Source organism: Magnolia sinica, chromosome 12 (genome assembly GCF_029962835.1).
Source record: "Magnolia sinica isolate HGM2019 chromosome 12, MsV1, whole genome shotgun sequence".
NCBI lineage: Eukaryota > Viridiplantae > Streptophyta > Magnoliopsida > Magnoliales > Magnoliaceae > Magnolia > Magnolia sinica.
Window position 1 is genome coordinate 72,060,954 of NC_080584.1, and position 64,407 is coordinate 72,125,360.

General features: G+C 40.8%; 2 protein-coding genes and 1 non-coding gene across 3 annotated transcripts in view; all 3 read right to left on the minus strand.

Moving 5' to 3' along the window:
- The window catches only part of LOC131221663 (alpha-terpineol synthase, chloroplastic-like), a 19,186-nt gene extending 17,474 nt beyond the window's left edge, over nucleotides 1-1,712 (minus strand). Inside the window, exons 1-2 of the mRNA XM_058216960.1 lie at nucleotides 1,504-1,712; nucleotides 266-527 (exon numbers count right to left, since the gene is read on the minus strand). Of these exons, the coding sequence (XP_058072943.1) occupies nucleotides 266-527; nucleotides 1,504-1,710 (469 nt within the window). The 5' untranslated portion in view covers nucleotides 1,711-1,712. The remainder of the gene's footprint in view (nucleotides 1-265; nucleotides 528-1,503) is intronic.
- A 16,901-nt stretch (nucleotides 1,713-18,613) lies between these two features.
- Nucleotides 18,614-37,905, minus strand: LOC131220240 (alpha-terpineol synthase, chloroplastic-like). The gene is made up of 8 exons (XM_058215198.1): nucleotides 37,613-37,905; nucleotides 36,838-36,937; nucleotides 36,428-36,689; nucleotides 32,630-33,002; nucleotides 31,993-32,211; nucleotides 22,423-22,561; nucleotides 20,525-20,773; nucleotides 18,614-19,126 (listed from the first exon to the last, which is right to left on the minus strand). Exons 1-8 carry the CDS (start codon nucleotides 37,903-37,905, stop codon nucleotides 18,824-18,826), a joined length of 1,938 nt encoding a protein of 645 aa, XP_058071181.1. The 3' UTR covers nucleotides 18,614-18,823.
- Nucleotides 37,906-55,757: 17,852 nt separating this feature from the next.
- On the minus strand, nucleotides 55,758-55,864 carry LOC131222124 (small nucleolar RNA R71). Its single transcript, XR_009159831.1, has one exon. It is a non-coding gene; the product is annotated as a small nucleolar RNA R71 (small nucleolar RNA).
- Between the last annotated feature and the right edge of the window lie 8,543 nt (nucleotides 55,865-64,407).

Sequence of the window (64,407 nt, forward strand, 5' to 3'; positions counted from 1 at the left end):
CAAGCCTGTTGATCTTACCACCTTCCATGAGAATCAGCTCACGGCCATTACCTTCTGTTTTTCTTTTTCTTTTAATTGACAAAGGTACCCATTCCAAATGGGAACGGTTCAAATTTACTCGACAACATCAGGCCCACCTTATCAGTGGACCAAAACTCCAGGATGCTAGATCTAACTAATTCACAAGGGTGGCCCACTTGATTTAATAGCTCATTATATGGAAAGCAGCCTGACAATAGAAAATCCATCACGACTCCATGAGTACCTTGTGAGACCTCATAACCATGTTGTCTGAGAAGCCTAAATCGAAGAGCTGTGCCATGAACATCGTCTGCCATACCCATGTCATTGTTATCAGTGGATATGGTGCTCAATACTTCTTCGATCTCCATGCTAAAGAGATGCCCCAACCCCAGACGTTGGATGTTGTCGATCAGGTTGAGTTGATCCAAGGGCCCAGATGCTTCTAGAATCAAATGCCTGGCAGCATCCTGTAATTTCTTGATTCGTGTAGTGTATATGTCACCCTGCATAACCCAAATGTTATTGAGCAGAAAGAAAAGGACTGAACAACCATCCGGACAGGAGCCAACAAAAGATCAGGACCTTGACTATCGCATAATTAACAATGTAGAACCTATATGTGAGAAACAAGCAGCAGTTGAACAAACAAACATTACCAGGCTCCTTGTGGCCCAACAGTCCTAACCAACTGCAGGCCAGCCCTGGAAAATTCCTAGCCCCTGCTGCTACAAAAGGCTGGAGATGCTGTAGCCTACCAAATAATCAGATACAACTTCAAAAAACTGATAGCAAGGCTACTGAATTATAACATATGATGCTCGACGAGAAATAAGGAGGAATAGACTGAGTTGGTCTGGGATTAGTGGGCTCAGATGAAGTATCCCATGATTGCGCGTTTTCACCAAGCATATCAAAATAATCCTACAAAACTACTGCATCATATCATATGATGCTTGACAAGAAATAGAGAAGAATAGACTGAGTTGGTCAATGCTTAGTGGGCTTAGATCAGTAAGCATATCAAAATAATCCCACACGTCATCAGGGTCCTTGTTCATGAACTCTTCATTGCACGAAGGCAAACTCATTCATTTATCACTTCACTCATGGGTCCCACCATGACAGCTATTCTAAATTATGGGTCCATCTTTTAAACAAAAGATAGGATAGAAGGTAGATATTTCAAGAGTAACTCAAAGAAACCAAAATATTGAATAATCCACACCCTTAGATTGGATATGGAATGTCATTAATCCCTTTTTAACCATCAATTATCGTCATAAACATGTGATCCACACCCAAATGTAAGTTCCATCAGCCATTCCATAAAATTTCTCTTTAAAAAAAAATGAGATGCACATGTGGCGCACTTAAAATTTTAACTTGCATGATTTTTGGGCAAGGGCCAGATTTCAGTTGATCCCACCTGATGGGTGGTTCAAACTTCAATCTTTCAAGTATCATTAGCAGAACACTTACCATGTAATCACTCCTTAATGATTGAACGAATTCGTTACTCCAGATGGTTGGTTGGTAATTGGCGGATCGCCTCTGAGTGGGCCACTCCAAAGTTTGAATGGCTGCAAGACATCTTGACTGCCTGGCCACGTTCCCATGGCTCAAATCTTTCAATGGCAACCGTACAAGGGAAGAAGTGGGAAATGGGAAAAGGATACTTAGAGCCATTTGAACTTTGCTATGATGGTTGGGCTTAGCCATATCTTGTACCCTATTTATAACTAAGAGGAATTGCCTGATATTCTCATGAGAAGCAATGAACTAATATAATTGCAAGTGGCTATTAATTAATGTTTAATTAATCTTAATAAATGAGATGGATATAAGAAAAAGGGGTCACCAGCTCAGGTAGGCCCCACATTAGTGCTCATGTGAAATCCACCTCCAGTATTATGTTTGTCACCCCATGTTAGGTCTGGGGTAGAAAAATTAACCTTATTCATGATTCAGGTTAATCACACGATTAGAAACAGTATACCAGGGAGCACTCACCCTCCGAAATTGTTTCCCTTGGTGTGGCCCACCTTAATGACTGTTGAGCCTTATTTTTAGGACATAGGTGTAATCTTTAATTTTGCATCTAATGATTGGAGTAGATTGCATATACTCATTATGGTAGTCCTCATCAAAATCAAGAGTGGAAGTCTCTCTCCCGATTGCTTTCCTTTACATCCAACAGCCGCCTGACTATGGTAAAATTTCATTTTTTGTTTTTTTATATCCAGCAGCCGCCTGACTATAGGTGTTAAGGTAAATTTTCTTTTTTATATCCAACAGCCGCCTGACTATACGTGTTAAGGTAAAATTTCTTTTTTATATCCAACAGCCGCCTGACTATATGTGTTAAGGTCTATAGGGGGTGGTGGCTAAGAGTGAAGTGTGAACTGACTGGGGGTGTACTCACAAGCTAAAAAAAAAAAAAAAAAGTGTTAAGGTAAAATTTATTTTTTATATCCAACAGCCACCTGGCTATATCTGTTAAGGTAAAAATTCTTTTTTTTTTTTTTTTTAAAATATATATATATATCCAACAGGCTAATTATACGTGCTAAGGTTCAACCTACAGATAACAACCACACGTAGAGTGGTCCATATTTGTGTTTTATTATTTACCAATAAATATATGGAAGTTATTTTATTTGGTGTGGGCCACTCGATATGTATCATTAATACTTTAAAAGTTAAAATATAGCTCGTGGAGTTGTGTTTTTTCTTTTTCTTTTTCTTTTTCTTTTTGTGAATATAACACCCTTTGTTGGGAATAGGTGGGAGATGGACGCCTACCATTGATTTTTTATGCAGTGCATCATGACATGTATGTAAGATCCAATCCCACCATTACATGTATAATACAATTTTAGGCCTAGATCCCCCCAAAAAAAATAAAATAAAATATAAAAATATAGTTACTTGCGACTCAGGTTCAATACACCAAGTGAAATAATTGAGAGAGAAATGTTTAACCCTGATTTTTTTAAGAGCCCACCATAATGATTATGCATAATATACTCCAACCATTACATGCCATAGTAAAATTTAGGCCCGACGCCTAAACATTAGGCCATTCTTGGTTCAGTGGGCTACATCAAAGGAAATTGTTTCGAAGGTGAATGTTTTCTAATCTTGTGGTCCGCTTCAAACACCAATATGGGACTAATTTTTAGCCATGGCCTAACATTTAGTGACTCACTTAATGGTTTGGGTGGAATTCACATAAACTCTAATGTGAGGAGCCAAGAGACTCGTTTTCCTCATCTTCATCATGTTGATTTATATTGATTCAGTAATAATTAAAGAGTTTTACAAAATACTATCTCATTAAATGAAGTTTTTATGAAAAGGGTACCATTATCTCATAAAATGAAGTTATTGTCAAATGGTTATTTTCTCTTTGTTTGTTTTGATGCCCGTAAATTTAAAGAATGATTATTCCTCAAATAACAAAAATACCCACCAATTAACGAAGTTGCTTAATAAAAATTAAATGGGTATCTGGATGTAAATATTATTAATGATGTAAAAGGAAGAAAATCTTTGCACCCTTGCATGATAGAAATAGGGACGAGGCTAGTAGTCGGTGCTGATGTATCCATGCCGTCCATGTCCTTTTTCACATTATCGTAGGATATGATCCTGAAAATGATGCAGATCCAAATCTTAAGCGAACCACGCCATAGGAAACGGTGGTGATTCAACTGCCTCCAGTGAAAACTTCCTAAGGCTCACTTTAAAAAACAAAAATACAAAAACAAAACATGTTTTTCATTGATATAGAAAATGTACGGAATTAGATTTTTCGGGCGGCTACAGAAACACAGACCTGGCCCGCCTATTATATCGTATGTAGAGGAATTACTCTTAATCTCTCTAATATAGCCCAACCCCATTTTATCCAAAAGACCTGGCCCACCTTAACACCTAGCATATAATGTTTATTTTCCATCCAACTTGTTCATTTAGTCAGACGTCCAGGATAAAGAGAAAAGGAAAATATCAGCATGATCCAAACTTTTACAGTCCATAGAGAAGTTTTAAATGGTGGGCGTTCATCACCACTGATTCCTCCGGTGTGGTCCACATTATATTTTGGTCTTCCTTAAATTTATTTATTTTTATCTCATGCCCTAAAATGACCTGGAAAAATGGGCAGACAGAGTGGATTAAACGTATTTATCATGGTGCAGCATACAAAGCTCCGTATGCAATACAAGTTAATCGCGGCCCTCCAGTTGGAAATGGTTTGGGGGCGGATAGAGATCCGCTATCAGGAATTGTTGAAAATCTACTCCGCCCATCAGTTTTGCAAGACCACAATAGAAAAGGAATATAAATATCAGAAATATCCAATACTTTCGTGGGCCACACCACACGAAGCAGTGGGAACGGAAACGAAAATTGTTAAAACCTTCCTGGAGCCGATCATGATAAATTTAGGCTATCCAAACCGTTCATAGGGTTACTACCAGTCAGATAAATTATAGGGACGCTATCAAACCGAGAAAAATCTTCTGTGGTCCCCACAAAGTTTCCAAGGGTGGGCGTCCAATCCCTGCTACTTTGTGTGGTGTGGCCAGTGAGCTTTGGATCTACTTAAATTTTAGACTCCTATCCTATTGTTGTCTTGCAAAACTATTCCTATTGTTGTCTTGCAAAACTATTGAATGGACTGGATTTGTTACTAGAATCTTCGTGGGCCACACAACTTTTGACCTAAAAAGTCTCGGTAGCACTGGCAGTTCGTGTCCGTCGCGGTTAAAACTTTTCAGATTTAGTGCAGCCTCGGCTTCACCCAACACGGGGCGGCCCTGACTGTGGGGCCCACCTGTTGGGGATTTGCTCTGCGGAATCACACAGATCTAGATCTAGGATATCAATTCAATAGTAACAAGCAATCACAGAAGAACACAAAGTTTTAACATGGAAAACCCTTGCGGGAAAAAACTACGGTACAAAGCGACAGAAATCCACTATGAAAAGAAAGTTACAAGAGAGAAGACTTACCCGATTCAAACAACCTTGAATCTCACCCTTGTTACACCCTTTGATAACCCTAGAATCCCTTTAGAAAACTTTAGAATAATTTCTCCTCATTAGAATAGCCCCAGGGACTCCTATTTATAGTTTAGGTAACTTCCTTTCACACCTTGCGAAAGACTGACTCAAATTTCTGCAGTCCGCATCAGATTCGGAAACGAATCTGCGTAACTACGACTAGTCGAGCCGAGGCTATGACTGGTCGTAGGACCCCTACGACCGGTCGAGACATCCCTTCGACCGGTCGTGAACCTCAGACCCTGAAGTCATGAGCTCGCTGGACTTTGAGTCGTGAGGTGTTCGATTAGTCGAGCAGCTTCCTTGACTGGTCGAGGCTGACCTACGACCGGTCGAGCAACCCAAAAGTCAGAAGATTTAAGACTTCTAACAACAATCTCCATCAAGTCTTCAATCTTCAATCGTATAGCTCATTGAACTCTCTTTCTTGCATCATAGCTTCAATCAACGCTTCTTGTGCACACTTCGTCCTTCTTTTACGCTATCGCCAAGCCCAGAGAAGTTGGACAGAACTTGAACTTCTCTATAAGAACGACCTTAGTGAGCATGGCTACCAGATTCACGCTGGTGTGAATTTTTTCAATGTGATGCCTCCTTCCTCAAGCACCTGTCGGATAAAGTGATGACGAACAATAATGTGTTTAGTACGTGAGTGATAAACAAAATTTTTAACCAATTTGATAACGCTCTCGCTATCACAGTTAACCGACACAGCCTCCTGCTGAAGTCCCAATTGATTTATCATACCTCTGAGCCAAACACCTTCTTTAAACGCTTCCGTCACTGCCATATATTCTGCTTCGGTCGTGGAAAGAGCCACCACGGACTGAAGCTTCGACATCCAACTGATTGCTCCACCCGATAGTACAAACGAGTATCTTGAAGTAGACTTCCTGGAATCTATACTACCTACGTAGTTAGAATCCACATACCCTACCAACTTTGTCCCTGTTTTCTTAAGTAGCCATTTCACCTCTTTCCAATGTTGCTTACCAGGATTTGACATGTATCTACTCACAACACCAACTGCCTGTGAAATATCCGGTCTCGTACAGACCATGACATACATTAAACTGTCAATTGCATTCGAATATGGCATGTGAGACATAACCTATTTTTCTTCATTTGATTTAGGACATTGTTCTGAGGAGAGCTTGAAGTGAGCCGCGTGGGGAACGCTCATCGGCTTTGCCTGATCCATCGCATACTTGATCAATACTTTTTCAAGGTATTCTGTCTGTGATAAGCAAAGTCTGCTCCTCTTCTTGTCTCTATAAATATCTATACCGAGAACTCTTTTTGCAGCCCCCAGATCTTTTATCTCGAATGTCCCTGATAACTGAGTCTTCAGTACGTTGATTTCAAACATATCATGACAGGCGATCAACATATCATTAACATACAGTACTAGGATGATGAATTTTACATCACTCAATGTCTTGTAATAGACACAGTGAGCGTATTCACTCCGAGTAAATTTCTTACTCATCATGAAAGAATCAATTTTTTTATACCACTGCCTAGGCGACTGTTTTAGACCGTACAACGTCCTTATTAACCTACAAACCTTTTTCTCTGCCCCTTTAACTTTGTAGCCTTTTGGTTGTTTCATCTAGATTTGCTCTTTCAATTCCCCATGCAGGAATGCAGTCTTCACATCCATCTATTCTAGCTCGAGATCGAATTGAGCAACCAGCGCCAATACGAATCTGATAGATACCTACTTAACCACTGGCGTGAATATCTCTGTGAAGTCGATTCCTTCTCTCTGAGTATAACCCTTCGCTACCAACCTTGCTTTGTATCTATCCTGTTTCCTTTTGAATAACCACTTGCATCCGATCACTTTTCGGCCCATAGGAAGCTCCACCAGCTCTCATGTGTGATTTTTGTGCAACGAGTCTATCTCATCGTTCATAGTCGCCTTCTACTTTTCTGCATCAGGCTCATCAAGAGCCTCCTAAATAGTAGACGGGTCACCCTTATCTGTAATGAGGGCATATGTAAAAGTCGTCCCTATATCTTGCCGATAACCTGTGATCACGCGGTGGATTCCTTCTCACAGGTGGCTGCTCCACCTGATCCTGTACCTCTGTTTTTGCATCTATCTCTGCCTGTGTATCATCTGTATCAATCTGGACGTCTATGATCACCTTTTCCGGTTCCTCTTGCTCCTTTTGATCATTCTTGTGAAATAGGGAGCTTTTATCAAATTTGACGTCACGGCTAGTGATGACCTTACGTGTGACCTTGTCAAATAACCTATAGCCTTTCACACCAATGTCATAGCCGACAAAAATATACTTTTTGACCCTATGGTCTAGCTTATCTCTCTCAACTGACGGTATATGAGAGTATGCCTCATAATCAAATATGCGTAGATTTGAGTAGTCGAGTTTTTGACCACTCCATACTTCCTCTGGGATTTTACATTCAATTATCGTTGAAGGAGAACGGTTTACCAAATAACAAGCCGTGTTAATGGCCTCAGTCCATAGGTCCTTGCCCAGCGTAGCATTACTCAACATGCATCTGGCCCTCTCCTGGAGAGTCAGATTCATTCGCTTAGCCACACCGTTTTGCTCGGGCGTGTGGCGCACTGCGTTGTGCCTGATGATCCCTTCGTCCTTACAATAATCAATAAATTCAGTGAAAGTAAATTCTCCACCATTATCAGTCCTTAAAACTTTTATTTTTCGCTTTGACGGTTTTTTCACCATTGTCTTCCATTGCTTGATTATGGTGAAAACTTCAGATTTACGTTTCATGAAGTAAACTCAAACTTTCATGGAGTAGTCATCAATGAATAAAACAAACCATGACGACCCCTAATGGAAACTTCTAACGATGGCCCCCATACGTTAGAGTGCACATAATCAAGCACTCCCTTACAACATGTTTTCCAAATTTAAAAGACAGTTAGATTGTTTACCATATATACAATGCTCGCATATATCTAAATCAGAATGTTTAAAAACTGAAATCAAACACTAATCAGAAAGTACCTTCATGCCCTGCTCGCTCATGTGGCCCAGACAAGCATGCCACATACATAGAGACGTGGAGTCTGCAATAGCTGTTGCCGCTCCACCTGCCAAAGTGTTCCCAATCAACCTGTAAAGGTTTTCATGCCTCTCCGCTCTCAAAACCACGAGTGTCCCTTTTGAAACTTTAAGGACACCATCAATACTAGTGAATTTACACCTTATAGCCTCGAGTGCACCGAGAGAAATCAGACTTTTTTTCATATCAGGAACGTGCTTGACGTCAATCAAGGTACGCTCCATCTCATCAAACATCTTGATACTCACTATGCCAATAGCCATAACATTACATGTCAAGCCCGTGTCCTAGTGTCCATCTCATTCCGTAGGATCTCGCGGTCCTTCCGGTCAAATTCTGGCGACTTGCGACCCTTAAATTTCATTTGCACGTGACCTTGAGTTCCATCCTGTAAATCTGAAGCGATTCAGCCCGAGACCTGTGTCATTGCGACCGCGTCGTTGCCGCGGTTCCGACGCCGCGTCTCGTGCGTCAAGGCCGTGGACCGCATGTTGCGGGACCCACTTATCACATGACACCATTCCCAACTGGGGTGACATCACCCAAAGTCATCATTGCTTTTTAATTAAAGAAATAATTGTCTTACATCTCATTATGGCACGCCTCCTTACAATTAATGATGGCCTTACAAAGCCATCATTACATATCTCTCTCTCTTAACTCTCTCTCTCCTTCTCCATTTCTATTCCTTGCAATCTCCAACCGTCCATGAAAGCTCCCAAATCTAGCAACTTCAAGCTTTAACCCCTCCTAAATTAACCCTCCAAACCCCATCTCCACCATTAAAACCCCTCCCTTGAAGCTGAGAAGACCGAAGGTGGAAGAAGAAGGAGATCTAGAGCCTTGAGGTGGGTCTCTCTCTCTCTCTCTCTCTCTCTCTCTCTCTCTCTCTCCCATATTCTATGGCCCACCTTGATGCAATCCATGCCGTACGCTGGTGGTGAAACCCACCTCGCTGCCTGTCTAGTGGACAGGCCTGCTGCTCGTCCGTCTGGACAGGCCTAGATGAAGAGAAAACATAAATATCAGCCAATCCAAAACTTGTGGGCCACCCTCGTGTGGACCCACGTTGATGTTGTACTGGATCCACACCGTCCAAGCTAGGACGGTGGGTCCCACGCTGCACGCAGCAGCTACTATCTCACACAGCAAGTTCTGTACACCCGATCATGATGTACGTGTTATTAAAACCGTCCATCTGGACGGTGGGCCAGTAGGCCACACCAGCAGCTAGGCTGCCTATTGACATCAGCAGGCCCTGTCGGCCACCCCAGCGATGTGTTTGTCTCATCCACACCGTCCAGATGGTCTGGACGGTGCTGGATTGTTTGGATGGTGCTCCACTGCCATCATGATGTATTTGCGGCTGTCCACCTGCCAGGGACGGTGGGCCCGGCATATATTCTATCCAGCTGTCCATCCATTTTGCTAGCGTGCAGTGGCCCACCTTGATTACAGCTGCTGCTTTGACGGTCTGGGTTTCAAGGGACCACAGTGATGCATGTGGTTGGTCCACACCGTCCAACCTCCTGGACGGTGCGACCCAACTCTTATATATATATATATATATATTAATAAAATATTATGGTGGCCCCACGTGGGACCCACCTTTATCTCACCGTCTACGGGTATATTATATATATAATGTTATATTATATATGATAATATATTATATATTTAATATTATACATGATATTATATTACTATTATATATACTATATAATATAATATTCATATATGAATGCTGTGGTGGGCCTCTGTTACGTGGGACCACCTTTATCATGAAGCCTACTGTCACGTGCAGACATATATAGTATATAATATTATATTCTATAATATTTTATATATTAATAATGTATATTTAGTGGGCCACCTGGACCTGTGTATGATGGGCCCCATGTGTGACCCAGCTACTGATGGGATGTCTGGTGTGCGTCACCAGCTGCATTCACGTTAGGAAGTTCCGTGGGACCCCTGTGATGTATGGGTCTTAGGTGGGCCACGTGGGTGGACCCCACCCTTGATGTATGAGTTTCATTCCATGCCGTCCAACTATTTTTCTATCTCAACCGCCCATCAACTGGCGTGCCACGCCAGGTACGGCCCCACCATGATGCATGTGCTATACCCCTACTGTCCATCCTCTTGGCAACGTTGTCTCACGACTTGAGACTAAAAGTAAGGCAGAACTAATATCAACCGGACCACCCTACAGAAAATAGTGGTGTTGAACGCGCACCCTTGAAACCCCTTTGGGTTATAGGAGTTTTGATTCAGTATAATATTGTTTTTCTTCCCAGTTCAGGTCCTTGTGACCTTATGAATGGTATGGATGGAAAATAAACACTATGGTGGGCCCACTAGAAATTTAACTGTGGAAATTATTCTCACCATTGTCATTTGTGGTATGGTCCAGATGATCTTTTGGATATGATTCATTTTTTTTATGCTCTATAATGATCTCTAACAACTATAGCTACAAGTACAAATGATTCTCAAAAGATTTCTTCGCATAGATATTTTTTAATTTTGCCCAGGTACTTGTTGTAGTTTTCTATCTCATGACATTATAGAGGACCTCATCCGTTAAGCATAATTAGATTGAAGTTCTACCTTTCTTATTCATCTTATTCCGCTCTTCTTCTACCATAAATTTCGGTCGCCTTTTAAGGAAAGCTTCCTCCAATCCTTACTGAACTAGGATATCATTTATCTTAACCTTCCGTAGTTCAAAATTATTTTTACCAGATTATTTTTCTACATCGAATTTCGGATTAGATGTCATTGATACCTTTCTTTTAGATTAGATTTGCTTCCCAACATTATTTTTGATACCACTTATCGGCTAAGTGGAAAGGTACTATACTCACAATTCAAAATCAAAGCTTGCAGTAAAAAGGGAAAATTTATATTTTTAAGCAGGAGAATCCTTGTTTTCACTTGCAAGCCCCACGTCTACAGGTGACACTGTTTCATTATTGGGCCACATCATGGGTTTAGAAGATTCCTATAACACGTGCTTACATGCAATTCACCTGTAATATAAAAAATGCATGCATGTGGGATCCACCTGATTAATGCATGGGTATGCCAGCCAGGTGCCAGAATGGCATTAAGCATTACTATAACATTCATTTTACTGAATGGCTAATCTTGCATCACATCAGCATTATTTATCTTCCTTTCTTGGCAGTCTCCACCTTTATTACATAATTCATGGGATACTGGTAGCCATTCGTTTTTGTTATAGAATTTTTCATGAGATATATAAGCTATTGAAGGAGGCTCGTTTTTTTATAAGTCTCTGTACTTAAAATAAGCTTCTTCCGTAGGACAGGGTTAGTTGAGGGTTATAACATGCTGTGCATGTCATCCATTCGTTTATAGTGTAGTATTTCATGAGATATATAAAGAAATGAAAAGAGGCCTGTTTCTCGATAGAATAAGCTTTTGCGGTTGAACAGAGTTTGTTGAAAAGCATGACGTGGTGTGTTGTTGACACTGGAAAAAAAATCATATTTTCCAAGATTTGCCAAAGACGTTGATTAGATTGGCCACACGCACAATGGCATCCTTAAAATCAATGCCGTCCTTATCTGATAGACTATGTTTGGTTCTTCAACCAAGGCAGTTCATTATTTCTCATTGGCTTTCATATGGCAACTATAGGAGATGTCTGATGCATGGACAGTAATCAAATTACGTGGAACATATATTTAAGCTGCAACACTCATCTCCACGTGCAGTCCCCTTTTCACCGTATCAGAGCCGTCATCTTACTTCGTGTTTGGTATTGATCCAACCCTTCAAGATCTGGACCATCCATTTATTCGTCCACGCAGTTCATTGCATCACACGAGCTATTATTTCAATCAATCCCATCACCGTGGCCAGCACTCTTTACTGATCACGTGTTAGCAATCTAAGACCATCCGTTCATTTACGTGCACATGCCACATCATACACCTGTCACACGTGTGCAGGCACTCAAGCAATTCATGCAAACTCATCACACACGCGAGGCATGCAGGTAATCCATGCACTCACATGTGTCTGCTACGCTTCACGTTAGCACGTGTGGCCAATCAATCATCCACACATGCATGCGATTACACACATGCTTCACATCACACCAGAAACGCATGACATTTATTTATTACACTTTTGGACCATGATATTCATCATCCACACGTGCCACCCATGCACACATAGCACATGCATTGTATGCTATACGTGCCACCCTGATTGATGGCCTGTTTATGGCCCATTTACAGCCCGAGTTTCTAATCGTTCACTGGACCATTTATGGCCCGGTTGCTGGCCATTTGTCGGCCTAGAAATAGGTCTTACACGCTGTCTCAATTTATACACGTACGCTGTCTCAATTTAGACATATCAACGTCCCAGACGCCTGGCCCGATTATGACCCATTCATAGTTCAGATCGTAAGCTGATCCGGCTGCTTCGTACGGCTGCTCACTGTCCGGCCCATGGTTGATTTTCACTGCACGCATAACCGGACCATATAGCTAAGTGGTATATTCCGAGGAGGCCCGTTTAGGTCCAAGTTACTGCCCTGATTCAAATCCATTTACGGCCTGTTTATCACCGAGAAATTAGAGCTGGGCATCGAGTCAAGTCAGAACGAGTTTGGGCTGACCCGACTCGATCCGGTTTTGAAATAGGCCTGACCCGAACTTGATCCGACTCGGTGCCGAGTCCAGCATGCCTAGTCCTATCCGAGTTCGGGTCTGGCCTGTATTGATCTGGACCAAGTCTGACCTGGTCAAAAGCACCGAGTCAGGTCAAGTTGGCGCTGAGTTGGATTGAGAGAGAGAGAGAGAGAGAGAGAGAGAGAGAGAGAGAGGGGGTGGTGGTAGTGGTGGATAGTTGTTGGGCTTGGAAGAGGAGGAGGATGAGGGAGGGAGGGAGGGAGGGACTTTAGGATGGGGTCGGGGTCGAGTGCAGTGGGTAGGGCTAGAGATAGTTAAAATTAGTTTTTTTTTTTTTTTTTTTTTTTTTAATTTATTTATTTATTTTTTATATAGTTACACACACACACACACACACACACACACACACTCCTGAACCTAAGTCGAGTTGGGTTTCGAATCGTGTCGAGTTTCACTGGATCGAGTCGCTAGGTAACTCAGACTCGACTCGGTTTGAGTTCGGATTGGGTGAAGCCTACTCGGTTTGGACCGACTCACCCATTTAGTTCGGTTTGAATCGGGTCTGAATGAGTTGGACAAGTCGAGCTAATAGAGTCGAGTCGTCCCGTGCCTAACTATTCGAGATAGGGCCTGTTCGCTGAGCCTATTGCTGGCTCAGTGCAGACCCATCATTGAACCATTCAAGGCCATTTTATCATTTCATTTGAGCCCAGATTGCTAACCCATTTAAGGCCCAAACTTGGGGCCTGTTTTCCAGCCCATTGCTGGCCCATGTATCACCTAAATGGTGGGCTCATTTCTGTCTAGCACATATTCATTTGTAAGGCCCATTTGATGACCTACACACAACCTATTTCATGGCTTCTTTGATGACCTACACATGGTCCACTTCATGGCCTATTTAATGACCTACGCAAAAGACATTTCATAGCCCACAACCCCTTTGAATGGTCCATAGCCTATTCCATTTCATCGTCCCATGGCTCACTTGACTAGTCGGTGGCTTATTTGATTAACATATGGGTTAATAGCATGTTTAGCTTAACTGTAATTTAGATTGATCGATTTGTAATCTAAATCTACATATATATTGTCTACACACAGCCATGCATGCTATTATTCAATTAAAATTAATGCTTGATATAAGTATGATTATGCATTCCATATGCACTATTCTACATTGACATCTCACCATGTGAGGCAGCTATGGAGCTTTAAAACTCTACTTGTACTCCTGAATTACATGATTTTAGTGAAAGTTCTTTTCTCTTGTAGAGTAGATATATTGTCTAACCACATAAATCTATGTGTATTGTGGGTTGTTATTGGATGATTTTCTTTGTCGGTGTTATAGCCTGTATCAGTTGAGTTAAAAGACTACATTATGACAGTCGTTAAGGGCCCTGTCTTCTCGTTAACCGATATCCTATATGGAACCGAGTCTTTTTAACCACACCTTATAAGACTTCATCTAATACAAATTCAATGACTTCTTTTATGCATTTAGATTACTTTATTTACTGACATTTTATCTATTTGTTTATTCTTTATATATTCTTGTAGCTTACTAACCTTTGTTTTAAAATTAAGAGTGTTTTTAGATGGTGATTTATGCCAGATCACCATCTAAAATGCATATTTAAATCTATATAAATAAAAAAACTTTTGAAAAATACATGCTTTGTTTCAATACATATTCCGGATATGCATGAGAAATGCTATTATTTAAAACATCTCGGTTATAATATTAACATGACCGAAAATGCATGTCAACATGTATTTGCGATCCAACCTGTCTAGCTGGGTCACCCTACTGACATAGTTGGATCAAGGCCTCATGATGATTGCATGGGCAAGGAATTCCTAGATCATCTCTGCTGTGCCTTAATTTTCAATAAAAGAAAGCTCAAAATCATCAAAATCACCAATTAATCAGAGAGAGCACATCTCAAGACGGTGCGGCCTTTACCATAGGGTTACTATGGGCCTACCTTGATGTGTGTGTGTGTGTGTGTATTTTGTATCTATGCCGTCCATCCATTTTTTTCATTTTATTTTAAGGTATTATAATAAAAATGAAGCAGATCTAATTATCATGTGACCATACTATCAGAAACAGTAGTGATTGACTTTCCTACTATTAAAAGCTTTTTAGAGCGCACCTTCATGTTCTCTCAGTGTTTATTTATTTATTTTTTTTATTATTATTATTATTATTATTATTTTTAATGTTAGCTTGTTAGTACACCCACTCTTAGTGTTTATTTACCATCCCATCTGTTGATCCCAAACTTTTGTAGTCCATTAATGGTCAATCAACACTGTTTCTTATGGTATTGTCCAAAAATGATGTGAAAAAATAGATGAACGGTGTAGATACATAACAAATACATCAAGGTAAAGCCCCACGGTAAGAGTCGCACCGTCTTGGTGAGGCCGGGGTCTCTCTCCACTAAAAAATTCCCACCGTGCAAGACTGAAGTGACATCAACAACTTATGTGTTGCATCCACCCGGTTCATCCATTTAGAGAGATCATTTTAGGGCATGAGCAAAAGAATGAGGCAGATACAAACTTCAAGTGGACCCAACACAGAAAACAGTAGGATTGAACACCTATCATTAAAAACTTCTTGGAGACCAGGAAGTTTTCAATCAAGCTGACATTTGTGTCTTACCGCTGTCCATGCATGTCTATGTTAACTTATAAACAGGTTGGATCTCAACAAAACAGAATCGTGGGCCCTAGGAAGGTTTCAATGGTAGGCGTTACTGTCCCCATTGTTTTCTGTGGTGGGGGCCACTTGAGCTTTGGATTTGCCTCATTCTTTCGATGATGCCTTAAAATGATCTCTCCAAAAGGATGGACAGTGTGGATAAAGCACATACATTATGGTGGGCCCACAGAAAAGGATGGACAGTGTGGATACAGAACATACATCATGGTGGGCCCCACAGAACTTGGGACGTCCAGATCCCTGCCGGTCAAATCGATCAGTACAGTCACACAATACGCAAAGGATCTCCAGGTGGTCCCGCACGTGCCAGTAGGTGTCGAACAACTAGGATAGCAATGGGGTGTGAGAGACAGGAAGGCCTGTATAGAAAAACACATCCAGCTGGGAAAGCCCCAGCTCGCCAAGGCACTATAGGCACTGTAGGTACATCTCTGTGGTATAAGATAATGAGATCATCATCAGCTGGGAGTGGAGTACCAGAGACTGGAAGGAAGGTATAAACATCTCATTGGCATAAGATCAAGAGATTGCCACTCAATGAGGACAGGTGGACCGGTAATAAGTTGCTAAGCATGTCCTTCGGGCCTCCTTGTTGATAAGGTATGGTGTCATTTCAGCAATCTTTTTGGTTTCAACCTTGCATCCCACCAGTCAATCCAAGATAGACTGAACCAATGGTGGGGGGCGATGCTCCAAAGTGTCACCAACTTCCAGATTCGTGGGCTGACTCCATGTTTCCTTCTTTGGGAAATCTGGAAAGCTAGAAAGTCTGCCAAATTTGATGATAAGTATCTTAGTGTTGGGGTTGTTATCTCTCGAACCAAATGGTGGCTGGGTTGGGCTTTCAAAGGAGACTCCCTCGCTATCTCCAATTCTTGGTTGGATCGGCTGCTTCTTAGGAACCTGTGTATCCCCGAGACCCCCTCCCTAGCTAAGCGCTTCGAAGTGATCAAATGGGGTAGGCCGGATACCAATTGGGTCAAATTAAATGTGGATAATTCGGCTATGCACAACCCAGGGATGTCTAGAGGTGGGAGTATTAATTTGTAGGAGGGAGGACGGTAACATGGTCTTCACGTTCTCTAATGGATATGGGCTTAGTACAAATAATAGTGCAGAATTCTCGACGGTTTATAAGGGTCTCTCCATTTATGTTAGCATGGGCCCGTGGCAAGTCATAGTCAAATCGGACTCCAAGTTGGTAGTGGATATGATTAATCGGGTCTCTCAGGTGGGTTGGAAGTGTATTCACTGGACAGCCTGCATCTCTAGCATCAACACATTTGGTTCCTTTTGTTTTTCCCATATTTTTAGAGAGGGGAATGGCCTAGCTGATGGCCTAGCTAGAGAGGGCAATAAAACCCAAGTCAGTCGGATCTATACGTCTATACGGGATCTTCCCCACAACATCCGGGGGATGGTGGTCTTAGATAAAGTTGGCCTTGGGGCCATTAGGGAGGTGGACCAGGTATAGTTTTTTCTTTAAGATAGGTTGACCAGTGATATTTTTTTGTGGTCCTTGGGCAACCCGAAGTACAGTCCCTCTATTTAGATCTTATATTTTAATATGAATCGCAGGCTACATTTAGCCTGTTTTCCATATTAAAAAAAAAAAGAAAAAAAGTTGCTAAGTATGTCCCACATCCAGTCATCCAAGGACTTCATTTTTAGCAGTTAAGTTTAAGACACGCCTTAAAAGTACACCTCCAATGTCGACTGCCACGAAACATGTAATTAGAAATGTGGTGGAGATCGTCATAAGGAATAGCTGCCGGAACAAGAGTTCTTGGTGGGAGGTGTGGAAATAGAAATTGTGGAATTGAGTGGACCGTTCAGTGCATCGGATATGGAGATCAAGAAATTTAGAATTCGTACTTGATTGGGATGCCATCGCTGTAGGCTTGATGCTGCAGTCTTCCGTGCCTTACACCCTTTAGAGAAGCATTGGGATGGGAATAGAAGCTTTAGTCTCGTGTAGGCTTGGGGAACCAGTCAAGTTTATATAGTTTAGAGGGTTGAGGAGTTTGAAACCCATCGAAACTCTTATCTGTTAGGCTCCATCTGAATTAGTCAATCCTAGTTAAACAAGAATATTATGGGTATGACACAGTTGTAGCGCACCACCCCTTGCATGATTTTAGATGAATTACAACTCAGTGAGGTTCAATGGAGGGCATCATTGTCCTCGCTTCCATGGTGTGGTCCATGTCAGCTTTAAATATGCCTTATTTATGTGCTCACACCATAAAATGACCTTGCAAAATGAATGGATGGTGCAGATATAACACGTATATCACAGCGGGATCCACAACACTTGTGAATGTGTGCTTCCGGGGTGATGGGTTTTCATTACTTCCATGGCTAAATCCAAACATCCCCAATGATGAATGGTCCACATCTAAGGTGGGCTCCACATGATGGACAACGCACTTTGAAGCTTTGGCCCACGTGATGAATAGTCCAAATCAAAGGTGGGCTCCACATGATAGATGATCCACATCTAATGTCTACTATGATGGACGACCCACATCCAGTGTAAGAAGCATGAAGGGCATGCTTGTTTGTAATGGAGTTGTTGCTGTTTTATCGTAATAATTATTCCCAAAAAGAAGCTCTTATTTGAATATTTTACAATCACTATTATTTTAAATGACAGTTTTAGCTTAATTTTGAAAGTGATTTTATCAAAAAGATTATTTCTTACTAATTAAATGGTAAAACAGAAAGTCTTAATCCTCTATCTATTATTAGAGTAGCTCTTATTGAATTCGATTGGAGATACCAAACACGCCCTAAATTTCAACTTACCATCCAAACAATAGCTCAAATATTGCATAGATGTTGCAAAGGTTCTTATGAAATTATTATTGGACAATTATTATTTTTTCATTTCTTTTCCTTTTTCAGGTGTCCATACATAACATTGAAAACACAAATACTACTACAGCTTCCTCTTCGGTGTACACTTGGCAAACAGTTGCAGAAATCATAACCGTTGATCTAGTGAGCCATCCTGTTGATGGACTATGCAGTTACCGAGAACTTCTACCTTCCCGTTGATGCGACTTTGTAATGTTGAATGTAGACTACTGATCTAACCGTTCCTTTTGCAGCCTCACTAATCAGATGTCTATGACAGCCTGCGCCCCTCACTTTTTATTTATTTATTATTATTCTGGCCGTTCATGCCATGGCCCACCAGACCAACAGTCTCAATAACAGTACATGCTTGCTATGTGTACTGGAGGGCTTATCTCTACTCAAGCGGAATAGGTTGGACCAGTAATGACTTGATATGGTCCTTGGTGTGCTGGTCTGGAACACCATATCCATCACCATATTGGTACATGCAGTGGGCCATCCTTGCAAGATTTATGGAGGGACCCACAAGAGACTTGGGGAATGGAGAGTTGGCCACAAGATCAAGATCTTCATTTATCTTCTTCCACGTGTCATTGATTAGACCTCCTATGTACTCTTGCGCAACATCTTCAGAAACACCTGTCTCGTGCATGTGACATTGGATTGATTTTGGCACATCACCTCTCTCTCGTTCGTTCTGAATGAGCAAACAATACAATTAAGATGAAAGTAAATTTATTTTTTTTATTTATTTATTTTTTTGTTGGGGGGGGGTGAATGGGGTCTGGCCATCTCTTCCCAGCATGCATGGCAGTGTGATATATGAATCAGGACCGTCCATCTAATCTAAAGTACTTTAGATAGTAAGTGGTTCAAAAATTACATGGGCCCAAATGATTACCAAAATCTTATCCAAGATTAGAAATTAAAAAAAAAATTTAAAAAAAAAAAAGAAAAAAAAGATTAGCGGTTGATATAAAGATTCCATGGACCTCTCTTTCTTACTAAATTGATCTTCCCAATTGATAAATAACCATTGTTTTAAAACCGGGACTCAAAATTGAAAGGGAAATACTGTGAGAGAAATAATGAGATCTTGATTAATCAGTGTCCAAATGGGACATCTGGGCTAGTGTGTGCCATGGTTCCATGATCTAGACCATTGATGTGAGGCCAATTCTGGAAACATGATGACCCAACAAACAATTCCCAAGATGAAAAGGATCTCAACCAGTAGTGTGGAGAGTCTTGCAAGGGATGAAATTATAAAATTGTCTACTTTCTCTCTTTAAAAGGATGAAAAAGATGGGAATTGTGGGCTCACGTTGATGACATCCAGCAGGTGAATCCTATCACAAAGATCAAACGAACTGTGGCTGATCAAACCCAAAGGTGGGTCACATCATAGGAAATAATATGCACTGCCCATAAACAACTAAGTTCACGCATAACCCAACTGATGATTTGATGGACCTGATTTTTTTGTTTGCGTAATCGTTCTGGTGGGGTGCATACGTTGGACAGGTTGAATTTCATACACTTTCCTTGCAGGTCTGTAATTGTCAAGTTTATCATTTTTTAAAGAAAAAACATAAATGAGTAATTTAGTAAATTCATTCCCCAAGAATCACTACCTCTAAAATTCGGTTGATGGAAGCTTTTTTTAATTTTTTGGTAAAATCAGTATTTTGAAGGATTTTTTTTGAAAAATCCGTTGTTTTAATTTCACGGTTTTCCATTCGTGGTAAGTATAAAACCAGTTAAAAATTGCAAACCAAACACGGCCTTCTTATAAAGCCGAGAGAGAGAGAGAGAGAGAGAGAGAGAGAGAGAGAGAGAGAGAGACAGACAGAGAGAGAGAATGTGAGGCCCAATCTGTTTTTAGCACCAGTAGCTATTAAGTTGAGCCCAAGAACTCAGCCCACCAGAATGACTATTTTCCAGTCAGTCCTGGTCTAACCTAGTCAGTTCTGGAGTTCTGGAGTAGCACTAGGCCAGTTCTTAGATATGTTGCTCATGAATCCAGCCTAGGAAACGTTCGTCCCAGCTCATTTATAAATCCATTTTTACCTAATGTAGATCATGAGATACATACCGCTGAAGTTTCCAGATCGTCGGTGAGTCGATAGATAATAGATGGGCAGCGTATCAGATTTGGGTAGCTTCCAATGCAATCTAGAGCCTCCTTTGTTATGTTTTCTCCCATCAAAAAATATACATGAAACAGAATGATGGGGCCAGATGCTGTAACCCATGCATTGCTCAGATATTCTTCAAGCCCAGGGGTGTAACTGTTGTTGTACCATTTTGCTTCCAACAGGTTTGCTTTGCAATAATCAGCCCACTGCAATAAACATAACATTTCAACGGATATTAGACGGTTTGTTATGGAAAAGAGGTACCAGGCCCAGTTTGGATGTACCACCAAATCACAATTTTCCATTGGGCCTTGAAATGGGCCCAAAAAGCAAGCTCCATCTGTGACAGCTATTCTGTTTGATTTCTGGCGAGTTAGATGCCATCCACCCATTGGAAAGCTTTCAGCATGTCATGTTCATGCAACATCCAGCCCATTTGAAGAACAAGGGGCCTTCGTGGAGTAGGACTATAGAGAATATAGCTCTTTCCAATGAATTGGAAAAAGAGCGTGAATAGAAGATGGCTAGGGTTTATGATAGAGGCCAGATTTGAAGGTCTTAATGTTCAGGTTTATTTTTTGAGCAAGAAAGTAAGTTTTCTCTCTTAAATGTCATTGAATTCTCATCTGTTGGAACTCACATCAGGCTGTCGAAATTAAAGAAAGTCATTCAGGGCAGATGGTCCAGGCACCTCTCTAGGGTTGATTCAAACTGAATGTGGATGGGTCTTCCGTGGGAACCCAAGTTCCCGATGAGGTGGGGTTGGTTGTGGAAATGATAAAGATGATGTTGTTTAAGCTTTCCACCACTACTACGGCAAGGATATTAACACTGTTGCTGAAGTAAAGGCCCTTTATGATGGTCTTAGGATATGTGCTTCTCTAGGCATCACCAGCATAGATGTTCAAAATGAGTCTATTGTGGTGGTGAATTGCCTTCTGTTAGGAGTGTCAAGTCCTTGGGTGACTAAGATTTGGTGGAAGAGAATCCATCAATTTATGGGCAGCATGGACGTGAGAGTTAGTCACATTTCGAAAGAATGGAATTTTGTGGCAGAAATTCTGGCCAAAGTAGAGAGCAAGTGCTGAAAACCAGCAGTTTATCTCAAGGGCTCCCCCTAGGGTTGTTAGAGGGGTGGTTATGGTAGACAACATGGGTCTTGTAAGGCATAGAGGTATATCGATTGTATAGCTTTTTGTAATGAGCAGATGTGTACGGTTGTGGGGTCAATTCCCCGACGGCTTTTATCCGTCGGAGTCTCCAAGTTATGACAATCACCAATTGGTTGGACCCACCACGAGAATCACCTCATGTAGAAACCAGTCCAATCCACTCATCAGCCAGAACACACTTGTATTTTGTGTGAACCACTTTATGAGTGCTTGCCACTGATTTTTGCACAAGGCGATCCTCATGGGTGGGCTAACCTATTGGATGGAGTTGGACATCACACACACGTGATGGTTTAGAAGTACATGTGCATCAAATCAGAACATTCAAATCATGGACCCCATTGTGGACGGTGAAAATAATTATCCTAACCCTCCAATATCAGACAGAAAAAAGACAGGTCCAACTAAAATGGTAAGCTATCCAAATTCAATAGTGTATAATAGATGCTTTAGATTGTTCGGTCGTTCCAATTTTCATTATATATATGCTCCGGTAATATATTCTAACCTATATGCTCCATCCATAATGGGGCCAGCGATTCAGATCTGATTGATGTACATGCATGCAACATGTACGTTGTATATATGGTCACATTTATCAAAGAAATTAATGTTAGGAAGCTCGCATAGGAGACTGGCCTTTTGTATGCATAAATCCAAATAAAATAAAACTGGAGCAATACCACTTTCTTTAGGTGTGGTACGATGTCCAAGCCCTGCTCCTTTAATATGTTATAAGCTATTTCATTGACAGTGTTGTAGAGAGCTAGAAAACACATCTTCATATATTGTGGAAGTTGTACCATCGCATTAATATCCCACCTGAACAGTCCAGATTGGAAGCATGATCAACACTCAAGGAATACAGTTTAATCAATGGCCTTAAAATGTATTGTTAGTTACAGTAGAGCTATAGTTACAAAAAAGAGTTATAATTACATAAAAGGTTTTTTTCTTTTTTTTTTTTCCATGAATGATAGCTAGTGAATCACACACTCGTGCGTAAGGGCACGCACACACACACAGGTCTCAAGTTCAAGTTGGGTGGACAATTAGTGACGTCCAACCCTTTTAATATGTTGGCCCCACAATGAGGATTTCAATATTGTTGTACGAGAGCGACATCCAACCAATTTACAATAAGGATTACATAGTTCATTTATCATTTGGGCCACACGATTAAAAACAATGGATAACAGCAAATAAATAACAAAATGTAAGAGTGGTCCACCATCCACTTTTTTGGGATGTCCTAAAATGAGCCTGCCCAACAAATCTACAGAATTTATATCAAAAAATCATTTTCGTGGGTCCAATATACATATTTCTTGCCCAGATTTCTAATACAATGTTGTCATTGCGGTTAAAGAAGAGGAATGTGGGAGCATCCTACTCTCACGACAGGATTGAAATGATAAAGATACCCTTGGATGAAGGTAACACATATTGCAATTTCTAATGCAGAGACATTTTCACACCGGGCTCGAGTGGGGTTACATCTGGGATGCAGGGGCACACTCGGGTGGGCAGCTCGTGTGAGGTGGGCCCCACCCGTGTGAGGCAATACACATGTGATTTGGGGCCCACGAGGGAGGTTCGGCCAAGATCCTAACTTATGAGATGTGGGGACTGGGCTATGAGATAAAGGGATTAATTCACCATGCTCTATCAATTCGAGCTTTTAGATCAAGTGGTTAATTGTCCTACATCAAATTGATATCGGAGTGTGAGGTCTCGTGTTCGAGACTCCTCACCGGGGGTAATTAATGTTGAGGGTCAAATATTACATATTAGACCCCAGTTATTGCCTGGATTTACAAACATGGTATTGTTTAATGGCACATTGGAAAAGGAATGGACGGAGCGGATTTGTCGTATACATCAAGGAGGGACCCACCTTACATGGTGCGTGTGCACAACACACGCACAGCCGCCGTGCACTGGACGGGCAGCCCGGTCAAAGACGGGCTAACCCATCTTTCTTGGTGCATAGGGACAACGGACAGAAGTCCATCCGTCAGTTTTCGCTTGTGGGCCCCACCCATCATCCATTTCTATGATCTGCACCGTCCATTCGTCCCGTGGGGCAGCCACAACCCATGCCTAGGTGTCCCTTCTCCACCATGCAAGCATATGTGTGAACATCTCAGCCACATGCAAGATGAACGGTAGCACAGAAGATCTTGTGGACCACACCGAATCCAATACGAAACTACCTATTTATTACTGATTTTTCGAGAGTAACACAATGAATGGAGTGGATTTCTCCTTCAAAGCCGATAAATGGGCCCACCATCGTCATAGCGTCAACTACGCTGCTCTATTTCGCACTGGGCATCGGATGAAGTGTTGTGGGCCACCATCGGACATTAACGGTCCTATCCGAACTGTCCAGTAAGAGACCAAGGGTCCTCTTATATAAGCCTAGTGATAAATTTATAAGAAACAATAGAGATCCGTTGTTAACCATCTAAAAAGTGGACGAATGGTAAAAGCATAAATCTCATGGGCCATGCCGAATTCAAGCCTAATCGGTCCATTTCAGACCAAAAATTCGACGTGAACCCACTGGACGGAGTGGATTTCTTGTCTGACATCAATCTTGGGCCCACCAATCATCATAGATGCGTAAGATCCTCTCTTTTGATTCTGTTGCGTAAACAGAGGGTTTCCGACTCGGTTACAGCAGCCACTTCAACCGACGCAGCCACCACCTGCTGGCTATAAAAGGGAGTTTGAGAGAGGAAGGAGGGTATCAGATCCGATCAAGGAAGTTTGGAACGTGGAGGAGTTCGATTGGCTTGACGTCGAGCAGGCAGAGACAGAGAGTATTCTCTTTTGATTTTGATTTTGATTTTATTTAAGATGTTTAGCCTTATCGTCATGCTAAGTTAGACCTCTTAGCTAGCTAGGGCTAAGAGGTGAAGCTTGTAGCGTGATGAGAGACTTTTTGCTGTGCCTTTTGTTTAGACTAAATTGATGTTGATTTTGGTTTAATTAAGAAAATGTTTTTAGTTTTTAATGGTCTGTTGTGACTAAAATTACAATGGGTCTGCAATGGCTTTGAGCATGTTCCTTTCCTTTTGATGAGTATGATATCAGGAAGCCCTATTATTCACCATTGTCTCCTGGGCATGGTCGGATGACGGTACCCTTCCTAACCTTCATACATCTTATGATTGGTTGTTAATTAGTTTAATTTAGTGGTTTGCTTTATCTCCTGGGCATGGTTTGGTGATGGAATTCATTCTAATTCATATACCTTTCATCACTTGAAAACTAGATCAAAGAAAGTTTAGTTTGATTTTCATGGTTATACCCTTCAACTGGATGAAGATGAGACTCTAAGTCCAGTTGAGTTCTTGAAGCAGGCATAAGATCTCCCTGATCTCTATAAGTGGATCCTCTGAATTCTTAGTTTTCTTCCTCTGAATTCCTTAAAATTTAGATTAATATTTTACCATTATTCCTCAAACTACAATCGATTTAGATTTCATCTTAGTCTAGTTCTAGTTATACATAGTTTCAGATAACATACAGGTTTCAGTCCCTTGGGATTCGACCTCGGTCTCACCGAGTTTATTACTACATCACAACCCTATACTTGGGGAGTGAACAAGTTTTTGGCGCCGTTGCCGGGGACTGACGGTTACGTTTTTCTGAAATTAATTGGAGTGGGTAGCTCATGTGAGGCGGGCCCCACCCGTGTGAGGCGGTACCCATGTGATTTAGGGCCTACGAGGGGGGTTTAACCGAGGTCATAACCCATGAGATGTCCAAAAATATGTTCACAACCCCAAGTGTAGGGTCGCGATGTAGTAATAATGTCGGTAAGACCGAGGTCAAATCCACATGGACTGATCTTGTGCTTTTCTGAAATTAACTGGAAGAAGATGTAAAACTAACTCTAAAGTAATTGAGAGAGTAATTGTGAATTAAGTAATTAAAACTAAGAATTTAAAGGTGAGAACTAGGGTGCTAAGGATCCACCTGTAGTAATCAGGGAGCCCTCTCACTTGATTCAAGTAACACAATTTAAATTGTAGTCAAATCCTATCCAATTGGAAAATATATTAATAAAATCAAATCTGAACTTCCATTGACCTAATTCTCAATGAAGGAGAACTATAATAATTGGCAGAGATTCCATCACCAAACTATGCCCATGAGACAAAGACAAACAATAGGATATACCAATCCCATAATCTCAATCAATTCGAGCTTTTAGATCAAGTGGTTAATTGCCCTACATCATTTTCCTTTTTCAAATTTAAAATTTTACATTCATCCCTGTAAATAACTGTAAGGATTAAATGACCAAACACCATAAACATTATATATAGTAGAGGCAAATATTAATGTTGTACAGGTGACAGATGACTTCATGCACAGCTAAGATAAAAAGCAATCAGGCCCAAAGCCTTGATGATGCAGGGATGAACATTATGAGGTCGATCACTGTCTTCCTCAAGGGGATAACTACTCTGAATCTACGGAGCTTCTCTGGACTCCTCATAGAGATCCCTCATGGATGAAAACAAGAAAATAAAAATGAATTCTAGAAAAATTGAAATTTCATTAATAGATAATAAAAACAATTTACAACCCTTTAAATAGGGATACCACACCTTGGAAGAAGTTTCAGAATCAAATTCCAACTCAAACTCCCTAAAATTCCTAACTTACTATAAATAGTAAATTTACTATTTATAGTAAGTGTCCTATTTGACATGACCACATTATTTTCCTAATTATTCTAAGAACTTTTCATGTTGGACACAAATCCTAAAGCCCAATGGATGAAGAGTTGCAATTAAACCAAAACTTACTAAAAATAGTAAAAATGGAAATAAACATGGAATTCGATCGTCAATTTGAATCTCACAAATTTGGCATGGGCAACCTAGCAAAGCCAAGTTGTTTGGCTAAATTAACTTATTCTTCCCTAAAATCATATATGGTACGTTGAGTAACTCATTCCGGTTTGTGAGATATACCTATTTTAAGGTTTTGACTGTCTCGATTACTTCTGCCTCCAATTGGGCCTTCTTTGATCTGTCTTGGACATGAAAGTGTCCGCAACCTGCTCTATGTCAGTCCCCTCCAGTTAAAAGAACTTGTCCTGCTTTGGTTCATGATACTCGGTCATGCGCGCCCCGTAACGATACCCAGATCAAAAGTTATGGCTAATTTATGGTTCACCTTCTTTTGGTTCAACCATGCTAGGAATCTATCAATGTCACGTCCTACATCAGACCCTTTCACATGGAAAAAAGTTGTCCTCAAGTTACTCAAGGGTCTTCGCTCATGATACTCAAATGATTTCTGGTGTCAATGTTTATCAAAATTTTCCTTGGATCTTGCATTAAGCTCTTGAGCTGACACAATACATGTACTCATGCTCTCGTTGACTTGACTAGTATGGATCAGTTCCTTTACTTGTACCTACAAAATCTCGCATCCTTTCTAATAATATGGGCAATTAGGCAAACTTGTTTCTAAATATGAGATCAATATGATTTTGTATATCTCGTATAGGAGGCAATTTATTAGGGAGTTTATCGAGCACAATCGCCTTGAACTCCTGCAATACTGGTCTCAAATCATCTGGGATGTTCATAGGCTCCATCTATTTTTCTTTTTCAAATAATTCATCTCCATCTCCTGTTATCTCAGATTGTTTTACAAAATCCTATTCAGTTAGAAGAGACTGTTCCTCAACTTTAAAAGTCTTAAGTTGGTTCTTTGTTGCCATAAGGGCAATGATAATCTTTTTATCATCTTTAATAAATATAAATACGTTATCCTAGCTTCTATGCCTAGCATCAATATTATATTGTCATGGTCGACCAAGTAATATATGACAAACTTCCATGTCGACTATGTCATACATTACTTCGTCCTTATAATATTTACCAATAGAAAAGGATATATGACACCATTTGGTTACCTCTGTTTTGTTAACATCCTTGATCCATCTAATCGTATATGGAGATGGATGTCTTTCTGTTTTTAGCTGTAGCTTTTCCACCATTTTTTTCAACACGAGTCTCTTACCGCTCCTGACATTGATGAGTACAATACAGACTTTTTGGTATACAATACACCTTGTTCGAAAGATGTTGTGTCGTTGTAAATTTATCTCTATATTTGGCATATACAGTGACTTCCTCATGTTCAAAGTAGTGGCATGCGATTCACCATTATCGATTGGTGCTATGAGGAAATCGAGGTTGTTTCGTACAATGACCACGGGCAGTTGAGCATCGCCTTAGGCTCGATGCAGAATTAACGCATCTGCAATATGGTCGAGGGTTACTTGCAGCCCTTGCATAGTCAACTGACTCTCTTGGTGGAAAGCTTCCATTCCTTTTAAAAGATAATGAATCACTGGATCACCGTCCACAGGATTTTGATTCATACCTTCGTTATTTGTCATCGATCCGAGGGGAGTTTTCGCTTTGATACCAATTGACGCAGGGATGAACGTGATGAGGTCGATCATCGTCTTCCTCAAGGGGATAACTACTCCAAATCCATAGAGCTTCTCTAGATTCCTCACATAGATCCCTCGAATCCACGTAGGAAAATAAGAAAATAAAAATAAATTCTAAAAATTTTGAAATTTTATTAGTAGATAATAAAAACGAATTTACAACCCTGTAAATAGGGATACTAAAACTTGGAAGAAGTTTCAGAATCAAACTCCAACTCAAACTCCCAAAAATTTATAACTTACTATAAATAGTAAATTTACTATTTATAGTAAGCATCCCATTTGACTTGATTGCATTATTCTCCTAATTATTCTAAGCACTTTTCATGTTGGACACAACTCCTAAAGCCCAACGAATGAAGAGTTACAATAAAACCAAAACTTACTAAAAATAGTAAAAATGGAAATAAATAGGGAATTCAACCGTCGATCTGAATCTCTCAAATTCAACATGGGGAAGCTGACTATGCTAGGTTAGTTGGCTAAAGTAGCTCGTCCTACCCCAAAATCATATATGGTACGTCGAGTAACTCATTTCTATTTGTGAGATATGCTTGTTTTAAAGTTCTAAGGTCTTGATGACTTCTGCTTCCGATTGGGCCTTCTCTGATATATCTTGGAAATAAAAGTGTTCGCAACCTGCTCCACATCATTCAACTAGGGTAAAAATGTTTAAATGTTCTTCATAACTTTCAACGGCCATAACTTAATGGCTGATTATTTATATGCATATAATATATTATTTGAAAACTATCACTAAGCTCTACACCTTAGCCAACCACCAAAGCTTATTTAACCCAAAAGGGGCTTCAATAAATTCAATTATTCTCTAGGTCAAATTATGGTATTAAGATAAAATTTACTATTTTTAGCAAGTTATATTTTATTTTTAGGGTTTTAAGAGTTTAATTGTGTTATAGAGTTTAGTTCTTTTTAATGAGTTCAGATAGAATTAGACTTTTCACTATTTTTAGTAATTTTTACTATTTTGAAAAAGTGTCCTATTTTGAGTCAGATTAGGAATCTAAGGCTTCTTTTGTTTAATACGTTATAATTAGTACTTCATTTAATAATATTAATTTTATCTACCATTTTTGAGATTTCCCTCTTCGTAGATACAAGGGATATTCTCAATAAAAGGATGATGATATTTTCTCCGTAGTACACCCACTATGTTATTTGGCATCATAGCAATATTTTTCCTTGGTTATAACTTTTAATATAGATTAGGCAGCAAAAATTCTTTGGACAATGTTTTAAGGAATCAACTAGTGACTAGGGAAAATTTAGCGTCTTGCAAAGAGTCATCCAGGAGCTGGAGTTGCAAGTGGCAGTTACTCAATTGACCAAGACCATGGGGCACAAATTCATCTGCAGTAATGAACAATAAAAGATGGTTGAAGAGGCGTGCAGTTAGCCAATTTATCGTTTAATAGATCTAATACCCACACAAATCTTAAATCGCAAACTTTTAACGGTGAGTCCATTGTTGATATGGAGGACAATATTATCCTCCAACATCAAGGGTGAGAAGGCACTGAATAAGATTAAGCCTATCAACTTAATGTATATCTCCTTTCCTTCAGTGTGCATCATCACATTAAGAAATTTCTCAACTGGATCATGGAGGTGGAGTGATTTTTTTACTACATTAGTCCACCATAAATTTTATACATGCTAGATGTATATCTTTTCCATAAGAATATACTTTTAAATTGAAGCACAAGTCAGGCTAGCGGAATAAGGTAGTCAATGCATTAAGTACGAGGGCTTATTTATGAGTCACTTTGAGCAAAGAGATTAAAGGGTACAGAAGATGAAGACTTTAAGGATGAATGAGCCAAGTCTTTGATGGAGCAAATTGGGCACATTACATGTACAAGAGGATTACCTCTATAAGGGGAATCAATATGTATTCCTAGGTGTACTTTTCTGGAACACGTTATTAAGGGGTTGCATGGAGAAGGATTTTGTGAACACTTAGGGCATGATCCTAGCATCACCATTGTTGAGAAGTGACATTACTAGCCACAATTGAAGAGGGATGTTGGCAAGTTTATGCAAAGATGCCATATATGCTAAGCAGCTAAGAAATAGTCCCAAAACATTATTCTCTACACCCCTTTACTAGTACTAAATGCGCCATTAGTAGATTTGTTTGTGGATAGTATGTTATGTCTTCTGCAAACTCAATGAGGTATGGATTCTATAATCATGGTGGTGCATAGATTCTCGAAAACAACATACTTTATCTCATGCAATAAGTCGATGGATGCAATAAATGTATCCAATCTTTTTGCATGGCATTGCCAAGATAATTACTTTAGATCATGGCACACAAGATTTCTTAGTTATTTCTAGAGGACTCTAAGGAGGTAATTTGATATGCTATTGTAGTATAACAATGTGTATCATTCCCAGACAAATGACCAATGGAGGTGGAGAACTAATTAATGTTGGGAAACATTATAGAATGTCTCTATAGTGATATGCTCAAGAAAATTCTCTTGTTCAGGTTGTGCTTGCTTGCACAACATTTAGAATAGATCTATAGGGAAGTCTCCTTTTGAGATAGTGTATGATCATATTCCCAAGCATACATGGCAGAGAAGATGGTGACAGTGCATATCAAGAGAATTTAGAAGAGTCTAACACCAAATAGAAGGAAGATGTTAACAAGCGAAAGAGAATTATTGTCAGGAAGTTGGCAGGTGATGGTTCATTTAAAGAAAGAGTGTTTTCCCATGATAACATATAATAAGCTAAAGGATAAGAAGATTGGAGAAGCCAGGTACCTCATAATTAGATTAGTGACAACACGTGTTGTTGATCTCCCTAAGAACTTAGCGATATCGCAAACATCCAACATTATATATTTGTTCGAGTATCATTTACTAGAGGAGCAATCACAACCAACGAACATGAGAGGGTGATTTCATTAAGCAAAGGGGATTGATATAGTACTAGCAGTGGATGACTTCATGGACAACCATGATAGAACAAAATTATGTCGGAGAGTTGCATTAGGGCAAAAATAATATAAATGTTTACTATAGCTTAAGAGGGTCATAACCTTTGTGACTTGTTATCCATTTTTTGTGTATAATAAGTTGTAGGAAAGCTATATATCAACGAGCTTTACGCCTAGACAACCACTCAATGCTTGTTGCCCCAAAAATTGCCTTTAAAATTCAATTGTCTCATGGATCAATTTTTTATTTTAAGCTAAAACTTATTTTTTTTAGTACGCACTATTCCTTCTATTTTTAGGATTTTAAGAGCTAAGTGTTGATTCAAAGTCTTTCCTTAGTCATCTAAGGGTTGCTTAAGAGTTTTAGTGGGATTAGATGCCTTTCTATTTTGAGAAAGTGTCCTATTTCAGGTTAAATTAGTAATCTAGGGCTTCTTTTACTTATACAAGCACGTCAAATATATTATAATGAGGACTTCATTTTATAATGTCAATTTTCTATCTTGTTTTTAGAGATTTTGTTCTTCTTATGGATTCCAAGGTTATTCTTGAAAAGAACATGATGATCTCCTCTTTATCTACATACCCACTAAGCTACTATTAATCATTAAATCACCACAATTGGTTTATAAAATCATCCAATTGGTATGATTTTAAGGTATGGCCCATCCATGGTACGAGTGTGCGAGATTTGAAGCATGTGTCATGTAGAGATTGAATGCCTGATTAGTAGAATGTAATTGATATCAGTGGGTTGCATAATCTGGAGGAAATAGTCATACAAACCTTTCAATGGCATCTGTAAAGATCTCTAGTTCATCCAAGGAACCATAGATATCGTAAACATCATCAATGATTAGTATGAATTGAATAATTTTCGTGAGTACTTCCCTGCAATGTCCAAACTGGGGCTCAGAAATCAATCCAACACTCCACAAAAAGTCCTCCATCATACGGTCTCTAGCAAAGCTCAACTTTTCCCTTAGTCCCGATTTGGCCCACCACCTAGAAAGATCAAATTCAATGTTTCAAAAGCTGGAAAACAAGGGAAAACATGTTAACATCAATAGTTCGGCCTGTTAATTTTTTAATGCTATCAAATACATGGACATTTTCTGTATGCAATTGTAGTAAAAAAAGACATGGACATTTTCCAGGTATTCGGTAGCCATCAAATGGTCATTTAGGATCATCATCTCTGTGTCATTTGTGATCTAGTAGGGTCCATAATTTGGACGGTTTGGATCAAAGAACAGGAATGTGGGGGCTTGCCATGGATGTATCCTGCCCCAAAACATGGCTGATTGGACAGATCCAACATTTCAATTGGTGGTCGGCTTGTAAACGGCCAAGATGAAGGATGCAGCAACCACCCATGTTTAACTGAAAAGAAGGGACCAAGAATAACGGATAGGATCATTACCGAAATGTTTTCCTAAGATCTGTTTGATGGATAGCTTGCACCATGTTGAAATCCAGCTTGGCTAGTTCAAGCAAAATTGGGTTCATGTCCTCCATTCTCTCGTATTCGTCTATGTACCACCTAGCCTCTAACCTTGGCATCCTCCAGTGCAAAGGAAGCTCCAATGCATGCTGTACTAGCCTTCCAAGGTTTGGGTTTATGGCCTGCGTGAGACCCTTGAGATATCTGCTTGTGGAAGCTTTAACCTCATCCAAGGTAGCTTCTCCTTCTAAAGCTAGATGTGAGGCTTCATACAAGCTCAACGTTCCCTTTGTATCCATGCAAAGGCCCTCCTTGAAATGGCCCATCTCATCCATGAACCTACTGAACACATCTGCCCATCAAGAATGCAACCTAAAGTTAGAAAATACGACTAGTTGTTATTTTTTATTTTTTCCTCCATTGTTTCTTTGTTGCTCCTCATTAGATGGCTTATGATTTTTTATCTATTTCCTTATGGCATCTGACCTGTCAAACAAGTGGAACCAACCATGATCATCATAGGACCAAAAAATTAGCCTGAGCCGATTATTAGGTAGCCTACATCATAGTAAATAACATATCTCCCTCAAGAATCTCCAATTCCACATGTGGCCACCTGATAATTGGATTAGCCCAATTTTTAGGTATTTGATTATCATGGTTGAGTGCACCTTTTAGATAGTCTGATGACAAATCAAGATGGGTCTGCCATCCAGCCTATATGATAAGAAGATACTTTTGAAAATTCAAAATATTCAAGGCCTTTTTTATAAATTCAGTGTTTTTGAGGATTTTTTTTTTTAATTTTTCATAAAATACTTAATATCAACAATTGTTTGGATCACTAAACACTAAGCCCAACTTATATAGGTCTACGGACAGAAAATAAGCATCAGTCCTTTCTCACCCTAGGGGTGGCAGATATGTACAGTGTACTTATGAGGCGGATTAGGTGTGGGATGTCTGGGGTAACTGCTTAATGGGTTAGGCACTGACCGTGGGGCGTACCTTTATGTCTATATATCCACTCCATCGCTCGTTTGTCCAGCTCATTTTAGGCCCTGAACCTAAAAATGAAGCAGATCCAAACCTTGAGTGGACGGCAAATAAACATAATGGATCAAGGTGATACTTGTATTTTTCCTTCATTGGTCTGTGTGACCTAATCAATAGGTTGGATGGCAAATAAACATTATGGTGGGCCCTAAGAATTTTTAATGGTGGACGTTCAATGACCACTGTTTTCTGTGGTGTGGTCCCCTTGAGATTTTGATTTGCTTCATTTTTCAGACCATGCCTTGAAATGAGCTGGAAAAACTGATGAATGGAATGGATGTACAACAAATATATCAAGGATAACCCCACAGTTAGGGACTCACCACTCAGATGTTACCCTGGACTCATTGAGAGATTACTGCTCTGAGCAAAATATCCCTTCCTGTGGCCACTCATCAGATGAGCAGGGCAGCCAAATCCCGTTAATTCGTTGGATATTAAGGTGTGACCCATCAATGTGGCAACCTTCAAATTTACAATCCTGATCACTGTACATGAGAGCTAGATGTACAGGGAGATGTTTTGGGGCCTGTTAGGCACACGGGATTAGATGGTATTAAGTTGCATTGCATTTCAAATACCATATTTTAAAATCAGGTTTCTGTTTGCTTTCTTCATCACTTGCTTCAAATTTTATTATTTGAAAAATGTATGGATTTCAGTTGTTCCTCTTCATATATGCCTAAATTCAGCTTGTGTGCACACCAGTGACCTCACTCACGTCACTAGGTTTCGTGAGCCCCACCATGAGGTATGATGTATGTGTTATATTCACAACAGTCATTCGTGTTTTGAGATTATTTTAGGGCATGGGTACAAAAATAAGGCAGATACAAAACATAAGTGGACCACACTAAAGAAAGAAGTGGGAATGGTGTTAAAACCTTCCTAGGGCTCACCATGATTTTTGTTTGCTATCCAACCTGTTCATAAGGTCACATAGACCTGGAAAATGCAAATATCAGGTGGTTCCAAAACAATTTGGCCCCCAAGAAGTTTTCAATGGTATGCATTCAATCTCCACTGCTTTCTGTGTTGTGGTCCACCTGGTCTTTGGTTCTGCCTCATTTTTGGGCCCAAGCTCTAAAATTCTCTTTCAAAGTGGATGGACGGTGTTGATATAACACATATATCATTGTAGGGCTCACAGATTTCAGTCAATCTTGGATTGAAAGGTAAATTTTGAAATCAATGGTGTAAGTTAGAGCCTCTGTACATGGCAAAAGGTCACCTCATATCAACAGTCTTGATCATGTATAGGCATCGGAACAGCATCACTATATATATATATATATATATATATATATATATATATATATATATATATATATATATATATATATATATAATTCGGATTAGATGCATCTGATTCGAACAGTCCATGTGATGCGAAATCCCATGAAACCCCAATGGACAAATTTTCACATTGATCTAAAATTTTGGTGGGCCATAGAAAAGAGAAATGCAAATCAAGGGAGGAAACTGTTATGATCTTTCATGGCACTAAAGTTTTGGATCAAAGTAAAGATTAGGCGAAGGGGATTTCATGAGGTGCTGCTTCACGTTGGCTCTGTTCAAATTTTGCACTTGCATAACGGATGATGAGTTCTCAACCAAGTTTGCACGAGTTCTGTGTGAATTGGTGCGTAGCTGAACATTCGGATATATATATATATATATATATATATATATATATATATATAAAGCTCAATTGTGCATATGCTCTCCTTTGCACATGTGTCATGGGCGTCTAATCTGAACGGTCCATTTGATGTGGCATCCCATGAAACCTCAAGAGACAATTTTAGCCTTGATCTAAAACTCTAGTGGGCCATAGCAAAGAGAGATGCAAATCAAGGGTGGAAACTATCTTCTTTTTTCATGGCCCACCATAGTTTGGATCAAAGTAAAAGTTGGGCTCTAGGGGTTTCATAGGGTGTTGCATCACGTGAACTGTTTAGATGTTGGAAACATACCACGTGTGATGAGTTCTCAAAAGGTTCAAACGAGTTCCGTGTGAACTTGTGTGCAGCTGAGCTTATATATATATATATATCTCGAAAAGCTTAGCTATGCACCTTTGCACACGTGTCATGGGTGTTTAATCCAAACGGCCCATGTGATGTGGAATCCCATGAAACCCCGGGTGGCAAGTTTTCGCCCTGATCTAAAATTCTGGTGGGCCATAACAAAGAGAAATGCAAATCAAAGGAGGAACTGTTTTCATTTTTCATGCCTCTGCCAAAGTTTTGGATCAAAGTAAAAATTGAGCTTGGGGGGTTTCATGAGGTGTTGCTTCACTGAGCCATTCAGTTTTTGGGGTCACATCACATATGATGAGTTCTCAAAAAAGTTCACATGAATTCGGTACGAACTGGTGTGCAGCTAAGCATTTGGAAATATATATATATATATATATATATATATCTGTGTGTGTGTGTGTGTGTGTGTGTTTTGCAAGCCTGTTGATCTTACCACCTTCCATGAGAATCAGCTCACGGCCATTACCTTCTGTTTTTCTTTTTCTTTTAATTGACAAAGGTACCCATTCCAAGTGGGAACGGTTCAAATTTACTCGACAACATCAGGCCCACCTTATCAGTGGACCAAAACTCCAGGATGCTAGATCTAACTAATTCAAAGGGTGGCCCACTTGATTTAATAGCTCATTATATGGAAAGCAGCCTGACAATAGAAAATCCATCACGACTGCATGAGTACCTTGTGAGACCTCATAACCATGTTGTCTGAGAAGCCTAAATCGAAGAGCTGTGCCATGAACATCGTCTGCCATACCCATGTCATTGTTATCAGTGGATATGGTGCTCAGTACTTCTTCGATCTCCATGCTAAAGAGATGCCCCAACCCCAGACGTTGGATGTTGTCGATCAGGTTGAGTTGATCCAAGGGCCCAGATGCTTCTAGAATCAAATGCCTGGCAGCATCCTGTAATTTCTTGATTCGTGTAGTGTGTATGTCACCCTGCATAACCCAAATGTTATTGAGCTGAAAGAAAAGGACCGAACAACCATTCGGACAGGAGCCAACAAAAGATCAGGACCTTGACTATCGCATAATTAACAATGTAGAACCTATATGAGAGAAACAAGCAGCAGTTGAACAAACAAACAATACCAGGCTCCGTGTGGCCCAACAGTCCTAACCAACTGCAGGCCAGCCCTGGAAAATTCCTAGCCCCTGCTGCTACAAAAGGCCGGAGATGCTGGAGCCTACCAAATAATCAGATACAATTTCAAAAAATTGATAGCAAGGCTACTGAATTATAACATATGATGCTCGACGAGAAATAAGGAGGAATAGACTGAGTTGGTCTGGGATTAGTGGGCTTAGATGAAGTATCCCATGATTGTGCGTTTTCACCAAGCATATCAAAATAATCCTACAAAGCTACTGCATCATATCATATGATGCTTGACAAGAAATAGAGAAGAATAGACTGAGTTGGTGTATGCTTAGTGGGCTTAGATCAGTAAGCATATCAAAATAATCCCACACGTCATCGGGGTCCTTGTTCATGAACTCTTCATTGCACGAAGGCAAACTCATTCATTTATCACTTCACTCATGGGTCCCACAATGACAGCTATTCTAAATTATGGGTCCATCTTTTAAACAAAAGATAGGATAGAAGGTAGATATTTCAAGAGTAACTCAAAGAAACCAAAATATTGAATAATCCACACCCTTAGATTGGATATGGAATGTTATTAATCCCTTTTTAACCATCAATTATCGTCATAAACATGTGATCCACACCCCACTGTAAGTTCCATCAGCCATTCCATAAAATTTCTCTTTAAAAAAAAATGTGATGCACATGTGGCGCACTTAAAATTTTAACTTGCATGATTTTTGGGCAAGGGCCAGATTTTAGTTGATCCCACCTGATGGGTGGTTCAAACTTCAATCTTTCAAGTATCATTAGCAGAACACTTACCATGTAATTACTCCTTAATGATTGAACGAATTCGTTACTCCAGATGGTTGGTTGGTAATTGGCAGATCGCCTCTGAGTGGGCCACTCCAAAGTTTGAATGGCTGCAAGACATCTTGACTGCCTGGCCACGTTCCCATGGCTCAAATCTTTCAATGGCAACCGTACAAGGGAAGAAGTGGGAAATGAGAAAAGGATACTTAGAGCCATTTGAACTTTGCTATGATCGTTGGGCTTAGCCATATCTTGTACCCTATTTATAACTAAGAGGAATTGCCTGATATTCTCATGAGAGGCAATGAACTAATATAATTGCAAGTGGCTATTAATTAATGTTTAATTAATCTTAATAAATGAGATGGATATAAGAAAAAGGGGTCACCAGCTCAGGTAGGCCCCACATTAGTGCTCATGTGAAATCCACCTCCAGTATTATGTTTGTCACCCCATGTTAGGTGTGGGGTACAAAAATTAACCTTATTCATGATTCAGGTTAATCACACGATTAGAAACAGTATACCAGGGAGCACTCACCCTCCGAAATTGTTTCCCTTGGTGTGGCCCACCTTAATGACTGTTGAGCCTTATTTTTAGGATATAGGTGTAATCTTTAATTTTGCATCTAATGATTGGAGTAGATTGCATATACTCATTATGGTAGTCCTCATCAAAACCAAGAGTGGAAGTCTCTCTCCCGATTGCTTTCCTTTATATCCAACAGCCGCCTGACTATGGTAAAATTTCATTTTTTGTTTTTTTATATCCAGCAGCCGCCTGACTATAGGTGTTAAGGTAAATTTTCTTTTTTATATCCAACAGCCGCCTGACTATACGTGTTAAGGTAAAATTTCTTTTTTATATCCAACAGCCGCCTGACTATATGTGTTAAGATCTATAGGGGGTGGTGGCTAAGAGTGAAGTGTGAACTGACTGGGGGTGTACTCACAAGCTAAAAAAAAAAAAGTGTTAAGGTAAAATTTCTTTTTTATATCCAACAGCCGCCTGGCTATATGTGTTAAGGTAAAAATTCTTTTTTTTTTAAAAAAATATATATATATCCAACAGGCTAATTATACGTGTTAAGGTTCAACCTACAGATAACAACCACACGTAGAGTGGTCCATATTTGTGTTTTATTATTTACCAATAAATATATGGAAGTTATTTTATTTGGTGTGGGCCACTCGATATGTATCATTAATACTTTAAAAGTTAAAATATAGCTCGTGGAGTTGTGTTTTTTCTTTTTCTTTTTCTTTTTCTTTTTGTGAATATAACACCCTTTGTTGGGAATAGGTGGGAGATGGACGCCTACCATTGATTTTTTATGCAGTGCATCATGACATGTATGTAAGATCCAATCCCACCATTACATGTATAATACAATTTTAGGCCCAGATCCCCCCAAAAAAAATAAAATAAAATATAAAAATATAGTTACTTGCGACTCAGGTTCAATACACCAAGTGAAATAATTGAGAGAGAAATGTTTAACCCTGAATTTTTTAAGAGCCCACCATAATGATTATGCATAATATACTCCAACCATTACATGCCATAGTAAAATTTAGGCCCGACGCCTAAACATTAGGCCATTCTTGATTCAGTGGGCTACATCAAAGGAAATTGTTTCGAAGGTGAATGTTTTCTAATCTTGTGGTCCGCTTCAAACACCAATATGGGACTAATTTTTAGCCATGGCCTAACATTTAGTGACTCACTTACTGGTTTGGGTGGAATTCACATAAACTCTAATGTGAGGAGCCAACAGACTCGTTTTCCTCCTCTTCATCATGTTGATTTATATTGATTCAGTAATAATTAAAGAGTTTTACAAAATACTATCTCATTAAATGAAGTTTTTATGAAAAGGGTACCATTATCTCATAAAATGAAGTTATTGTCAAATGGTTATTTTCTCTTTGGTTGTTTTGATGCCCGTAAATTTAAAGAATGATTATTCCTCAAATAACAAAAATACCCACCAATTAACGAAGTTGCTTAATAAAAATTAAATGGGTATCTGGATGTAAATATTATTAATGATGTAAAAGGAAGAAAATCTTTGCACCCTTGCATGATAGAAATAGGGACGTGGCTAGTAGTCGGTGCTGATGTATCCATGCCGTCCATGTCCTTTTTCACATTATCGTAGGATATGATCCTGAAAATGATGCAGATCCAAATCTTAAGCGAACCACGCCATAGGAAACGGTGGTGATTTAACTGCCTCCAGTGAAAACTTCCTAAGGCTCACTTTAAAAAACAAAAATACAAAAACAAAACATGTTTTTCATTGATATAGAAAATGTACGGAATTAGATTTTTCGGGCGGCTACAGAAACACAGACCTGGCCCGCCTATTATATCGTATGTAGAGGAATTACTCTTAATCTCTCTAATATAGCCCAACCCCATTTTATCCAAAAGACCTGGCCCACCTTAACACCTAGCATATAATGTTAATTTTCCATCCAACTTGTTCATTTAGTCAGACGACCAGGATAAAGAGAAAAGGAAAATATCAGCATGATCCAAACTTTTACAGTCCATAGAGAAGTTTTAAATGGTGGGCGTTCATCACCACTGATTCCTCCGGTGTGGTCCACATTATATTTTGGTCTTCCTTAAATTTATTTATTTTTATCTCATGCCCTAAAATGACCTGGAAAAATGGGCAGACAGAGTGGATTAAACGTATTTATCATGGTGCAGCATACAAAGCTCCGTATGCAATACAAGTTAATCGCGGCCCTCCAGTTGGAAATGGTTTGGGGGCGGATAGAGATCTGCTATCCGGAATTGTTGAAAATCTACTCGGTCCATCAGTTTTACAAGACCACAATAGAAAAGGAATATAAATATCAGAAATATCCAATACTTTCGTGGGCCACACCACACGAAGCAGTGGGAACGGAAACGAAAATTGTTAAAACCTTCCTGGAGCCGATCATGATAAATGTAGGCTATCCAAACCGTTCATAGGGTTACTACCAGTCAGATAAATTATAGGGACGCTATCAAACCGAGAAAAATCTTCTGTGGTCCCCACAAAGTTTCCAAGGGTGGGCGTCCAATCCCTGCTACTTTGTGTGGTGTGGCCAGTGAGCTTTGGATCTACTTAAATTTTAGACTCCTATCCTATTGTTGTCTTGCAAAACTATTCCTATTGTTGTCTTGCAAAACTATTGAATGGACTGGATTTGTTACTAGAATCTTCGTGGGCCACACAACTTTTGACCTAAAAAGTCTCGGTAGCACTGGCAGTTCGTGTCCGTCGCGGTTAAAACTTTTCAGATTTAGTGCAGCCTCGGCTTCACCCAACACGGGGCGGCCTTGACTGTGGGGCCCACCTGTTGGGGAATTGCTCTGCGGAATCACACAGATCTAGATCTAGGATAGCAATTCAACAGTAACAAGCAATCACAGAAGAACACAAAGTTTTAACATGGAAAACCCTTGCGGGAAAAAACTACGGTACAAAGCGACAGAAATCCACTATGAAAAGAAAGTTACAAGAGAGAAGACTTACCCGATTCAAACAACCTTGAATCTCACCCTTGTTACACCCTTTGATAACCCTAGAACCCCTTTAGAAAACTTTAGAATAATTTCTCCTCATTAGAATAGCCCCAGGGACTCCTATTTATAGTTTAGGTAACTTCCTTTCGCACCTTGCGAAAGACTGACTCAAATTTCTGCAGTCCGCATCATATTCAGAAACGAATCTGCGTAACTACGACTAGTCGAGCCGAGGCTATGACTGGTCGTAGGACCCCTACGACCGGTCGAGACATCCCTTCGACCGGTCGTGAACCTCAGACCCTGAAGTCATGAGCTCGCTGGACTTTGAGTCGTGAGGTGTTCGATTAGTCGAGCAGCTTCCTTGACTGGTCGAGGTTGACCTACGATCGGTCGAGCAACCCAAAAGTCAGAAGATTTAAGACTTCTAACAACAATCTCCACCAAGTCTTCAATGTTCAATCGTATAACTCCTTGAACTCTCTTCCTTGCATCATAGCTTCAATCAACGCTTCTTGTGCACACTTCGTCCTTCTTTTACGCTATCGCCAAGCCCAGAGAAGTTGGACAGAACTTGAACTTCTCTGTAAGAACGACCTTAGTGAGCATGGCTACCAGATTCACGCTGGTGTGAATTTTTCCAATGTGATGCCTCCTTCCTCAAGCACCTGTCGGATAAAGTGGTGACGAACATCAATGTGTTTAATACGTGAGTGATAAACAAAATTTTTAACCAAATTGATAGCGCTCTCGCTATCACAGTTAACCGACACAGCCTCCTGCTGAAGTCCCAACTGATTTATCATGCCTTTGAGCCAAACACCTTCTTTAAACGCTTCCGTCACTGCCATATATTCTGCTTCGGTCGTGGAAAGAGCCACCACGGACTGAAGCTTCGACATCCAACTGATTGCTCCACCCGATAGTACAAACAAGTATCTTGAAGTAGACTTCCTGGAATCTATACTACCTGCGTAGTTAGAATCCACATACCCTACCAACTTTGTCCCTGTTTTCTTAAGTAGCCATTTCACCTCTTTCCAATGTTGCTTACCAGGATTTGACATGTATCTGCTCACAACACCAACTGCCTGTGAAATATCCGGTCTCGTACAGACCATGACATACATTAAGCTGTCAATCGCATTCGAATATGGCATGTGAGACATAACCTGTTTTTCCTCATTTGATTTAGGACATTGTTCCGAGGAGAGCTTGAAGTGAGCCGCGTGGGGAACGCTCACCGGCTTTGCCTGATCCATTGCATACTTGATCAATACTTTTTCAAGGTATTCTGTCTGTGATAAGCAAAGCCTGCTCCTCTTCTTGTCTCTATAAATATCTATACCGAGAACTCTTTTTGCAGCCCCCAGATCTTTTATCTCGAATGTCCCTGATAACTGAGTCTTCAGTACGTTGATTTCAAACATATCATGACAGGCGATCAACATATCATTAACATACAGTACTAGGATGATGAATTTTACATCACTCAATGTCTTGTAATAGACACAGTGAGCGTATTCACTCCGAGTAAATTTCTTACTCATCATGAAAGAATCAATTTTTTTATACCACTGCCTAGGCGACTGTTTTAGGCCGTACAATGTCCTCATTAACCTACAAACCTTTTTCTCTGCCCCTTTAACTTTGTAGCCTTTTGGTTGTTTCATCTAGATTTGCTCTTTCAATTCCCCGTGCAGGAATGCAGTCTTCACATCATTCTATTCTAGCTCGAGATCGAATTGAGCAACCAGCGCCAATACGAATCTGATAGATACCTACTTAACCACTGGCGCGAATATCTCTGTGAAGTCGATTCCTTCTCTCTGAGCATAACCCTTCGCTACCAACCTTACTTTGTATCTATCCTGTTTCCTTTTGAATAACCACTTGCATCCGATCGCTTTTCGGCCCATAGGAAGCTCCACCAGCTCTCATGTGTGATTTTTGTGCAACGAGTCTATCTCATCGTTCATAGTCGCCTTCTACTTTTCTGCATCAGGCTCATCAAGAGCCTCCTGAATAGTAGACGGGTCACCCTTATCTGTAATGAGGGCATATGCAAAAGTCGTCCCTATATCTTGCCGATAACCTGTGATCACGCGGTGGATTCCTTCTCACAGGTGGCTGCTCCACCTGATCCTGTACCTCTGTTTTTGCATCTGTCTCTGCCTGTGTATCATCTGTATCAATCTGGACGTCTATGATCACCTTTTCCGGTTCCTCTTGCTCCTTTTAATCATTCTTGTGAAATATGGAGCTTTTATCGAATCTGATGTCACGGCTAGTGATGACCTTGCGTGTGACCTTGTCAAATAACCTATAATCTTTCACACCAATGTCATAGCCGACAAAAATATACTTTTTGGCCCTATGGTCTAGCTTATCTCTCTCAACTAACGGTACATGAGAGTATGCCTCACAACCAAATATGCGTAGATTTGAGTAGTCGAGTTTCTGACCACTCCATACTTCCTCTGGGATTTTACATTCAATTATTATTGAAGGAGAACGGTTTACCAAATAACAAGCCGTGTTAATGGCCTCAGTCCATAGGTCCTTGCCCAGCGTAGCATTACTCAACATGCATCTGGCCCTCTCCCGGAGAGTCAGATTCATTCGCTTAGCCACACCGTTTTGCTCGGGCGTGTGGCGCACTGTGTTGTGCCTGATGATCCCTTCGTCCTTACAATAATCAATAAATTCAATGGAAGTAAATTCTCCACCATTGTCAGTCCTTAAAACTTTTATTTTTCGCCTTGACGGTTTTTTCACCATTGTCTTCCATTGCTTGATTATAGTGAAAACTTCAGATTTACGTTTCATGAAGTAAACTCAAACTTTCATGGAGTAGTCATCAATGAATGAAACAAACCATGACGACCCCTAATGGAAACTTCTAACGATGGCCCCCATACGTTAGAGTGCACATAATCAAGCACTCCCTTACAAACATGTTTTCCAAATTTAAAAGACAGTTAGATTGTTTACCATATATACAATGCTCGCATATATCTAAATCAGAATGTTTAAAAACTGAAATCAAACACCAATCAGAAAGTACCTTCATGCCCTGCTCGCTCATGTGGCCCAGACAAGCATGCCACATACATAGAGACGTGGAGTCTGCAATAGCTGTTGCCGCTCCACCTGCCAAAGTGTTCCCAATCAACCTGTAAAGGTTTCCATGCCTCTGCGCTCTCAAAACCACGAGTGCCCCTTTTGAAACTTTAAGGACACCATCAATACTAGTGAATTTACACCTTATAGCCTCGAGTGCACCGAGAGAAATCAGACTTTTCTTCATATCAGGAACGTGCTTGACGTCAATCAAGGTACGCTCCATCCCATCAAACATCTTGATACTCACTATGCCAATAGCCATAACATTACATGTCAAGCCCGTGTCCTAGTGTCCATCTCATTCCGTAGGATCTCGCGGTCCTTCCGGTCAAATTCTAGCGACTTGCGACCCTTAAATTTCATTTGCACGTGACCTTGAGTTCCATCCTGTAAATCTGAAGCGATTCAGCCCGAGACCTGTGTCATTGCGACCGCGTCGTTGCCGCGGTTCCGACGCCGCGTCTCGTGCGTCAAGGCCGTGGACCGCATGTTGCGGGACCCACTTATCACATGACACCATTCCCAACTGGGGTGACATCACCCAAAGTCATCATTGCTTTTTAATTAAAGAAATAATTATCTTACATCTCATTATGGCACGCCTCCTTACAATTAATGATGGCCTTACAAAGCCATCATTACATATCTCTCTCTCTTAACTCTGTCTCTCCTTCTCCATTTCTATTCCTTGCAATCTCCAACCGTCCATGAAAGCTCCCAAATCTAGCAACTTCAAGCTTTAACCCCTCCTAAATTAACCCTCCAAACCCCATCTCCACCATTAAAACCCCTCCCTTGAAGCTGAGAAGACCGAAGGTGGAAGAAGAAGGAGATCTAGAGCCTTGAGGTGGGTCTCTCTCTCTCTCTCTCTCTCTCTCTCTCTCTCTCTCCCATATTCTATGGCCCACCTTGATGCAATCCATGCCGTACGCTGGTGGTGAAACCCACCTCGCTGCCTGTCTAGTGGACAGGCCTGCTGCTCGTCCATCTGGACAGGCCTAAATGAAGAGAAAACATAAATATCAGCCAATCCAAAACTTGTGGGCCACCCTCGTGTGGACCCACCTTGATGTTGTACTGGATCCACACCGTCCAAGCCAGGACGGTGGGTCCCACGCTGCACGCAGCAGCTACTATCTCACACAGCAAGTTCTGTACACCCGATCATGATGTACGTGTTATTAAAACCGTCCATCTGGACGGTGGGCCAGTAGGCCACACCAGCAGCTAGGCTGCCTATTGACATCAGCAGGCCCTGTCGGCCACCCCAGCGATGTGTTTGTCTCATCCACACCGTCCAGATGGTCTGGACGGTGCTGGATTGTTTGGATGGTGCTCCACTGCCATCATGATGTATTTGCGGCTGTCCACCTGCCAGGGACGGTGGGCCCCTTTGAGGCATATATTCTATCCAGCTGTCCATCCATTTTGCTGGCGTGCAGTGGCCCACCTTGATTCCAGCTGCTGCTTTGACGGTCTGGGTTTCAAGGGACCACAGTGATGCATGTGGTTGGTCCACACCGTCCAACCTCCTGGACGGTGCGACCCAACTCTTTTATATATATATATATATATATATATATATATATATATATATATATATTAATAAAATATTATGGTGGCCCCACGTGGGACCCACCTTTATCTCACCGTCTACAGGTATATTATATATATAATGTTATATTATATATGATAATATATTATATATTTAATATTATACATGATATTATATTACTATTATATATACTATATAATATAATATTCATATATGAATGCTGTGGTGGGCCTCTGTTACGTGGGACCCACCTTTATCATGAAGCCTACTGTCACGTGCAGACATATATAGTATATAATATTATATTCTATAATATTTTATATATTAATAATGTATATTTAGTGGGCCACCTGGACCTGTGTATGATGGGCCCCATGTGTGACCCAGCTGCTGATGGGATGTCTGGTGTGCGTCACCAGCTGCATTCACGTTAGGAAGTTCCGTGGGACCCCTGTGATGTATGGGTCTTAGGTGGGCCACGTGGGTGGACCCCACCCTTGGTGTATGAGTTTCATTCCATGCCGTCCAACTATTTTTCCATCTCAACCGCCCATCAACTGGCGTGCCACACCAGGTACGGCCCCACCATGATGCATGTGCTATATCCCTACTGTCCATCCTCTTGGCAACGTTGTCTCACGACTTGAGACTAAAAATAAGACAGAACTAATATCAACCGGACCACCCTACAGAAAACAGTGGTGTTGAACGCCCACCCTTGAAACCCCTTTGGGTTATAGGAGTTTTGATTCAGTATAATATTGTTTTTCTTCCGAGTTCAAGTCCTTGTGACCTTATGAATGGTATGGATGGAAACTAAACACTATGGTGGGCCCACTAGAAATTTAACTGTGGAAATTATTCTCACCATTGTCATTTGTGGTATGGTCCAGATGATCTTTTGGATATGATTCATTTTTTTTATGCTCTATAATGATCTCTAACAATGGATGAATGGTGCATTTGACTTGGCCTATTTGACTTGGCCCATTGATTCGGCCCATTTGAATCGACTCATTTGATTCGGCCCATTTGATTGACCCATTTATTTTGGCCCACTTGAATCAGGATTTTTGGTGTGGTCCAAGCCCACTTGAGGGCCCATTGGCGCGGCCCATTGATGTGGCCCACTTGATGTGTATGATGGTCCATTGGTGCGGCCCATTGATGTGGCCCATCATGATGTATTTTTTTTGGCCCATATGTAGGGCCCGCCTGTTTTGTATTTAAAGCCCGTGCGACAAGGCCTATTGTGATGTATTCCCGGCCCATAAGATGCGGCCCATTGTGATATAATAGGCCCAGGTATGTGGCCTGTTGTAATGAATTTGTGGCCCATTTGGCGAGGCTTGATGTGGTGTATATGTGACCCCTGAGAGAGGCCTATTGCGATGTATATTAGGCCTTTGTGTGAGGCCATGGGCCCATGATACGTTTGGCTCTATGTGGGCCACTCCTTGGGAGCAACGTTGGTTAAATATCCATGTTGACGGGCAATGATGGTTAGATGACCACATTGTGACCTTCCCTTAGGCCTTGATATCTCATTCTCATCGTTCTCTTGTGGGTTAATCCTAATCAGTGGGCCCCATTCACCATAGACGGATGACTCCATGCTATCGGATTTGATATAACCATGGCCGATGGCCGATCCTTATGGTTTGATCGGTCGTTCATATATGGATCCCACCATGTATATAAACCAATTGCCGAGGCCAAGTATTGAGGCCGATTTCTGATTTGTCGAGGTCGATTGTATAGGCCGATTCCGATTATCGTGGCCGATTGCCAATTTCAATTGACGTGACTAATTTGCCGATTCTGATTATCAATCGATTCCGATTGTCGTGGCCGATTGTCGATTCCGATTGACGTGACTAATTTGCCGACTCTGATTATCTATCGATCCCGATTGTCGTAACCGGTTTACCGATTTTGATTATCGATTGATCCCGATTGTCGTGATCGATTGTCAATTCCGAGTATCGTAACCGATTTACCGACTCTGATTATCTATCGATCCCGATTATCGTAACCAGTTTGCCGATTCTGATTATCGATCAATCCCGATTGTCGTGGCCGAGTATCGTGACCGATTTTTCGACTCCGATTATCGATTGATCCCGATTGTTGTGATCGATTTGCCAATTCTGATTGTCATGATCGATTTGTCGATTCTAATTATCGATCGATTCCGATTGTCATAATCGATTGCCGATTCTGATTGACAAGACCAATTTGCCGATTCTAATTATCGATCAATTTCGATTGTCATGACCGATAACTGATTGACGTGACCAATTTATTGATTCCGATTATCGATCAATTCTGATTATCGAGGCCAAGTATCTAGGCCAATTCCAATTTGTCGAGGCCGATTGTATAGGCCGATTCCGATTGTCGAGGCCGAGTATCGAGGCATATGTGATGAGGCCCATTGTGATGCATTTGAGGGCCAGGCGATGAAGCTCGTTGTGATGTATGTTAGGCCCATGTGAAAGGCCCATCGTGATGTGTATTAAACTCTTGAGTGAGGCTCATGGTGTTGTATATTCGGCCCTTGTGTGAGGCCATGGGTCCACTATATGTTAGGCTCTAAGTGGGTTATTCCTTGAGAGCAATGTTGGTTAAATGTCCACATTGTCGATGCCGATTATTGATATTGATTATAAGTATGTGACAGCATGGCATCATGATACATGCCCATAAGCATCATCTGCATGCTCGCTATGAGATGTGGTTGATTATTACATATGTCATTGAGCATGTTGTTATGAGACTGCTTGATAGGTGGAGGTTATCTCGCATGAGCCACAAACATATCGTGGTTGGCCAGACGGGACATCGAAAATTTGTTATAGCATCGGCTGTCATAGATGACCCTAGGTGAAAATCTCTAAACCCTCTTGGTACCAGAGGACGCCCCAACGTCGAGACCGAGTGGATACATGAGCGCCCGAGTGCCGAATACCAGTAGGCTGCGTCTCCCACTGTGTCGTGGTTGGTTAGGAGGAGGTGTGGCTTTACCCGCCCGAGAGCAGGGGGCATTGCTAGGCTGAGTTTGACTAACTCGTGAATGGGTCCGCTATCGACGTTCCGAATAGGTATTGTCAGACTATTGGCCAGGTAGATAGTGAGGTTTCTTACGCTCACTTGGACTGTGCGGCTGTGAGAGCGACAGTGCCATTTTGAGTGTACTAAACCCCGGTGATGATCTTAGAGATGAACCGTACTGATATGTGGACTTATTGAGCTGGGATTGCATATTCATTCATTCATTCACTAACCACTCGGGCTGGTGGTGTGTAACTATTTGTTACGTGTATTTTCGCATGGCCAGGATTTCGGAGGGCGCGCGACTAACCTGAGACCAAGAGTTTACCACATTGAGTCTGACTATCCAAGTTTAAGTATGGGACTAGTTTGGATAGAAGTCCCTTGTGATGGGCCCCATAGCCTGCGATATTACGTATTATCGTCCCGACTTCACACTCTAGCATGGTCACTCCATCCGCACCGCATATTGCATTATATCTACAGCATATGGCAATTTGGGTTATTGTGTTTCTGCATTTATATGGTCTAGGTACGGTTGTCGCTATTTGTGTTACTCATCAGGAATGTATATTGCATTGCATCCTCTGCATCTGATAGTTGGCGCTCTATGACTCCTCATTTGTATAGTTGATTCGTATTGCGTATTCTAATATTGTATGACTTACGGACTTGTCAGTATTTCCGCTTACTCTGTTATCTTATGATTTGTGATCTTGTCAGTATTTCTGTTTACTCTGATAATTCCTGATCATGTCAGTATTCCTGCTTACTCTGATAATTCATGATCTTGTTAGTATTTCTATTTATTTTGACATTGTACGATTTATGGATTACCAGTATTTTCAGTATTGTATGACTATGACATTGTATTGAATACTTGACACTTACCTTGTGCACATACTTACACCACCCTCTAAGCTTTCTATAAGCTTATGCACGATAGATGCGTGCAGGTGATGTTAGGTTGCAGCAGTGTTGAGCTTGGAGCATGCAGCAGTCTTCTGGAGCTTGATTTTCGATTTATGTATTTCCCTTTCAGCATTGTACTTAAATGATTATATTAGTGGATATGTGATGATGATGTTGCGTTTGTAAATTGGGTAATCTTGTGGTTATGCTTATTACGAGTTAAATGTACAAAAAAAAATCCTCCTTGTAGGATCCCAGGATCGGAATCTAGCGTATGGATGCTAGGAATCAAGAATGGAGTATTATGGAGGCTGTTGGCACTAGATTTGGTGATCGGGATTCTTATGAATCCGATATTCGGGTTTGGGGCGTGACATTATAAGCATTGTCATTGCCCATAAAAACATGTCCACCATCGCATTCCTTGTAACTGGCGAACCAACTCCGATGAGGAGTCATGTGATAAAATGCTCCTGTGTCAAGTATCCACTTATCTTTATGATTGTTGTGTAAGTGACTTATCATGGAAACAGACAGAACATCACCACCACTTGATTCTTCATCAGATGTGACCACATTGACCTCTTTGGAACAAGCCGCTGAATTTTCTTTCTTCATTTTAGGATTTCTACAATCCTTTTTCATGTGTCCAGACAACCCACAATTCTAGCACTTTAATTTTTTTTTTGCCCTTGCCCTTGGATTTGGATCTACGTCTTGAGGATCTTGTACCTCTCTCAGAATTTTTGCCCCTCGTAATCAGTGCATCGGAAGATGCCCCCATGTTACCGTTTAACTTTCTCATAGCCTTTCCTTGAAGGGCTGAGATAACAGTGTCAACACTTAAGGTTTTATTTGAGATGCACATCGTGTCCCTGAAAGACTCATATGATGCAGGAAGAGAATTCAACAATATACATGCTTATTCCTCATCTTTGACCACTTCCTCTATATCCAGCAATTTGCACATCAATTTATTAAAGTTGCTGATATGGGCTTCTAGATATCCACCCTCTGCCATCTTGAAGGAATAACACTGTAACTTCAAGTATAGGCGATTTTCAGAGGACTTTTTTGCATATATGTTCTCTAACTTCACCCACAAACCAGCCGCAGTTTTCTCCCTCAAAATATTATAGAGAACCTCATCCGTGAGACATAAATGGATAGAGGCTAAAGCATTACTATCAAGGTTTTTCCATTCATCATCTTTCATGGTAGATTTCCTCTCATCAAGAGCCTTAATTTCGCCTTGCTTAGTTAACAGGCTAATCATCTTAAACTTCCATAACAAAAAATTATTTTTGCCTGAGTACTTCTCAATATCAAACTGGCCGTTTCCCATTAATACTAATCCTGCAAATTTAGATCTGTGCCCCAACGATTGCTCTGATACCACTTGTTGGGGATTTGCTCTGTGAAATCACATAGATCTAGATCTAGGATAACAATTCAATAGTAACAAGCAATCACAGAAGAACACAAAGTTTTAAAGTGGAAAACCCTTGCAGGAAAAAACCGCAGCACAAAGCGACAGAAATCCACTATGAAAAGAAAGTTATAAGAGAGGACTTACCCGATTCAAACAACCTTGAATCTCACCCTTGCTACACCCTTTGATAACCCTAGAACCCCTTTAGAAAGCTTTAGAATAATTTTCCCTCTTTAGAATAGCCCTAGGGACTCCTATTTATAGTTTAGGCAACTTCCTTTCGCACCTTCCAAAAGACTGACTCAAATTTCCGCAGTCTGCATCAGATTCGGAAACGAATCTGTGTAACTATGACTAGTCGAGCCGAGGCTACGACTAGTCGTAGGATCCCTACGACCGGTCGAGACATCCCTTCGACCGGTCGTGAACCTCGGACCCCGAAGTCATGAGCTAGCTGGACTTTGAGTCATGAGGTGCTCGACTAGTCGAGCAGCTTCCTCGACCGGTCGAGGCTGACCTACGACAGGTCGAGCAACCCAAAAGTCAAAAGATTTAAGACTTGTGACAACACCACCTTAATGTATATTTTATGTGTATGCTATCTATCCTTTTCGCAGCCTACTAGGCTACCTTTAGGTTATGAACCCAAAAATTAAAAACTAAGTAGATCTGATTCTCAGCGGGACAATACCATAACAGGAAACCGTGTTGATTGAATACCGTAATGTTTATTTGCCGTCCACCCTGTTGATAAGGACACGTAGACCTAGATGAAGGGAAAAAGGCAAATATCATCTTCTTGATCCAAAACTTTTGTGGCCCACGAGAAGTTTTTAATGTGGGCATTCATCACACTACAACAAAAAAGGGATTACTCAACACTTTGGGAGTCGTATTGTACCGACGCTGAGCAAAACAGGGCGCTGCTAAATAAAGTGCATAAATACAAAAAAAAAACCCATTCATTCCTATCCTGGTCCCCGACTCTCTCCTTCTCCCCGCCCCCGACTCTCTCTCTCTCTCTCTCTCTCTCTCTCTCTCTCTCTCTTTCTCTCTGTGCAACTCCACGAACGGACTCTCTACTGCAACTCCAGCAGCTACCCACCGTGACTCTCTCTCTCTCTCTCTCTCTCTCTCTCTCTCTCTCTCCCCTTTTGCGAAGCACGAGCTCTCTCTCAATCTGGCAGCGAAGAAACCTCCATAAGTGGCACAATCACTCTCGATTTTTCTCTTGTTGAGGGTCAAATATTGCATATCAGACCCACTTATTGCATGGATTTACAATCATTGATACCGTTTAATAGCCTGATTTAATCGTGTTTGTGATGCAGAGTGTATTTACAAGCATGAACTGAAAAAGGGTGCTTAAACCATGGATTTGACGCTCTGATGACACCCAAGGCAAGGGATGGACTCCAAGGGACCAAGATCGATGGAATTACACACCAGGGATCCGAGGAAATCAAGCCATTCACGTTAAAGAGGCTCGAAATTGGTGAAGAATGCAAGATCACATAGTTTCCGCCATCTGATTGGCTCAAAACTTTATACATAGTCTGAGGGCCATAAATTAACCGTACATATCAAATTTCAGCCCTCGGATCACTATGGAAGTGCCCCAACTGACAAATCAGCCCATAAACCATTGATTCTGGGCCCACCTGATATCTGGAACTGTCTCAACTTTGGTCTCGGCGGTTTAAATAAGATGAGGAAACAAATGGATGGTTTGGATTTTGATAGAACATCACAATGGGCCCCGTATATACAGCGTGTGTACATGAGGTACACACATGCCGAGCCGCACCGTACCACGTAAGGCGGGTCAGCGTTACTGACCCACGTCTTCTTCCTAATACGGCAACTGCCGTTTTAGCGTTAAAACGGACGGACGCTGTCCGTTTTTGCGGACGCTAGTGGGCCCCACACATTGTCCCAGTGGACAATCCAAACCGTCCATCGTGTAGAGGGCCTCGACTACTACAAAATCTTGCTGAACTTTTGGACCCATGCAAGCACACGTGCGCGATACAGAGACCACAAACAGGCGGTCCTGCGACGTTCAAAACGATTTTTGGGGTGATTTCTTCTCTGGGCCGCGTCAATGGACGCTCAAAACCACTCATTCTTGACTGAAATTTCATCCTGAATCTAATGGACGGGGTGGATTTCTCTGAAAATACCTCTGTGGGGCCCACCGATCACGTCAGCGCCGGACGTGCGAAAGGCTACGCACGTCCGCGAAATCTGACTTTCCAGGCATTTGTGGCCCACCATCTTTGATCATATGGCAGATCTGAACCGTCCATCGTGTAGGCCAGCCAAAATACTTCCAAGAGACATTGATTTTACAGAAATAATGCAAGGAACGCGAGAGTTATGAAGCCCCGAACTTGGCTGCGAAAAGGCTTTCGCTGCGCGTGCGATAACTTCCCAAATCCGATTTTCACCACTCCAAAAGCTATAAAAAGAGTTCCAAACGTGGAGAAGAGGGTGTGCTTGAATAGGGGACGTCAGATAGAGAGAGAGAGGCGGAGAGAGAAGTGTTTGGAATTTTTATGTATTTTCTTTATTTTTCTTCTTTTTCCTATGATTATGTTAGGCTAAATCCCTTAGCTAGGGCTAAGAGGTGAAGCTTGTGGCGTGATGGGAGCTTCTACAGGTTTGATTGAACTGAACTGATTGACTTTGTTTTGATTTAAAAAATTCTTTTAGTCATTAATGGTTTGTTGTGATTTAAATTACAGTAGATCTGTGATGGCTTGAATAATTCCTTTCCTTTTATTTTGATGTTTGGAAACCCTGTTGTTCGCCATCGTCTCATAAACATGGTTGGATGATGGAATCCTTCCTAACACTCATACATCTTTTAGTTGGTTATGGATTGGTCTAAGTTCTGTTGTTTACCTTGTCTCTTAGGCATGGATTTGTGATGGAATCATACCTAATTCTTATACCTTTCATCTCTTGAAAACTATATCGAGTAAGTTCAGTATAATATCCATGAAGCAGGCATAAGATCTCCCTGATCTCTACAAGTGGATCCTCTGAATCCCTAGTTCCCTTTCTCTGAATTCTTTAAGTTTAGATTAATATTTCACCATTATTCCTCAAATCACAATTGGTTTAGATTTCATCTTAGCCTAGTTCTAGATCTGGTTATTTTCAGATAACGTACAGGTTTCAGTCCCTGTGGATTCGACCTCGGTCTTACTGAGTTTATTACTACATCACAACCCTGCACTTGGGGTATGAACAAGTTTTTGGAGCCGTTGCCGGGGATTGACGGCTTCGTTTCCTGAAGATAATTGGTTTTAGGATTAGTTTAAGATTAAGACTTTTCTGATTTTTAGGATTTATTTTAGAATTTTCTAATTCCAGGTTTTTCTTTAATTTTTAGAAATTTCCTATTTAAATAACTTTCTATTTTTAGATAGTTTTCCTTTTTTTAGAAACTAACCCAACTTTCTTATTTTGTAGGATTCTGAGATAGGTTTCTAAATTGGTAATTTTTCTCTGCCTTACTATTTCTAGATTAGGATTCCTTTTTAGTAAGTTTTTAATTCTAACTCTTTTAGAATCTAATTTTGTTTCCTATTTTATTTTTAGAAATTTTCTATTTTAAGACTTTCTGTTTAAAAACTAACTTTCCTGTTTTGTAGGCTTATTAGAAATTTCTAATTCGGTACGCTCTTTCTAAATTTCTACTTTCTAATTTAGGAATTCTTCCTTGTTTCTTTTTATTTCTGTATTTCTCTTCTTAGGAATTTTATAGGCTTGCTATTCTTAGAAACTAACTTGTTTTGTTCTATTTTGTAGGTTTCAATTTAGGGACTCCAATTTGGTAACTTCCTTCCAACCCTCTTTCTCTTTTTAGATTTTTATTTCCCTTCTTAGGATTAGGTTTAGAATTTGATTGAGGGCTGCGAGTGTTTCATGCCCAAGTGGGCTCGTGACAACACTCGACGTCTCTTGACTGAAGGAGGATTAGTTGAGGGGTAAACTGTCCATCGTAGGACTAGACACCGCTCGAAATCCCCTGAGTTAATTGAGGATATGGCTGAAAATCAACCTCTTCTACCCCAACCTAGGGAAGAAGATCTCCAGGATGAGAATGAGGTGCAACAAGCACCCCCACCTCGTACCTTATGAGATTACTTACAACCGGCGGGGGTGAGTATGCCCTCATGCATGGTTTTTCCTGAGAATGCAGGACGCATGGATATCAAGCCAGGGGTGATCCAACTCCTCCCTAAATTTCATGGGCTTGAGTCAGAGAATCCTTACTTACATTTAAAAGAATTTGACGAGATCATAGCTACCTTATACTTTCCTAAAGTGTCTGATGACACGGTCAGGTTGAAACTCTTTCCCTTTTCTTTGAAAGAGAAAGCCAAGACGTGGTTACATTCACTACGTCCTCGATCAATTGGCAGATGGAATGACATGACAAGGGAGTTCATTAAAAAGTTTTTCCCATACCATAAGACGAACACCCTAAGAAAGTCGATCATGAACTTCACCCAAAGGGAAGATGAAATATTCTTCCAATGCTGGGAGCGGTTCAAGGATCTTGTCAGTTCATGCCCACAACATGGTTTTGAAACGTGGCGCATCACGAACTTTTTCTATGATGGACTGACATCTCCCATGCGCCAATTAGTCGAGATGATGTGTAATGGGGAGTTTATGAATAAAGGAGTTGATGAAGTGTGGGATTACTTTGATAAACTTACTGAGAACACACAATCATGAGACATCTCCCCTAGACCTAGTACTACGCCTAGGCCGACTCATTCCAAGGAAAAGGGTGGAATGTATCTCCTGAGAGAAGACGATAATATTAATGCTAAGGTAGCTAATCTCACTAGGAAACTCGAGGCCATGGAATTTAAGAAGGATAAGGCTAAGGAAATTGTTTGTAGCATCTGTGGTTGCAACATTCATACTACTGAAAACTGTCCAACTATCTTTGCCTTTCAAGAGGTATTAAATGAGCAATCCAATGTTGTAAGCAATTACCAAAGACCTTTCAGTGGGCCCACCTCTAACACATACAATCCTGGCTGGAGAAATCATCCAAACTTCAGTTGGAGGAATGGACAAACCGCTACACCTCAAGGTTACCTAAATCAAAATCCAACTCAAGAGAAACCTCAAGAGGATTCGGTTCTGAAACATTTTCAAAAGCAAGAGCTTTTCAATCAGGGTATGCTACAAGCCTTCCAAGACCTAACAAAAGCAATACAAGGACTTAAGGCTGAACATACGATTGGGAACAAGGGGAGCTTCCCAGCTCAACCTCTTCCCAATCCTAAACCGCAATATGAAGTTAGCGACCCAAGCTCTTCAAATCAGATGGAGCAAGCTAAATCCATCACCACTCTTAGGAGTGGAAAGATCATTGACAAAACCATTCCGGTTAGGGCTGAAAAGCCTAAGGACCCGGAAGTGGATAAAGAAGATGGATCTATCCATGCCCCACCAGAGTTAGAACCGGAACCTCAAGGAAAGCCGGTTGCTCCATTTCCCCAACGGTTGGTTGCACCAAAATCGCTCTCTAACTCTAAGGATATTCTAGAGGTGTTGAAACAAGTGAAGGTCAACATTCTACTACTTGATGCCGTGAAACAAATACCTTCATAGGCCAAATTCCTGAAAGACTTATGTACGACCAAAAGACGGTAAAATATTCAAAAGAAAATCTTCCTGACTGAGAAAGTGAGTGCCATCCTAAAGCAAGATGTGCCGCAAAAATTCAAAGACCCCGGTAGCCCAACCATATCATGTGTAATTGGGGACCATCGAATTGATCACGCACTTCTTGACTTAGGAGCGAGCGTTAATCTTATCCCCTACTCGGTATATAAACAGTTAGGCTTAGGTGAATTAAAACCCACCTTAACCACACTACAACTTGCTGATCACTCTGTTCGTATACCAAGAGGGATAATTGAGGATGTGTTAGTCCAGGTTGATTGATTTTACTACCTAGTTGATTTCATCATCCTGGATATCGAACCCATCGGTAACACAAGCACTCAGATTTCCGTCATTCTTGGTCGCCCATTCCTTGCCACTTCAAACGCAATTATCAATTGCAGGAATGGTGTCATGAGTATGTCTTTCGGGAATATGACATTAGAAATGAATATCTTTTTCAACACGGCCAGACGGATAGAGGAAGATGACGATATCTACGATATTAACATGATCGATACTTTCGTAGATGACAGGACACCCCTTACCTTATCCTCTGATCCTCTAGAGACGTGCCTGGCCCAGTCCCATGAGTTTGATGATGACATAATTAGGGAGATGTGTGCCATGCTTGATGCGGTACCGGTACTTGAAGTTAACCAGTGGAGGCCACAATTTGAAGAGTTACCCCAAACTGATGAAGTGCCTCTACCGTCTAACCTCAAGCCACCGAAGCTTGACCTAAAACCTTTGCCCTCTGATTTAAAATATGCATACTTAGGTCAAGATGAGACATACTCGGTGGTGATTTCTGCCCACCTTGAGAAAGAACAAGAGAGTATGCTCATATCTACTCTCCTGGAGCATAAGGGAGCCCTTGGATGGACAATCGCGGACCTCAAGGGAATCGACCCCTCGATTTGTACTCACCGCATATATCTTGAGGATAATGCGAAGACCGCTCGGCAACCACAACGTAGACTAAATCCAAACATGAAGGAAGTGGTTAAGGCCGAGGTTCTTAAACTATTGGATGTGGGTATCATATACCCTATATCTGATAGTCAATGGGTGAGTCCAACTCAAGTGTTTCCTAAGAAGTCCGGGATCACCATCGTAGCCAATGCCAATAATGAACTCGTGCCGACTAGAGTCACTACTGGTTGGAGGATGTGCATTGACTACAGAAAATTAAATACCGTCACGAGGAAAGACCACTTTCCTTTACCCTTCATTGATCAGATCTTGGAAAGGTTAGCTGGTCATTCCTATTACAGTTTCCTTGACGGGTATTCGGGCTACAACCAGATAGAGATCGCCCCTGAAGATTAAGAAAAGACTACGTTTACATGTCCCTACGACACCTTTGCTTACCGAAGGATGCCGTTTGGACTATGTAATGCTCCTGCCACCTTCCAACGATGTATGATGAGCATATTTTCTGACATGGTGGGGCAATATTTAGAGGTCTTCATGGACGATTTCTCTGTCTTCCGTCCATCTTTCAGCGAGTGCTTGGAAAGTCTTAAATGCGTGCTGAAAAGATGTGAAGAAAAGAACTTGGTACTTAATTGGGAGAAGTGTCATTTCATGGTTCAGAAGGGAATTGTCCTTGGACACATTATTTCATCCAAAGGAATTGAGGTGGATAAGGCAAAAATCGATCTTATCTCTAACCTACCTCCACCCAAGAACATAAGGGACATGCGATCCTTCCTAGGACACGCCGAGTTTTACAGAAGATTCATAAAGGACTTTAGTCTCATCTCTCGTCCTCTATGTAATCTACTTCAAAAGGATGCACCATACGAGTGGACTGAACTATGTCAGGAAGCTTTCACTAAGCTTAAGGGCATATTGACTAGTGCACCCATCATACATCCACCTGACTGGAGCATTCCTTTTGAACTTATGTGCGACACGTCTGATTATGCTCTTGGGGCAGTTCTAGGCCAGAGAAAAGATAAGAAACCCTACGTTATTCATTACGCAAGTAAGACTCTAAATCCTGCCCAAGTGAACTACTCGACTACGGAAAAGGAACTCTTAGCCGTAGTGTTCGCCTTGGACAAATTTAGGTCCTACTTGATTGGATCCAAGATCATTATTTACACTGATCACGCAGCGTTTAAGTATCTTCTGTCTAAGAATGATGCTAAGCCCCGCCTGATACGATGGATCCTCCTACTCCAGGAATTTGACCTAGAGATAAAAGATAAAAAGGGAGTAGAGAACGTAGTGGCTGACTATCTTTCTCGCCTTAATCCCTCTGATTCCCTTGAAATAATACATATCAATGACATGTTCCCCGATGAACAATTGTTCAGAGTCTCCCATTCACCTTGGTTCGCTAATATTGCTAATTATCTTGCCACAGGTTCCATACCGACACATTGGACTGCGCAAGATAAGAAGAAATTTTTCACCAAGGTACGTAACTTTTTCTGGGATGATCCGTATTTGTTTAAATATTGCCCAGACTAAATCCTGAGGCGATGTGTGCCAGACGATGAGCATCAAAGTATCATCTCCTTTTGTCACTCACAGGCCTGTAGTGGTCACTTTTCTGCTAAAAAGACCACGGCTAAGATTTTACAGTGTGGCTTTTACTGGCCCACTATGTTCAGGGACACTCACGAGTTTTGCAAAGCTTGTGAGCATTGTCAAAAATTGGGAGCGTTGTCTCGTCGAAATATGATGCCTTTGAACCTCATTCTTATCATCGAGGCATTTGATTGCTGGGGCATCGATTTCATGGGGCCATTCCCCTAATCTTTTGGGAATTTATTTATTTTGTTTGCCGTAGACTATGTCACTAAATGGGTCGAAGCGATTTCATGTCGAACTAATGACCATCGCACGGTCATTAAATTCCTGAAAGAAAACATCCTTTCCCGATTTGGAATGCCTCGAGCTATCATTAGTGATGGGGGCTCACACTTTTGTAATAGACCATTTGAGAGTTTAATGAAGAAATACGGTATCTCTCATAAGGTGAGCACCCCATACCACCTACAGACAAGCGGGCAAGTTGAGATTTCCAATAGGGAGATCAAACACATTTTGGAAAAAACGGTTAACCCTGACCGTAAGGATTGGTCAATTCGATTGACCGATGCCTTATGGGCGTACCGTACTGCTTTTAAAACCCTATTAGAATGTCTCCCTTTAGACTTGTCTATGGGAAAGCTTGCCACTTGCCTGTGGAGTTGGAACATAGAGCCTACTGGGCGATCAAAAGTTTGAATTTCAATTTGGACAACGCTGGCTCACTACGCAAACTTCAGTTAAATGAACTCGAAGAAATCCGGAACGACGCTTATGAGAACTCGAGAATTTATAAGGACAAGATGAAGGCGTTTCTTGACCAACATATTTTACGAAAATCATTCACGCTAGGCCAGAAAGTCCTTTTGTATAACTCTCTATTACATCTCTTTCCGGGTAAGCTTCGATCTCGTTGGACCGGCCCTTTTACTGTTATCACTGCTTACTCTCATGGGGCCGTCGAGATAAGAGACCCCGACAATGGCAAGGAGTTTAAAGTAAATGGACATCGCTTAAAGCCATTTATCGAGAAATTTGATTCAGAGGACATGTCCATACCTTTGACTGATCCTGCTTACCAGGATTGATCTCCTAGTCTGATGGAGGTATAGGTAAGTTTTTTGTTTTCATAGGAATAGGATAGTTTCCTTTATTCTGTTTTAGAATAGACGGTGAACTTCGCGCTCCTAGGAGCCAACCCAGCTTTTCTTTCTGTTTCATTTTCCTAGTTAGTTAGTTCAATGTTTGTGGGTAACATTGCTGCAAACCCTCACGAGACTACAACTCGTCCACTAGGGGTAACCTAGGGGTTTAAAGGCTTGTTGCATACACTAAATGCAATCGAGAGTACCTGCGAAAGTGGTGTAGGTAGGATTTCATTTTTGTTATTTTTATTTTACTTCTGTTGGTTTTTCTCTTGTGCTGACCCGATCTTACATAGATATCTTTGGAAAACCTTTTGATTCTTTCGTCCAGGTACTATCTTTCCATCACTCCTCTTATATTTTTGTTGTTCCAAGTGCATTGCATGCTTATTTCTTTTACATTGAGGACAATGTAAATTTTAGGTTGGGGGTGGGAGATTAGGTTTCCTAATCAGCATTTTCTTGGTCTTGAGCAAAAATTGTGAAATTTTTTAATTTTTCTGGACTTTCTTGTGAATTCGAAGGGATTTTGACGGCCATCTAGAGCACTTGGAATTTCAAGATACGTGATGTTGGTAATTTAAGACGCTTGGATTCAGTATCTGTTGGATTTCATAGTTAAGTTTGAATTGTTAATCCAAAATTAGAAGTTGTAAACATTGATTGAGTTATGATCTCACATGTCACATCTCGCTTTCACATTAAGGTTTTAGTTTGATATTGAAAGATTTACTTGGTACTCACTAAGCTTGAAAGGAACCAACCTGAGAAATTGAAAGGATTGGGCGAATGGTCTACACCATAGGTTTGCTCCCTATAGGTGTAGATTTAATTCCCTATGAATGATATGTGAAAATTTTGGGTGTACAGTCTTCATCATAGGTTTGCTCCCTGTAGGTGAGGATTTGATTCCCCTTCTTGGCATTACTTTTAAATGAAAAAATCAAAAGCTGAAGGAATGAAAAGATGATCTGTGAGGCGAGTTTTGGTTATCATGAATCTTCTTATTGGTTACCAATGATATCCTGAAATAGAGAAGTGAATTTTAATGATGATAAGCTGAGATTACACTGTATGCTCATAGATCTCAATGATTAGAATTTTTTTCTAATTAATGGAATAATACTTTGAACTTGATTATGAAGTTTACCGTGCGCTTGAGTCTAGGAGAAAGAAATATCCAACATTCATGAATCTGGGAATTCTCATATCTGGATTATTCTACAAAAATCACTCGAGTTTATAGAAATTGTTCTGAAATTCTCAACTTACTTTTCACATATTTTGCTCGGGACTAGCAAAATGCTGGTTGGGGGTTGTGTTAAGGGTCAAATATTGCATATCAGACCCAGTTATTGCATGGATTTACAATCATTGATACCGTTTAATAGCCTGATTTAATCGTGTTTGTGATGTAGAGTGTATTTACAAGCATGAACTGAAAAAGGGTGCTTAAACCATGGATTTGACGCTCTGATGACACCCAAGGCAAGGGACGGACTCCAGGGGACCAAGATCGATGGAATTACACACCAGGGATCCGAGAAAATCATGCCATTCACGTTAAAGAAGCCCGAAATTGGTGAAGAATGCAAGATCACATAGTTACCACCATCTGATAGGCTCAAAACTTTATACATGGCCTGAGGGCCATAAATTAACCGTACATATCAAATTTCAGCCCCCGGATCACTATGGAAGTGCCTCAACTGACAGATCAGCCCATAAACCATTGATTCTGGGCCCACCTGATATCTGGAACTGTCTCAACTTTGGTCTCGGCGGTTTAAATAAGATGAGGAAACAAATGGATGGTTTGGATTTTGATAGAACATCACAATGGGCCCCGTATATACAACGTGTGTACATGAGGTACACACGTGCCGAGCCGCACCGAACCACGTAAGGCGGGTCAGCGCTGCTGACCCGCGTCTTCTTCCTAATATGGCAACTGCCATTTTAACATTGAAACGGACGGACGCTGTCCGTTTTTGCAGACGCTAGTGGGCCCCACACATTGTCCTAGTGGACAATCCAAACCGTCCATCGTGTAGAGGGCCTCGACTACTACAAAACATTGCTGAACTTTTGGACCCATGCAAGCACACGTGCGCATACAGAGGCCACAAACAGGCGGTCCTGCGACGTTCAAAATGATTTTTGGGGTGATTTCTTCTCTGGGCCGCGTCAATGGACGTTCAAAACCACCCATTCTTGACTGAAATTTCATCCTGAATCTAATGGACAGGGTGGATTTCCCTGAAAATACCTCTGTGGGGCCCACCGATCACGTCAGCGCCGGACGTGCGAAAGGCTACGCACGTCCGCGAAATCTGACTTTCCAAGCAGTTGTGGCCCACCATCTTTGATCATATGGCAGATCTGAACCGTCCATCGTGTAGGCCAGCCAAAATACTTCTAAGAGACGTTGATTTTACAGAAATAATGCAAAGAACGCGAGAGTTATGAAGCCCCGAACTTGGCTGCGAAAAGGCTTTCGCTGCGCGTGCGATAACTTCCCAAATCCGATTTTCACCACTCCAAAAGCTATAAAAAGAGTTCCAAACGTGGAGAAGAGGGTGTGCTTGAATAGGGGACGTCAGATAGAGAGAGAGAGGCGGAGAGAGAAGTGTTTGAAATTTTTATGTATTTTTTCTTTATTTTTTTTCTTTTTCCTATGATTATGTTAGGCTAAATCCCTTAGCTAGGGCTAAGAGGTGAAGCTTGTGGCGTGATGGGAGCTTCTACAGGTTTGATTGAACTGAACTGATTGACTTTGTTTTGATTTAAGAAATTCTTTTAGTCATTAATGGTTTGTTGTGATTTAAATTACAGTAGATCTGTGATGGCTTGAATAATTCTTTTCCTTTTATTTTGATGTTTGGAAACCCTGTTGTTCGCCATCGTCTCATAGACATGGTTGGATGATGGAATCCTTCCTAACACTCATACATCTTTTAGTTGGTTATGGATTGGTCTAAGTTCTGTTGTTTACCTTGTCTCTTAGGTATGGATTTGTGATGGAATCATACCTAATTCTTATACCTTTCATCTCTTGAAAACTATATCGAGTAAGTTCAGTATAATATCCATGAAGCAGGCATAAGATCTCCCTGATCTCTACAAGTGGATTCTCTGAATCCCTAGTTCCCTTTCTCTGAATTCTTTAAGGTTAGATTAATATTTCACCATTATTCCTCAAATCACAATTGGTTTAGATTTCATCTTAGCCTAGTTCTAGATCTGGTTATTTTCAGATAACGTACAGGTTTCAGTCCTTGTGGATTCGACCTCGGTCTTACCGAGTTTATTACTGCATCACAACCTTGCACTTGGGGTATGAACACCTCTCTTAGGTCTCTCTCTATCTCTCTCTCACTACCAAAAAACAAGGCAAAGGCTACGGATAAAAACCGTAGCTAAAAGTCTATGGCTACGGTTAAAATCCGTAGCACAACCGTAGCCATTGGTGTCGTAGCCATAGGTCTAAAAGCTATGGCTATGGTTAAAATCCGTAGCCATAGATATCATGGATACGGATTAAATCCGTAGTCGTTGCTTCTGTAGCACTAAAGTATTTACAGCTACGGATTATATCTGTAGCTAAAAGTTGAACAAGAACCGTAGCAATAGGCTGAAATTAGCAACAACTACGGTTTTCAGATACAAGGCTACGGTTAATAGCCGTAGCTAATGCTCATTGTTTTAAAAAAATAATAATTATAATCATTCATTCAATTACCACCTGCATA

Excerpts from the sequence above, each read along its gene's own strand:
- LOC131220240 (XM_058215198.1), bottom strand. The coding sequence starts at position 37,905 with ATGGCTAAGCCCAACGATCATAGCAAAGTTCAAATGGCTCTAAGTATC. Across the intron at positions 33,003-36,427 it reads TGGTTATGAGGTCTCACAAG|ATGTGTTCAGTAGGTTCATG; the intron begins GTACTCATGCAG and ends CTTGATGGGCAG. Across the intron at positions 20,774-22,422 it reads TACCACACCTAAAGAAAGTG|TGGGCTGATTATTGCAAAGC; the intron begins GTATTGCTCCAG and ends TGTTTATTGCAG.